The sequence below is a fragment of the Helianthus annuus genome, chromosome 15, assembly GCF_002127325.2.
Source record: "Helianthus annuus cultivar XRQ/B chromosome 15, HanXRQr2.0-SUNRISE, whole genome shotgun sequence".
NCBI lineage: Eukaryota > Viridiplantae > Streptophyta > Magnoliopsida > Asterales > Asteraceae > Helianthus > Helianthus annuus.
This window is the reverse complement of record NC_035447.2, coordinates 16,016,796-16,088,884: the sequence shown is the minus strand read 5'-3', so window position 1 is coordinate 16,088,884 and position 72,089 is coordinate 16,016,796. Positions and strand designations below refer to the sequence as shown.

At 38.1% G+C, this 72,089-nt stretch overlaps 5 protein-coding genes across 5 annotated transcripts in view; 4 read left to right on the top strand and 1 right to left on the bottom strand.

Moving 5' to 3' along the window:
* The first annotated feature begins 13,422 nt into the window (after positions 1–13,422).
* LOC110909495 (cysteine-rich receptor-like protein kinase 6) lies at positions 13,423–14,025 on the top strand. The gene is made up of 2 exons (XM_022154419.2): positions 13,423–13,567; positions 13,648–14,025. The coding sequence occupies exons 1-2, from the start codon at positions 13,424–13,426 to the stop codon at positions 14,002–14,004; spliced, it is 501 nt and encodes a 166-aa protein (XP_022010111.1). The 5' UTR covers position 13,423; the 3' UTR covers positions 14,005–14,025.
* Positions 14,026–26,182: 12,157 nt separating this feature from the next.
* On the top strand, positions 26,183–26,963 carry LOC110909496 (protein NDR1). The gene has a single exon (XM_022154420.2). The coding sequence runs from the start codon at positions 26,200–26,202 to the stop codon at positions 26,896–26,898; it is 699 nt and encodes a 232-aa protein (XP_022010112.1). The 5' UTR covers positions 26,183–26,199; the 3' UTR covers positions 26,899–26,963.
* A 1,473-nt stretch (positions 26,964–28,436) lies between these two features.
* Positions 28,437–35,780, top strand: LOC110911079. The gene is made up of 3 exons (XM_022155658.2): positions 28,437–28,600; positions 32,236–32,610; positions 35,420–35,780. Exons 1-3 carry the CDS (start codon positions 28,544–28,546, stop codon positions 35,711–35,713), a joined length of 726 nt encoding a protein of 241 aa, XP_022011350.1. The 5' UTR covers positions 28,437–28,543; the 3' UTR covers positions 35,714–35,780.
* A 508-nt stretch (positions 35,781–36,288) lies between these two features.
* LOC110911078 (cysteine-rich receptor-like protein kinase 10) lies at positions 36,289–39,764 on the bottom strand. The gene is made up of 7 exons (XM_022155657.2): positions 38,869–39,764; positions 38,494–38,685; positions 38,150–38,271; positions 37,853–38,063; positions 37,516–37,753; positions 37,218–37,368; positions 36,289–36,813 (listed from the first exon to the last, which is right to left on the bottom strand). The coding sequence occupies exons 1-7, from the start codon at positions 39,653–39,655 to the stop codon at positions 36,487–36,489; spliced, it is 2,028 nt and encodes a 675-aa protein (XP_022011349.1). The 5' UTR covers positions 39,656–39,764; the 3' UTR covers positions 36,289–36,486.
* Positions 39,765–64,459: 24,695 nt separating this feature from the next.
* The window catches only part of LOC110913461 (zinc finger MYM-type protein 1-like), a 10,950-nt gene continuing 3,320 nt past the window's right edge, over positions 64,460–72,089 (top strand). Inside the window, exons 1-4 of the mRNA XM_022158291.1 lie at positions 64,460–65,641; positions 65,723–66,820; positions 67,152–67,295; positions 67,353–67,667. Coding sequence (XP_022013983.1) covers positions 64,460–65,641; positions 65,723–66,820; positions 67,152–67,295; positions 67,353–67,667 — 2,739 coding nt within the window. The remainder of the gene's footprint in view (positions 65,642–65,722; positions 66,821–67,151; positions 67,296–67,352; positions 67,668–72,089) is intronic.

The following is a 72,089-nucleotide window of genomic DNA, read 5'->3' as shown; positions in this document are numbered from 1 at the left end:
CGCACTCTAGGTTAGATAAACAATTCTGTGACGATCCATACGAACAAGGGGACCTACACCGTAGAAGGGAAAATAAGTTAAAAGTATTTACCTGAGCAAGTATGTATCACAAACAGCGAGTGCAAGTAGCTTTTACCGGGCTCCTAATCTGGAAAGAAGGTTTTTAATAACCTATTAAATTCCTAACGGGTCTTAATTAAGCCTAAACTTAGACCGGTTAGTTTTTAAAGGAAGATACGGTTCAAAACGCACGATTAAATGAAGACCGGATTAGAATGTGTTTTAGACCCGACAAGTTTAAATACTTGTATAATATGGGTAAACTAAACACATTCTGGATTTTGAGACAAAAATGATAAGGTTTGACCCTTTTCGGTCAATTTGTGCAAACTAGTTACATAAACCGATCCGAACGCGAAAATACATAATGGGTAACCATAAGAGTCATATACAGGTTTCCTAAGTTAATATGCCTTAAATATGTTGTGATATCCATAGGATACCTTCCATTATGCCCAAAATGAATTTAAACTCAACTATGCCCCGTAGGGGCATTTTGGTCATTTTAAAGCTTATAAAAGAGATTAATTATAAATCTGAGATTCAGGTCTGATATATTCAGTAAAAATACACATTTTAATAGGTTATATCAGTAGGGTATTGCATATATGTGAAATTTATTATTTATAACCAAACTATGCACCAAAGGGGCATTTTGGTAATTTCACGTAAGCTTAAAAGGTCAAGTCTGGAAATCTGAGTTTAAAAATTTTGCTTACTGTTAAAGTATAAAGGTTTACTAAAAACATCAGTAGGTATTAAGTCTTATATGTTTAAAATAGTTTTAACTCATACTATGCGTTTAAAACGCGTAAAAATGCGGTTTTAAGTGATTTCCGGGTTTTATAAGAAAATCTGATATTTTATTATTCCAGTAAGCTTAAAATATTTTATTTATCATATAAAATCAGTAGCAAAAGGTTTGGTATCAAAATATTATGTAAAACTCATTTTATAGGCCAAAAGGGTTAAAGGGCAAAACCGACAATTACCGGATCAATGCTATAATCCTAAGTTATGCTCAGCCTAAAAATAAATAAAAATCTTAAAAAAACCCAAATTATTATATTACATCAGTGGGTAAAAAGTTAGGTATCAATAATTGGGTTTAGATAGGGTATATGCTAATTACATCGTTTAATTAATAAAAAGCTTTCTAATTACGCTATTGAGCATAACTCCTAATCTAGACCTCAAACTGATGTCAAATTTTTAGAGCAAGTTTATAAATCAGTAACCAAGATTTTGGTCCTCTCACATTTTCAAAAATCTCGTTTTAAGGTCAAAAGGGCATAATAGTCAACATTTAGGCATATAACGGAAACATGCATATGAATCGGATAACTAATGAACCAAGTTGTATAATCACAGAGGGTTATACTAACATGAAACCTGGTTCTAAAAGAGCTCTAAGGCATTTCTAAAATATGCTACATTGGGTCAGAACTGAAAGTCAAAGCTAAAGTCTAATTATGCGACTTTCGGTTCCGAACCGAGCCTAAACTGAAAATTGTCGGGTTGAACATGTTTAGACATGTTCTTACATTAATTACCAAGTTATATTAGTGATAAAACAGGTTGCATGGCTTCTACATTGTTAATTATGCATTTATTTGAAAATTAGCTTTCTGTTGACTTTTTAAGAACAAGTTTGACCCGACAATTGACCTAGTTAGAGTGGGAATCAGAGAGTGCCCTTTTAAGGGTTTATTACCCATATAATTACCAACTCATAGGTACTTTCAATTCGGGATTTGACTGGACAAATTGTGATTAATCATGAAGTCAAACCTTAATTACGACGGTTTGACTTTAGGCCATTAAACTAAGTAAAACTGAATTACGAGAAGTTAAGGACACTTACTGAAGTCCTATGCACGACTAATGGTCCTTAGGAAGTGGTCTTGAGCTCCAGGAATCTCCAGAAATGAAGTTATGAGAGTTTTCAAGTGGGTGCCCAAATGTTGCAACAAGGAATTTCTTATACAGGGATTTTAATTCATCAAGATTGTTGGTGCATGTTTGTGACAACAGCTTGGATTTGGTCTTTGGATATCTTGTAATTAGTTAAACGATAAACAGTTAGCGGGTTTAGCTTTGTAATAGTTAGTTGTTATGTTTGGGCTTACTAAACCCAAGGAATTGGGTGATGGGGGCGAATTGGGCCTGTCCAATTCGCAGCCCAGGAGTGTAAACCTAGCCCACTTGTAAACCTTGTGTTATATAAACAAGGTTATACATTAGGGTTAAGGTTAATCAGCCAAAAACAGAGTTTGAGTGACCTTGAAATTCGTGAGAGATAGCTTGGACGAATTTGGAGGGTTAGGGTTTAGATTGATTGTAATTCTTGTTTGATTGATAATCAATAGAAACCCGGGTTGAAAGTGATTTGCTGTTCTACATGTTTTCTGCTACAATCTGATCTAGAGGATTCCGCACTCTAGGTTAGATAGACGATTCTGTGACGATCCATAGACTCAAGGGGACGATTCTAACGGTATAATTTGGTAACCACTGTTTTCGGACAACTTTTGTACGGTTTTATCAGTACGGTTACGGTAAACTGTGTTTAAAGATGATTAAAGTGGACAATGTCGAGAAGTGGCCAAAGCTTACAAATGTTAACGAATATGCTGTCTGGAAAGAGGAGTTTGAATTGGTTGTGAAGAGCGAAGATACCAGAATGTGGTATTGTATTATAGATGGATACATGGCTCCTACACGTCGTGTTGAAGGAAGGACAAAAGTGATTTCTTATGACAAGATGGATGAATCTGAAAAACTGATGGTTGATGCTGAAAAGAAAGCTTTAGCAGTAATAAAGATGTCTCTGCCTGAGGGAATTAAACATACCATCAAGCACTATGGGACTTCTTATGATCTGTGGGAAGCTTTACGAAAACGATATCAGAATTCATCAAGACAGAGTGTAGGAGATCGTGCGTTAGATGAAGAAGCAGTTGCTGTAAAAGAAGAGAAGAAGAAAGCTCTTGAACAGAAGGTTGAGAAGAAGGCTGCAGAAGTTTCAAAGTGCATGAATGGTGTGAATGAACTTACAACAGAGGTGAAGGTAACACCAGAACCTGTAGGTCATACGTGTCATAATTGCACTGAACTACAGGGTGAAGTTGACAGACTATCGGAGCAAAACAACATTCTGTTAGCTGATTTGGAAAACCGAAAAGAGTTAAATGTTCTTTTGATTAAAAGAGAGTCAAACTGTTTAGAAAAACTCAAATCAAATGAACAGGAAATTAGCAGTTTAACAAGCAAAGTCAATGAACTGTTACAGGTCATTGATTTGGCTCGTGAAACTGTGAAAGAAAAGACTAACGAGCTTTCAGAAAAGTGCACAGAATTGGCTGATGCACAAGCCAAAATTGTAGAACTTCAGGGGAAGTTACATAATTTTGGAAATTCTTCGTTAGTCAGAACTCAAATTCAAAAAGGTTTAAAAAGAAGTAATGATAAAACAGGGGTGGGGTTTACTAAAGCTTCATCTTCTGACTACTCATTTTTACCAACTGAAGATGAGCTAACTGATTTTGTAACCACTGCACATGTAGTGGATCCGATAGTTGTGGACTTGCCAAGTAGTCCAGTTTCTTTGAAAGAATCTGTTGGGTCTAACAGTACACCTCATAAAGTGGATGAGGATACTGAAGACAAAAAGGCCAACACACTTAAAAAGGGATCAAACAAAAAGAAAAATTACAAGAAAAGATCCTGTTTTAAATGTCACAACAAAGGGCACGTGGCGAGTTGTTGTCCTTTAAAGAAAGGTAAGCAAAAAGTTGACGAAGTTATGGACGGGAACCAGGTTGGGTCAAGCAATAATGTGAAATCTGAATCTAGTTCAAAAACTTCCAATAAGAAGTTTTCGAAAAAGAGATCGTGCTTCAAATGTCACACCAAGGGACATGTAGCTAGCTGCTGTCCTAACAAAAAGAATGAAGCACAGGTGAGTGAGGAGAAAGGTTCAAATTCTCCAAAGAAATCTGCTCCCAAGCAACCACAGAATGTTGCTGTTGGTGTAGATAAGGCTGAAAAAGGAACTCCACAAGTTCCTCGTTTTCAAAGAAATCAACAAAGATTTCAGCCTAGATCTCCATCAAGCAGATATCAGAGACCTAGAAGCAATTCAACTAAAATGAACAAGTTTAATTCAAATAATTTCAGAGGTCAAAGTCAATATCAAAATCGATACCAGAATAATGGTGGTCGAAATTTTTATAACAATGGCTTTAGAAATTATAACAATAATGCTTCTTGGAATCAAAATCAAAATTTCCAAAGGTCAAATTGTCCAAATGTATATAGAAACCCTCAGGACCAAAGGCCTAGTGGAAATCAAAATAAAATTCCAACAGGTCTACGATCCAAGACTCCAGTTAGGAGTAATGGATATTGGATAGATGTTCCGGTGGTTGGTGAATTTGGACGACCCAAGACCTTTAAGGCTTGGGTCCCCCAATCTAACTAATCTCTAAGTTAGTGTGTGCAGGAGCTGCTAAGGAGGATTATCAACTTATGTTGATAGTGGCTGCTCTAGGCACATGGGGGGGGGGTGTGAGATTGGTGATATATTTTAAATGATTTAAATTGAAGTTCAAAGTGCTGAGTCGACACAGAAGATAACCTGGCAAATCTTTATACTAAAGCATTTGACAGGGCTCGCTTTGAACATTTAGTCGAACTCAACGGGATGAGGAATCCTGAATAACTGGTTTTTCATAAGAATTTTTTTTGTAAATAGTTTACTACTTTTTCTAAAAAAAAAAAAATCAAAAACACAAAAAAAAAAATTGAAAAATCAAAAACATAAAAAAAATTAATAGAAAATAAAAAATGAGATTTCATTGTGTGAAAAAGAAGAGATGATAGTACATCAGCAAGTTAGACTGTCACACTGAACTTGAAATTAAATTGCTTAAGTGTGATAGCAGCTTCATTATATAATGTACCAGTAGGCAAAAAGCATGAAATAATCAACTTACCAATGTGATATAAACTTAAATGAACTGAATATGAGTGGGGAACACATCAGTGGTGTATGGTTTAATGACCTTAATTCTTGCGTTGATAGATTGCCAAAATCTGAAGTTTTGGGTCTTTATACTGTTGTTTCAACTAGGGATATCTTGGCTGTCTGTCTGTTAGAACTAAAATTGTACATGACCCCAGGAAAGATAATCACTTGGAATTAGCTCATTTCTATTTGAATGTCTGTATATTTCCCGATACACACAATTTTGATCTGATTCTGAAATCTTCTCTGAAAAAGTCGTGTACCTCCTCTGCTGCATCCAGATATATGCTGACCTGGAGGTGCTAGGCAACGACAGCTTCTGCTGCATCCAGATACATGCTGACCTAGCTGTACGTTGTCGCACTATAGATCTAATACACCCGAAAGAGGCCCTCAAGTGCCCAAAAGAAACCCAAGAAACCTATATCAAACTGAGAAAATCTCATTTGATCTGTATATTATACCATCTCTACTAAAGATCTATTCTGTTCTCTTCTCAACCTATTCCCAGTTAAGATTTCAGAACTCTGGATTGGACTTGTGAAATATGTGGTAGGGAAGATACTTGCATGATAGAGTGTGTTGTTTATATTTCCAGGATTTGATTTATATTTATTTGGGTGTTCATGGTTACGAAATCAAAACATGATAAAACAGGTTAAATGCAGAACTAAACACAGACAGGATATCTTAATGTATGAATTCAGTATACTCACCTACTACGATGAATCTTTGTGCATACCTTGATTGTGGGGGTATATCCTGAAGTGGGACACGCTCGTATTTCAGAAAATAAAATTACCTTAACGTATCATATGGTAATGGTACTTGAAATGTTCATGCATTTTGTTTAAGTGGACAAACATACTGGTAATCGTCTTGAACTGCTTTTCACGAGAAAAATTAAATAAAGAATTATATGATTGTGTGAAACAGTTTGCTTGTGCTGATATGATCTTCTTACCAGTGATTCTCACAAAAATAGAGTGTTTATTGCTTTTGTTATTTACTTGCTTTCAGAAAATATAAAAATCCAAAAATAGTGTCATTTTCTGTTTAAAATTCTTAACGTACGGAAAACTGTTATTCTTGGAGGAATTGTTACTGATAGGGGGAGACGGTGTTAGAAAGTGAGTTCAAAATTTTTAAATCAGGCAGGTTCTTCTGTGTTGGACAAAAGTTTTGCGTGTTGGTGATGAAATTGAAAAAGCTTAATTTGTTATACAGTATAACTAATCTCTTGAAAAATACTAATTTATTTAACTTATGTTGAAAAATTCTTATGGTTTCTCGAGATGTTTGTTTTATAGTATACAGATTGAAGCCGTTTGTTGCTGAGAAGTTGCTGTGACGTGTGAAGATGAGAGTTTTGATTGGATGCATGGTAGAACCTCCTTTCTATATTGCAGACAAGATTGAAGAGTTTGAAGATTGCTGTGCAAATGCTGAACTGGAGTTTACTCAAACGCTAACGTGTTGAAGATTTGGTGATTGGATGCATCAGCTTAGGGGGAGTCTGTTGCTGACAGAAGCTGTTGAAGCTGAAGCTATCCAAAGACCAAAGACAGTGCAAGATTACTTGAAGATTGCAAGAAGACTGAAGACAAAGTTTTGACTCAAGACAAAGTTTTTATGAAGCTATTGTCAAGGGGGAGTTTGTTGGTGCATGTTTGTGACAACAGCTTGGATTTGGTCTTTGGATATCTTGTAATTAGTTAAACGATAAACAGTTAGCGGGTTTAGCTTTGTAATAGTTAGTTGTTATGTTTGGGCTTACTAAACCCAAGGAATTGGGTGATGGGGGCGAATTGGGCCTGTCCAATTCGCAGCCCAGGAGTGTAAACCTAGCCCACTTGTAAACCTTGTGTTATATAAACAAGGTTATACATTAGGGTTAAGGTTAATCAGCCAAAAACAGAGTTTGAGTGACCTTGAAATTCGTGAGAGATAGCTTGGACGAATTTGGAGGGTTAGGGTTTAGATTGATTGTAATTCTTGTTTGATTGATAATCAATAGAAACCCGGGTTGAAAGTGATTTGCTGTTCTACACGTTTTCTGCTACAATCTGATCTAGAGGATTCCGCACTCTAGGTTAGATAGACGATTCTGTGACGATCCATAGACTCAAGGGGACCTACAAAGATCATGACAAACAAGTCTATGCATGATCCCTGATCAATACAAGTGTCCCTATTGCATGTAATACCATTGGGGCAGCCCCTGGTATGTAAAACAAGGCATATAAGTCGGTTAACAGGCTGAACTGGCAGCTACCAAACTTTTTCTGTCGCTGGCAGTTTTGGGCGGCCCGCGTAAGACCCATACAAGGTCTACGCGGCCGGTATGGAGCCCTGGATCAGGTTAAACAAGTTTCAAGATTTGTATATTTAGTCCCTGGTCCTTTATATAGTGGTTTTAACTTTATTTCTTGCACTTTTAACCCTCCAAAATGATTTCTAAGGGCCCCAAGACATAACCAAACTTTGTTAAGTCCTTGGTTAGTTTTATGATCACCCGAAAAGCCTTAAATTTCAACGTTGACACTTTTAATCCCTTACATATGAATGTTAGCATAACTTTCTCATACGGAATCGAAACCTTGTGAAATTTTTATCACTTATTCTAGTGAGCATAATTAATCGTTACAAAGCTTCGGGTTTGCTAAAAGGTCACTCAGAGGTATAAATTAAACATGTTGACACATTTAACCCCTGCGGTTTGTAAACTCTCACTTTTTTTCACAAACGGCTTCATACGCTTCACAATTTATTCTTTTAAGGGTATAAACATCGTGTAGGATCGTTGAAAGGTATATTTATCTGATGTTGACATTTTTAATCCTTTTATTCACCTACTTTCTTTGTTTGTCAACTTTAGTCCCTCTAAAGTAATTCTTTACACGTTTAAAGCTCACGACACGTGTCGATATAATATTGGACATGAATTTACGAGGTGTTACATAAGGTGTCAGGCAACAATCACTGTGTTAACATAACATACAAGCATTCATCGAATAACACGTAGCATGCAATAATCGGTCAGCGTATAAATAGTGTTTGCGTAGTGTGTAGTTTGTGGTTTAGAATAAGTACATATGTAACACCCAAAAGTGCATAAAGCAAAAAGGGTTCGAGTATACTCACATCGATGATGGATTGAAGGGAGCGCTAGAGTGAGTTTTAGCCTGATCAGAACGATAGCATAAACGATAAGCGACGCGTAAAATAGTGCGAAATGTCAATGGATCGGACGGTAATCCGATTGGATGGCAATCCGATCGGGTGGCCGGTCGATCGGGTGACAATCCGTTCAGGTGGTCATCCGATCTGGTGACCATTCGATTGGATTGCTACCTCGTTTAGGAAGGATGTGTTTGTGTATGATGGTTTGTCTTTTGAAGTTTTCGTTGTAGTATTTTGAAAACAGATCGGGCGACGATCCGATTGGTAGTACACTTTAGTGAGAACAAGTTCATAGCCGTTTGTCACTCGATCGGATTGCAATCCAATCGGGTGGCAATCCGTTAGAACTAGTAGTGCATTGAACATGTTGAAAATTGTTTAAGTGTTGAAAATTGTTTAAGTGTTGAAATCCAAACATCACATGGTCGGGTGGTAATCTGATCGGATGGCAATCCGATCGGGTGGCAATCCGTTCGATGTTCAAATCTCAAGAGTTGAAAATAAAAGTTAAGCGTGGGACCAAGGTGCAAGCCGAACGGGTGGCTGTCCGATCGGGTGGCAATCCGATCGGACGGCAATCCGTCCCGGCGGCCTGATCGTCTTGATAGTTTTACGGCTTTCTCGAGACGATTTGATAACGTGCCAAACAACAGAAACCTCGTTAAGACTTAGTGACCCGATCGGACAAGAATCACCCTAGTCCGACCAGTTTAACTGTTCGAGACGGTGTTTCATGTTTATCCCGAAATCAGTAATCTCTTGGATAGAATCCAGATCCTGAACCAACACATCACTAAGAAGGAGTAGAAGATCAGAACAAGCTCCGATTCTATCGGTTTGAGTGCATTGAGTGTAAAAGAGTTGAAAGAAAGTTAGAAAACCATCTTTTAATCCTTTACACTTCGAATATGTTCAGATCTATGCAAGATCTATGTTTATTCATGTGGAAATCGTTCAGATCTAAGTTGTTCTTGGTGGATTGAAGCCAAAACATGAAGTTCATAAGAACTCCATGATGACATCATCCTAGAACACATCAAATCTGATGATTTCACGGTTAAAAGTTAAGATTCAAAAGATAGAAAGGTGAAGGAGTGTGTGTAGATCAAGAAAGTACAAGATTTAGGCTGAAAACTCACAAGAATCGCGAGAAATTGGAAGAAAATTGGGCTGGAGCGAGTTGAGTTGAGTGAGAGCTGTCACATCAAGTGATGTGACATATGAGGGTATTTATAGGGTTTCCTGAAAAGGAAAGTGGGGGAAGTGGCTAGTCGATCGGGTGGCAGCCCGATCGGGTGACAACTCGATCGGATGGCAACTCGATCGGGTGGCAAGTCGATCGGTTGGCCACTCGATTGGAGTGTTCGGCACGACGGGTTTTGCGGTTTCGATTCGCGTGTTGAGCGTTGTGATGCATTAGAGTCTCTCATTAAATTACTTTTAATCCCAACCACTATATCTAATATACAATCATCCTAATTACTTGCGTTTAGCGTTTACGATTCTATTGCGATAGCGTTGCGATTGCGTTTCGATTAATCACCACAACATAAACATAATAAACATGCACAAGTAGCACGCACACATAAAACAATATCCAAATTGTATAATTCGAGTTGCGAGTGCGATTGCGATAAGCGTTAAAGAGATAAAACATGCGGTAAATAGCGATTAATCCTCGATTATTAATAAGTACTCCACATAATACAACTAATGCGATAAAATAAATAGATTAACTACAAGTCAAAGAAGTCAGAACAGGAATTGAGCAAGGAGTGACAGATCTCAATTAGCAATATTTCCTTCCTTTGACTTCAATCTTGACTTTGACTTTGACTTTTGAAACACAAAGTGTTACATTTGTTGCTGCACCTCCTATTTGTCTCAAGTGAAGACATCTGAAGATCCGTCAATAATGTGAAGATCGAACCATAATGAGTAGCTATAAAAGGAACTTGAAGAACACTGTTTCAGTTAGAGAGCTTTGTGAGATTCTGTAAACACTGTGTGTATTTGTTTGTAATTGTTCTCTTCCACTTAATCAAGATGGTGAATCTTTGGTTACTTGTTTGTTTACATTTTGCTTTGGCTTGCATTGTTACAAGGATTCCGCACTCGTAAGTGTGTTAAATAAACAAGGAAGTAGGTTTCTTGATCTTCCAAGTGGACCTACAAATGGGTTTAGAAATCGTAACTTAGGGAGTGTTTGGCCTAGCTTTTATTTTTGGTTTATGCATATATTTTAAAGTAGCTTATAGCTTATTTCTTTTTAAGTGTTTGGATTAGTTTATAGCTTATTTTCTATCATTTGCACTTAAACAAATAAGCTTCTTCAAATAAGCTAAAAACCATCTTTAAATAAGTTTCTTCAAATTAGCTTATATAAGCTAATAAGTGTAAGATTAAAAAGCTAAACCAAACACAAGTTAAGCTTAATTTGTAAAAAAAAAAAAAAAAAAAAAAAAAAAAAAAAAAAAAAAAAAAACTAGGCCAAACACCCCCTAGTAGTATTTAATCTTATGTAAAATATATGAAAATTGACTTTTCACACTAGATTTAATTTAAATATGGCTTAGCTAGTAAATTCAATCTTATGGAAAATACATGTCCATGAAAATTGACTTTCAAACTCTACATCCCCATGCATTGTCTTGGATACAAAATTAATGTATGTTCCCATCATTTTTTAATTATATATATAGCCATAAATAAATCACTTGCTGAAGGGTAGATTATCAGAAAGAAAAAAAAAAAAAAAAGATATGTTGATTCTGTTTTTGTTTTTCCCAATCTTTAGCGGCGTCGTCACCGCCCAAAGTGAGTTTTTGTATGCGTGGTGCAGTACCTTCGGCAACTACTCAGGTGTTACCGACTCCTACAGAACAGAGCTTGGCGATATAATGTACCGATTAAAAGATACAAACAACGGGTTCGGGTATCACAAGTCAACTTATTTTAAGGGTGAGGTTGTCGCTCTATGCCGGGGAGACTTAGAGCCGGAACCCTGCAAGAGATGTGTAGACGACGCTACACGCCGTTTACTACAAGTTTGTCCCAGTCAGTTTGAGGCTGTGGGATGGTACGATACTTGTTTCTTATCCTACTCTGGTTTAACTACGGCGATAGATAGACAATTAGTATATAGATACGTTAGCTTCCGCTATTATGATAATGCAAGTAGCTATGACAAATGGAACAAAACGGTGTGGGATTTGCTCACTAAACTACAAGCAGAAACTGTGGGAGGAGGGCCGCTCCGGAAGTATGCTTCTGGCAACTCAACGGCATCTGGATTGACAATCTTTGGGATCATGCAGTGTCGTCCTGATTTGTCAGCTCAGCAATGCGGTGATTGCTTGGATGATTGCTTGCACAAAGTCAAGGAACTTTATAAACCGGCACCTATAAGGAGGCAAGTAAAAGTGTACACGACTAATTGTGTTATTAGGTACGAGAACTACCGGTTTTTCAATTCAACTTGGTTTCCAGCTAACACATCTTCAGGTGAGTTGTTTTTATTAAAATGTGTCCTCAAAGATTCATTATTTGTTTCTAGATTATTAACACTCCAGTGTTTGCAGGAAATTCGACTCCGAAATCTTCAGGTAAAATCCGTCTTCAAAGATTCATTGATTGTATTTGCTAGATTATTAAAGTGTACTCTAGTGTTTGCAGGAAGAAGTAGAACTATTCTAGTGGTAGTCATTGTTGGTGCAGTAGCGATTATTGCGGGGATCATCGCCTACTTTCTTTTTCGACGATATCAGAAACAGAAGAGAACTATAAGAGGTCACCTTTCCTTTTTGTCTCCAAATATGAAACGAATACGAAAATTAACATTTGTAAGATGAATTATAGGTCCCGAGCCTGAGCAAGCGGACGAAAGCATAGTTACACGGCCTGAGCCTGATCAAGCGGGGTGTAGTCATGACGCAAGAAGTAACCCCGAAATCATAATAGAAGACGACGGCACTGGAGAGGTTCATTCATTCAGTCTAAGTACCATACAGGTTGCTACCAACAATTTTTCTTTGGAGAATGTACTCGGAGAAGGTGGTTTCGGTTCTGTCTACAAGGTAACGTGCAGTTTTCATGATCCTTGAATGCTATATAGTTTTTACTTACTTGAGGTTTCAACAAGATTTACACTCCTTCTGCAGGGCGTGCTAGAAAATGGACAAGCAATAGCCGTGAAACGGCTATCTAGGAATTCCTCACAAGGTGTTGTGGAGTTCAAGACCGAAGTAAACTTGGTCGCCAAAGTACAACACAGGAATCTAGTTCGCCTTTTGGGTTATTGTGTACAAGAGCCCGAACGCCTGCTTGTCTACGAGTATATGGCTAACAACAGTCTAGACACCATCCTTTTTGGTCAGCATTTGCTCCCTCATCACAAAATGAATTTTTTTTTTTATTTTTACTTTCAGTGTTGTTATCTATACAATATTATATATTAGGGGTCTTCACAGTCTAGTTTTAAGGTCTAACCGTGAGCCAAACCGTTAGTTAGTAACGATTTTCTTTTATTGAAGACAAAACCAAACCGTCAAACTTTAAAACTGAACCAAACCGAACCGTGGAACTTTTAAACCGAATCGTTACTAACGGTTTGGTTCCGATTTGAATTAATGTTTGGGCCTTATTGGACCACCATATGAAATACATAAAATAAAACATAAAAAAAGCTTGTTAAACATATAGACTACACGGTGTTTGTGTTTCCCGCCGCCTCACACCGACACCTTTCTAGTGGGTGTGTATATAACAAATTAATGCAACAGATGATGAAAAGTGTAAGGAGCTGGACTGGGTTAAACGCGCAAAGATTATAAATGGAATCGCAAACGGACTTCGATACCTGCATGAGGAATCACGTGTCAAGATCATCCATAGAGATCTTAAAACAAGCAATATTCTGTTAGATGAGGATATGAACTCTCTAATATCCGACTTCGGCACTGCTAGAATTGTTGGACAGAAACAAAATTATGCTGTCACCCAACAAACCATTGGAACTTAGTAAGTTCACTTGTTAATTTTCCTATTTCTAAGATACCGTTGCGTTTATTTTTTGTCTTTTTTTTTTTTTAAAAAAAAAAAAAAAAAAAGTTGATGATGATGATGATGACTCTTTATTGCAACAGCGGATATATGGCACCCGAATATGCAATGCATGGACGATTCTCCACGAAATCAGATGTTTTTGGTTTTGGGATGGTGCTGCTAGAAATAGTTTGCGGACAAAAGAATAATCATTTCCGCTACAAGAATCAACCCGAAGAGTTCCTCTTAACGGTAAGTAAGATATTGATCTCTTAGGATGATAAACCTTAAGAGTTTATTAGCCTCTAATAATATATATTTACTTATTAAAGGCATCGCGTTTATGGAGAGCAAATAAAGGAGAGGAACTAATTGATGGTCGCCTAGCCCTAGATATTCCGATTGGCAAAGTTATTAGATGGATCCATATCGCCTTATTATGTGTCGAAGAAAGGCCTGGAAACCGCCCATCCATGTCCACAGTTGTTTCAATGCTTAGCGATCAAGGGTCCGGGAGTCTTCCCGAACCAATAAACCCACCAATGGTGCCCCGCAGAGATGAACGTCATACTGAACCAACTATGACAATGGATAACGTGGGTGAAGTATTTACCAGCCTGTATCAACCAAGATACACTCAAACTTGTGCAAAATTCAAGAAGAAGATTTATGAATGGAATAGTGAATAGTGTAAACGAACAAACTGATTATCCCTGGTTGTTATATTGAATTGATTTTGCATCATATATAATTGTGTTTATCATCTGTTATGGTTTATGGGTCATGTTCCACAAGATTTGCCCATTGGGTGCTAATACTAATGGACCACTAGATGCTACTATTGTCGTACTGGTTAGGTGCTACGGTTACTACAGCAACCATTTTCCAAATGGGTCAAGAAGTCTCGTCAAAATCATAAGGCCTAAGTGATTAAGTGTGATTTCCTATCCTGTGACCCAACAACCAACCTAATTTAGCTTACCCATTTTGCCACCTCTACTTATAATATTAAAAAAAGGGGTAGTTGCACGGTACCCCTGGCCGCGGAAGGGATCTCCCTTCACAGTTCACCACCCGACAAGGATCCCTGACGACAAATACCCATAGCCATCAAAGAGGGGTAAGAAACATGTTTTGAACCCAAGACCTCGAGTGTCCTCGGTCCGGCTTTAAAGCGGGTGTCGGTGGCCACCAAAATGGCACTAATGGGAATTGAACTTGGGTCTCCATTGGAGAACCCAAGTCACTCCACCACTAGGCCACTTGTGGTGGTTCTCTACTTATAATATTAAGTACCCTATATTTTTGATTTTCTCATTGGAAAAATAAAAAATAATATTTTTATTGATTATACTATCATAGTATCTAAGAAAAATGGGTTTAGCAATCGTAACCTATTAAAATTTAATGCTATGGAAAATCTATGATAATTGACTTTTCACACTGCATCTACATGCGTCGTATTCAATACAACTTAACATTGTTGACTTAATAAAGTCAAATTACTATTTTACCCTTTATTTATTCTGTTAATTGTTAGTTGGGTAGTGATGTGGGCCCAAGTGTGGAGGAACGGGCTATTTTGTACTTGGAGGCCCAAGACCGCGTAAGAAAAGGGCCTTCACTAAAATGGCCCTAACTTGGGCTACGGAGGTCCGTTTGGGGCGTGTGACCAGTCAAAACGAACGGGAGAACGAGCTCTATCTTGCTGCAAACGCCTACGGCGGTTTGGGTCATCTTCCGGGCCGAAAAAACGCTTATTTCTATTAGTTTTTTCCATTTTTATGTTTTTTCAAGTATTTTGGGCATTTTGTTTTTGGGCTTGTGTTTGGCCCGTTGTCTTTTTTAGGCCCGTTTCGAATTTCTGTCATTATTTATATGTCCCTTTAGTGAATGAAACAATCAGACTTGAATTTTGAGAAAAGTTATTTTTTCACTTCAAATTCCGTGGCCTTTGGGTTGCAATTTGGGGGTTGGGGAAGAGACACACGGGTATTCGTAGAATCAACGTGTTGATCTTCGTTTATCGTATCACACGCTGCATCAGTTGGTATCAGAGCCGAATTCCTGGCTCAAAATGCCTCCGAGGAGAAACAACAACAGGCCTCTCGATGAAGTGTATGAACGAGAGTTGGAGCAGCGCCTTATGGCGAGGATGGATGAACGGTTGGATCAAGTGGTCAATCAGTTGACTGCTCGGATGGCCGATTTGATCAATCGTAGGAGGCAGGGACCCAATGACGGGTATGGTTCTTATTTTAGTAACCCATTTGGTGACGGTTCGGCTTCCGAAGACGAACAAGAAGGGCGACCAAGGGTTGAACGTGGAGGGGGTAACAGGCGTTGGGATTCTGGGATTAGAGTTGATATTCCAGAATTTGATGGGTCTAGTTTGAATCCGGAGGGGTTCATCGATTGGTTGGCTACCGTAGAGGAGGTGTTCGAGTACAAGGAGGTGCCTGAAAACAAGCGGGTGGCCTTGATCGCTACCAGGTTACGTGGTAGGGCCTCTGCGTGGTGGCAACAATTGAAGTTAACACGAAACAGGCTCGGGAAGTCAAGGATCGTGACATGGACCAAGATGAAAAAGTGCTTGCGGTCCAATTTTTTGCCTCATAATTTTCAAAAGTTGCTGTACCAGCGTCTGCAGAATTTGAAACAGGGGGCTAAATCGGTTGATGATTATACCACTGAGTTTTACCAGTTGATTGCGAGGAATGATATTCAAGAACCGGAGGAGCAACTTGTTTCTCGGTATATTGGGGGTCTAAGGGTTCAAATCATGGAGGCCGTGAATCTTTTTGATCCGTTAACCATTCCTGAGGCACACCAACGGGCGTTGGCCTTTGAGAAGCAAAACCGTCGGGTGGGCGGTTCATTTACCCCTGCTGGGGGAAACGTTGGGTCTGGCAGTGGGGCGCCTCGTGGCGGGCCGAGTCAACAGAAGCCGGGGGGTGGCAATACCGGGCCTACTTCTAAGGGGGCTAGTAGTAGTGGTCCAAGATGTTTCAATTGTGGTGAGACGGGCCATCGTCAGGCGGAGTGCAAAAGGGCTGGCAAAAGGCACTTGTTTGCTGAGTCTGAGGACGAACAATATGAAGAGTATGAAAACAATCCAGTGTACGATGAAGAAACCGAGTACGAAGAAGAGGTTGTGACCGGTGATGTTGGGGTGAATTTGGTGGTTAGACGTTCTTGCTATACACCAAAGGCAGATGGGGATGACTGGCTGAAACATAACATCTTCCACTCAACATGTACTATTTTGGGAAAGGTTTGCACGTTCGTCATCGATTCCGGAAGTTGTGACAATCTGATTTCTGAAGAGGCAGTTCAAAAGTTGGCCTTGAAGACAGAGAGTCACCCGAAACCGTACAAGCTTCAATGGCTGAAAAAGGGAGGTGAAGTGACGGTATCTAAAAGGGCACTCGTTTCAATTTCCATTGGGTCCACGTACAAGGATGATGTCGTGTGTGATGTGGTCCCTATGGACGCGTGTCACTTATTGTTGGGCAGACCTTGGGAGTACGAGCGTAATATAGAGCATAACGGGCGGTCAAATACTTACAGTTTTCTGTTTGGTGGTGTGAAGATCACTCTTGTTCCTAGCAAGCCCAAGCAGTTAGCCGCAAAACAGTCGGGTACTTTGTTGACCATCAGTCAGTTTCAAGATGAGTTGGAGGATACGGACAGTGTTTTCGTTTTGATAGGGAAGGCAGTGCCCGAGGAAGTCGAAATTCCTGATGCTATGGTTCCTTTGCTTGAGGAATTTTCTGATGTTTTCCCTGTTGAGTTGCCTGATGGATTGCCACCTTTGCGTGACATCCAACATCATATTGATTTGGAGCCTGGGTCCCAGTTACCCAACAGACCACATTACAGGATGAGCCCTGCTGAGCATGAAGAGTTGCGAAGACAGGTGGAGGAGTTGATTTCTAAGGGTCACGTTCGTGAAAGTATGAGCCCTTGTGCTGTTCTGGCTTTATTGACTCCAAAAAAAGATGGCACTTGGCGTATGTGTGTTGATAGTCGAGCAATCAACAAGATTACTGTGAGGTACAGATTTCCTATTCCTCGACTTGATGATTTGCTTGATCAACTTAGTGGTGCTAGTATTTTTACGAAGTTAGATTTGAAGAGTGGTTATTACCAGATTCGTCTTAGACCGGGTGACGAGTGGAAGACTGCCTTCAAGACTCGTGAAGGATTGTATGAGTGGTTGGTGATGCCATTTGGTTTATCAAACGCACCTAGTACTTTTATGCGTGTGATGAATCAGTTGCTTAGGCCTTTTATTGGGAAGTTCGTGGTTGTGTATTTTGATGACATCCTAATCTATAGTGCTTCTTTCAGCGACCATGTCGTGCATGTGAGGCAGGTTTTGGCCTTACTTCGCAGGGACCGTTTTTATGCAGCCACCAAGAAGTGTGTGTTCATGACCCCTAAAGTGTTATTCTTGGGGTATGTTATTTCTGGTGATGGGATACAGGTTGATGAATCCAAAGTGGCGGCTGTTCAGAATTGGCCAACTCCTACAACCATTACTGAAGTTCGTAGTTTCCATGGGCTTGCTTCTTTTTACAGAAGGTTTATTCCACACTTCAGTTCTATTATGGCCCCAGTGACAGATTGTATGAAGGGGAAGACGTTTGTATGGACGGATGAGGCAGAGTTGGCTTTTCAAGTTGTGAAAGAGAAGCTCACTACAGCACCAATTCTGGTATTGCCTAATTTTTCTCAAGTTTTTGAACTTCATACTGATGCCTCAAAGGTTGGGATTGGTGGGGTTCTTAGTCAGGGTGGTCGACCTGTAGCTTATTTTAGTGAGAAGTTAACTGGGCCTAAGTTGAGGTACAGTACTTATGACCTGGAGTTTTATGTAGTGGTCCAAGCTGTAAAGCATTGGCGTCATTACTTATTTCAAAAGGAGTTTGTTTTATTCACTGATCATGATTCCCTAAGGCATATTCGTACTCAAGATAAGGTATCTCACAAGCATGGGCGATGGTTGGCCTTTCTTGAGAAGTTTACGTTTGTGGTCAAACACAAGACTGGTGTTTCAAATAGGGTTGCTGATGCCTTAAGCAGGAGGAGTAATCTGCTTGTATCTATGAGGGTTGATGTGCCGGGTTTGGAGGTCATTCGTGAGCAGTTAGCCATTGACCCTTATTTCTCAGTTATTTTGCAGGATGTGGAAACTGGGCAAAAGTCAGACTTTCTTTTGCATGATGGTTTTCTGTTCAAGGGGAATCAGCTATGTATTCCCGATTCTAGTCTTCGCTTAAAGATTATTAAGGAGTTACATGGTGAAGGGCATGTTGGTCGTGATCGTACTTTACAATTGGTTCAAGCTTCTTATTATTGGCCAACTATGAGAAGAGAGGTGGATCGTTATGTGAAGAGGTGCCGTGTTTGTCAGGTTTCCAAGGGCACGGCTACCAATGCGGGTCTCTATATGCCTTTGCCAATTCCTTCACAGCCATGGGTTGATATTAGTATGGATTTCGTGTTGGGGTTACCTCGTACTCAGAGAGGTAATGATTCCATATTTGTTGTGGTGGATCGGTTTTCTAAGATGGTACATTTTATTCCCTGCAAGAAGACGACTGATGCTGTCAATGTAGCCCAACTATTCTTTCGTGATGTGTACCGTTTGCATGGGTTACCTTCTTCTATCGTGTCTGATCGGGATACCCGATTTCTGAGTCATTTTTGGCGTAGCTTGTGGAAGATGGTGAATACTCAGCTTAACTACAGTAGTGCTTATCACCCACAAACTGATGGGCAAACTGAAGTTGTTAATCGGTCACTTGGGAATTTGTTGAGGTGTTTGGTTGGTGATCATGTGAAGGCATGGGATCAAAAGTTGTGCCAAGCTGAGTTTGCTCATAATCATGCTGTCAATCGTAGCACTGGATATAGCCCATTTCAGATAGTGTATTCATCTCAGCCTCGGGGACCACTTGATTTGATGTCCCTTCCTGTTTCTGGATCTGTTCCAAAGAAAGTTCAGGATTTTGTAGAGGGTCTACATGAAGTTCATAATGCTGTGTATGATCATTTGACCCGAGCTAATCTGAAGTATAAGCAAGCTGCTGATCAGAAGCGTAGGCATGTTGAGTTCGAGGAAGGTGACTTTGTTTGGGCTGTTTTGACTAAAGATCGTTTTACAGTTGGGGAATACAACAAGTTATCAGCGAAGAAGATTGGCCCAGTTGAAATCGTGGAGAAGATCAATCCAAATGCATATCGTCTAAAACTGCCTAGTCACATTCGTTGTGCTGATGTGTTTAACGTGAAGCATCTGTTGCCTTATTATGGAGAGTCTTCTGATGATGAAACTGTTGGTAATTCGAGGGCGAATTTTGTCTATCCAGGGGGGAATGATGTGGGCCCAAGTGTGGAGGAACGGGCTATTTTGTACTTGGAGGCCCAAGACCGCGTAAGAAAAGGGCCTTCACTAAAATGGCCCTAACTTGGGCTACGGAGGTCCGTTTGGGGCGTGTGACCAGTCAAAACGAACGGGAGAACGAGCTCTATCTTGCTGCAAACGCCTACGGCGGTTTGGGTCATCGTCCGGGCCGAAAAAACGCTTATTTCTATTAGTTTTTTCCATTTTTATGTTTTTTCAAGTATTTTGGGCATTTTGTTTTTGGGCTTGTGTTTGGCCCGTTGTCTTTTTTAGGCCCGTTTCGAATTTCTGTCATTATTTATATGTCCCTTTAGTGAATGAAACAATCAGACTTGAATTTTGAGAAAAGTTATTTTTTCACTTCAAATTCCGTGGCCTTTGGGTTGCAATTTGGGGGTTGGGGAAGAGACACACGGGTATTCGTAGAATCAACGTGTTGATCTTCGTTTATCGTATCACACGCTGCATCAGTTGGTATCAGAGCCGAATTCCTGGCTCAAAATGCCTCCGAGGAGAAACAACAACAGGCCTCTCGATGAAGTGTATGAACGAGAGTTGGAGCAGCGCCTTATGGCGAGGATGGATGAATGGTTGGATCAAGTGGTCAATCAGTTGACTGATCGGATGGCCGATTTGATCAATCGTAGGAGGCAGGGACCCAATGACGGGTATGGTTCTGATTTTAGTAACCCATTTGGTGACGGTTCGGCTTCCGAAGACGAACAGGAAGGGCGACCAAGGGTTGAACGTGGAGGGGGTAACAGGCGTTGGGATTCTGGGATTAGAGTTGATATTCCAGAATTTGATGGGTCTAGTTTGAATCCGGAGGGGTTCATCGATTGGTTGGCTACCGTAGAGGAGGTGTTCGAGTACAAGGAGGTGCCTGAAAACAAGCGGGTGGCCTTGATCGCTACCAGGTTACGTGGTAGGGCCTCTGCGTGGTGGCAACAATTGAAGTTAACACGAAACAGGCTCGGGAAGTCAAGGATCGTGACATGGACCAAGATGAAAAAGTGCTTGCGGTCCAATTTTTTGCCTCATAATTTTCAAAGGTTGATGTACCAGCGTCTGCAGAATTTGAAACAGGGGGCTAAATCGGTTGATGATTATACCACTGAGTTTTACCAGTTGATTGCGAGGAATGATATTCAAGAACCGGAGGAGCAACTTGTTTCTCGGTATATTGGGGGTCTAAGGGTTCAAATCATGGAGGCCGTGAATCTTTTTGATCCGTTAACCATTCCTGAGGCACACCAACGGGCGTTGGCCTTTGAGAAGCAAAACCGTCGGGTGGGCGGTTCATTTACCCCTGCTGGGGGAAACGTTGGGTCTGGCAGTGGGGCGCCTCGTGGCGGGCCGAGTCAACAGAAGCCGGGGGGTGGCAATACCGGGCCTACTTCTAAGGGGGCTAGTAGTAGTGGTCCAAGATGTTTCAATTGTGGTGAGACGGGCCATCGTCAGGCGGAGTGCAAAAGGGCTGGCAAAAGGCACTTGTTTGCTGAGTCTGAGGACGAACAATATGAAGAGTATGAAAACAATCCAGTGTACGATGAAGAAACCGAGTACGAAGAAGAGGTTGTGACCGGTGATGTTGGGGTGAATTTGGTGGTTAGACGTTCTTGCTATACACCAAAGGCAGATGGGGATGACTGGCTGAAACATAACATCTTCCACTCAACATGTACTATTTTGGGAAAGGTTTGCACGTTCGTCATCGATTCCGGAAGTTGTGACAATCTGATTTCTGAAGAGGCAGTTCAAAAGTTGGCCTTGAAGACAGAGAGTCACCCGAAACCGTACAAGCTTCAATGGCTGAAAAAGGGAGGTGAAGTGACGGTATCTAAAAGGGCACTCGTTTCAATTTCCATTGGGTCCACGTACAAGGATGATGTCGTGTGTGATGTGGTCCCTATGGACGCGTGTCACTTATTGTTGGGCAGACCTTGGGAGTACGAGCGTAATATAGAGCATAACGGGCGGTCAAATACTTACAGTTTTCTGTTTGGTGGTGTGAAGATCACTCTTGTTCCTAGCAAGCCCAAGCAGTTAGCCGCAAAACAGTCGGGTACTTTGTTGACCATCAGTCAGTTTCAAGATGAGTTGGAGGATACGGACAGTGTTTTCGTTTTGATAGGGAAGGCAGTGCCCGAGGAAGTCGAAATTCCTGATGCTATGGTTCCTTTGCTTGAGGAATTTTCTGATGTTTTCCCTGTTGAGTTGCCTGATGGATTGCCACCTTTGCGTGACATCCAACATCATATTGATTTGGAGCCTGGGTCCCAGTTACCCAACAGACCACATTACAGGATGAGCCCTGCTGAGCATGAAGAGTTGCGAAGACAGGTGGAGGAGTTGATTTCTAAGGGTCACGTTCGTGAAAGTATGAGCCCTTGTGCTGTTCCGGCTTTATTGACTCCAAAAAAAGATGGCACTTGGCGTATGTGTGTTGATAGTCGAGCAATCAACAAGATTACTGTGAGGTACAAATTTCCTATTCCTCGACTTGATGATTTGCTTGATCAACTTAGTGGTGCTAGTATTTTTACGAAGTTAGATTTGAAGAGTGGTTATTACCAGATTCGTCTTAGACCGGGTGACGAGTGGAAGACTGCCTTCAAGACTCGTGAAGGATTGTATGAGTGGTTGGTGATGCCATTTGGTTTATCAAACGCACCTAGTACTTTTATGCGTGTGATGAATCAGTTGCTTAGGCCTTTTATTGGGAAGTTCGTGGTTGTGTATTTTGATGACATCCTAATCTATAGTGCTTCTTTCAGCGACCATGTCGTGCATGTGAGGCAGGTTTTGGCCTTACTTCGCAGGGACCGTTTTTATGCAGCCACCAAGAAGTGTGTGTTCATGACCCCTAAAGTGTTATTCTTGGGGTATGTTATTTCTGGTGATGGGATACAGGTTGATGAATCCAAAGTGGCGGCTGTTCAGAATTGGCCAACTCCTACAACCATTACTGAAGTTCGTAGTTTCCATGGGCTTGCTTCTTTTTACAGAAGGTTTATTCCACACTTCAGTTCTATTATGGCCCCAGTGACAGATTGTATGAAGGGGAAGATGTTTGTATGGACGGATGAGGCAGAGTTGGCTTTTCAAGTTGTGAAAGAGAAGCTCACTACAACACCAATTCTGGTATTGCCTAATTTTTCTCAAGTTTTTGAACTTCATACTGATGCCTCAAAGGTTGGGATTGGTGGGGTTCTTAGTCAGGGTGGTCGACCTGTAGCTTATTTTAGTGAGAAGTTAACTGGGCCTAAGTTGAGGTACAGTACTTATGACCTCGAGTTTTATGCAGTGGTCCAAGCTGTAAAGCATTGGCGTCATTACTTATTTCAAAAGGAGTTTGTTTTATTCACTGATCATGATTCCCTAAGGCATATTCGTACTCAAGATAAGGTATCTCACAAGCATGGGCGATGGTTGGCCTTTCTTGAGAAGTTTACGTTTGTGGTCAAACACAAGACTGGTGTTTCAAATAGGGTTGCTGATGCCTTAAGCAGGAGGAGTAATCTGCTTGTATCTATGAGGGTTGATGTGCCGGGTTTGGAGGTCATTCGTGAGCAGTTAGCCATTGACCCTTATTTCTCAGTTATTTTGCAGGATGTGGAAACTGGGCAAAAGTCAGACTTTCTTTTGCATGATGGTTTTCTGTTCAAGGGGAATCAGCTATGTATTCCCGATTCTAGTCTTCGCTTAAAGATTATTAAGGAGTTACATGGTGAAGGGCATGTTGGTCGTGATCGTACTTTACAATTGGTTCAAGCTTCTTATTATTGGCCAACTATGAGAAGAGAGGTGGATCGTTATGTGAAGAGGTGCCGTGTTTGTCAGGTTTCCAAGGGCACGGCTACCAATGCGGGTCTCTATATGCCTTTGCCAATTCCTTCACAGCCATGGGTTGATATTAGTATGGATTTCGTGTTGGGGTTACCTCGTACTCAGAGAGGTAATGATTCCATATTTGTTGTGGTGGATCGGTTTTCTAAGATGGTACATTTTATTCCCTGCAAGAAGACGACTGATGCTGTCAATGTAGCCCAACTATTCTTTCGTGATGTGTACCGTTTGCATGGGTTACCTTCTTCTATCGTGTCTGATCGGGATACCCGATTTCTGAGTCATTTTTGGCGTAGCTTGTGGAAGATGGTGAATACTCAGCTTAACTACAGTAGTGCTTATCACCCACAAACTGATGGGCAAACTGAAGTTGTTAATCGGTCACTTGGGAATTTGTTGAGGTGTTTGGTTGGTGATCATGTGAAGGCATGGGATCAAAAGTTGTGCCAAGCTGAGTTTGCTCATAATCATGCTGTCAATCGTAGCACTGGATATAGCCCATTTCAGATAGTGTATTCATCTCAGCCTCGGGGACCACTTGATTTGATGTCCCTTCCTGTTTCTGGATCTGTTCCAAAGAAAGTTCAGGATTTTGTAGAGGGTCTACATGAAGTTCATAATGCTGTGTATGATCATTTGACCCGAGCTAATCTGAAGTATAAGCAAGCTGCTGATCAGAAGCGTAGGCATGTTGAGTTCGAGGAAGGTGACTTTGTTTGGGCTGTTTTGACTAAAGATCGTTTTACAGTTGGGGAATACAACAAGTTATCAGCGAAGAAGATTGGCCCAGTTGAAATCGTGGAGAAGATCAATCCAAATGCATATCGTCTAAAACTGCCTAGTCACATTCGTTGTGCTGATGTGTTTAACGTGAAGCATCTGTTGCCTTATTATGGAGAGTCTTCTGATGATGAAACTGTTGGTAATTCGAGGGCGAATTTTGTCTATCCAGGGGGGAATGATGTGGGCCCAAGTGTGGAGGAACGGGCTATTTTGTACTTGGAGGCCCAAGACCGCGTAAGAAAAGGGCCTTCACTAAAATGGCCCTAACTTGGGCTACGGAGGTCCGTTTGGGGCGTGTGACCAGTCAAAACGAACGGGAGAACGAGCTCTATCTTGCTGCAAACGCCTACGGCGGTTTGGGTCATCGTCCGGGCCGAAAAAACGCTTATTTCTATTAGTTTTTTCCATTTTTATGTTTTTTCAAGTATTTTGGGCATTTTGTTTTTGGGCTTGTGTTTGGCCCGTTGTCTTTTTTAGGCCCGTTTCGAATTTCTGTCATTATTTATATGTCCCTTTAGTGAATGAAACAATCAGACTTGAATTTTGAGAAAAGTTATTTTTTCACTTCAAATTCCGTGGCCTTTGGGTTGCAATTTGGGGGTTGGGGAAGAGACACACGGGTATTCGTAGAATCAACGTGTTGATCTTCGTTTATCGTATCACACGCTGCATCAGGTAGTTAGAAAACAGTTGGTTAGTTAGTTTTGTCTGTATATAATTAGGGCTTGTATCATTTGGGGATAATTCAATTCAAGAAATTCGTTCTCTCAACTTACAAACATAGCTAGTAAATTCAATCTTATGGAAAATACATATACGTTATAACTAACTTTCAACTCTGCAATGAAAACAAGCCATAAGATGTGAAAGCAAACGCGCGGAACTTACCCAAAACACAAAGGAGAGCCACCAACTCGCCATCACCCCGAATATGTATATAAAGATTTTTTTTTAAGATTTGTAATTTATTTTTTAAGTTTGGGAATTAAAATTATAATATAGCTTTTCTCACAAAAATACATAAAATTCAAGATTTTAGAGGACACGCATCTTATTTCTCAAAAAAAAATGTTGTATGCAATGTTGGTTCATATTGGTTTGAACCATATATACTAGGGATGAGCATGTTACTGGTACCGGTCCCGAAATTCGTCAAAATTGGGTACCGGTACGGTATCGGTATTTGAAGGTAAAATTCGGTATTTTACCGATACGGTACCGAAAAAATTCGGTACGGGACCGGTACAGTACCAGTACCCAGTACCAAATGCTCATCCCTAACATATAGAGCGGGTCGCCATTTGATGGGTGGGTTTGGTGTAAAATTATAACATCTGTGACTAGAATTTGGTTGCAAATACATCCAAATTCCAATGTCACGGATTATTCTTTTTTTAAAGGCACGGCAATTTCATTCAAAATAATGAAAAAACCATCCAACACTACAAGAAATGGGTGTCAATTGCTTATGACCGGATTGGATGTTATTATTGGGCCATATAGTGATTCTAAGCTTTTCAATATTCAGAATCTGAGACACGCAAATGACTAAAGATATTGTATATTACTATTAAAAAAATATATTATATTTGCAATGTTTGTCATGTATCACAAGAAATACCCATAGGTTCAATGAGCCAGTGTCATTACTTGTTTCACCAGCAACCTAAAAGATCACCTATGGTAAACCACCACCCTTAATATTCTTTTCTTTCTACCATCAAATCACCTCCACTAACCATCTCTTCCCACTTGGGCCATCTTACTTTTGTCACAAGATAAAAACCAATCTTAACCCACAATACCCACCCCACCCCCCCCTCCCCGGGCCGCAACCACGATGGCTACCCCACACCACCAAATTCACATCCAAACCACCCCAAATGACCACCTTAACCATGGCAGTCTCACTGACGGATCACGCCCACATCACAACACCAAATACAACGCGCACCATGTTCAAGATAGTCTAACCACTCGTGTCACAAAGCTAATATGCGCGGTTTTTCTTAGCATTTTGTTCACCGTTGGGCTAGTAACGTTCATTTTATGGCTCGGTTTACGCCCTCATCGTCCTAGATTCCATATACAACAGTTTTCCTTTCCTAGTTTGGCCGAACCAAACGGGTTTTCAACTGCCCAACTAACATTTAACGTGACTGCACGAAACCCAAATATTGAAATAGGGATCTACTACGACACAGTGAATTTAACCTTGTACTATCGGGATCAAGTTATTGCGCAAACGCCATTATTGTTTCCATTCTACCAATCACCTAAGAACACAGCAATCATCTATGGTACATTGTCCAGACCCCAACTGAAGATCGATAATGCCCGTTGGACGCAGTTTTTGGCTGCCCGAAAACAAGGGGCAGTGCCGTTTAGGCTTGACATGGCGTCGTCTATCCGGTTTAAGGTGTCCACGTGGGACAGCAGGCGCCACAAAATGCATGCCAATTGTGAAATTGGGGTTGGGCCAAATGGGATGTTACTAGCTAGTGATAAAGGAAAGAAATGTCCGGTTTATTTCACTTAATGAAGTTACCTTTCTTCTTTTCTGTATGTAATTAGCGCATGAATAATAAATAGTACCTTTATCAAGTTGATAAATTGATGGTGGAATTTTCTAACACGATACCAAAGTAGTTTTTTATTAAATACTAATTATTATTCTTTTAAAATAAACCCATTAATTCGTTTATATAATCATTTATATATTTTTTAGCTGAGTTATTACTTCAACATTAACATTTTATAATTAAATTATTATATTAAGGGATGAAACTTTAAACGAATTTAAGCAATGATACACATAGAAAACACAGAGTATAAGAAAAAAATCTTACGCCAGAGTTGAGATTAGAGACGGAAAACGCAGACTCTAATCTCACCTCTGGCGTAATGAATTCTCCGCACGACTGTTTGGTTTGTTACGATATCAGTTCGTAGTTCGTACGAAGACTCGGTAAAGATTACAAAAATAAAGTCATAATATGTATCAAAGAATTACAATACATGTTTAACGTCTCACTCGAAGACCATAAAAACGAATACCAATACTGATTGCGATAATAGAGTTAACGTGGTACCAGTACCAATGTTGGTATTGATTCGGTTCACCAATATCATATTTGGATTCGTTTTTTCTACATTCAAAATTTAATGGCAACGTGAATCATAATAAATATATATATATATATATATATATATATATATATATATTAATTTGAACATCATAAATATAAAGATTTTTTTATGTTTATTATCACACTCGGAATTTCAGATATATAATTGTTAGCATAATTTTTTTTTTAAATAAAAAAGCAATTTCATTCGAATCATCAGGGCAAATTACATAAGGATAGCAGGTAGACGAGCAACAAACTGCGCCGCCATCCCTTTTTGAATAGAAAACCCTAATCTACTAAAAACAAAGCCTCGCCCCTGAGGGGTCGAAAAGTTGCTATGGACCACACGCTGAACTCTAGACAAGAACCGAACTGCCTCCGGCGCCAAGGAGCCGAACTTGTCAAACGCCAGGGGGACAAAGGCATGTTGATTATCCTCACAAGCTTTCGCGTGCTTTTCCACCTTCTTTGACTCTGCTTTCAGTACCGCTTGCCCCGCCACAAATCCATTTTCCCGGAACCCGGCTAGTGGGGATACGCCTATGAGATCGACACAAGCATGTTTCCCGCCCTCCCAACCAAAAACTAGCACGTCAGCTGGGCGTAGGGTGGATCTCCCCTCCGACGGGTCTGTAAGAAAATTAACCGGTGCCTCTTTCTTCGCCGAGATCCCTGCTCGTCTGAGAATATCCATTAACGCGCTCTTTCTTCGCCGAGATCCCTGCTCGTCTGAGAATATCCATTAACGCGTCCCGCACAAAGTCATGGCGATACTTAAACCCCGGCAACTCTCTACAGTGTAACGCATGCTCCCCGTATTGTATTGAAATAAACTATATGTATTGAAGTGATGTGTTAAGAAAGAAGGTGAGCAAAGTGCAAATTTCCAAAACTATACCATAAAAATCTTCATGATAAGGTTCTTTTTGGAAGGCTAACAATAATAATCAAACCAAACACATCCACAACCACAAAAACCAAAAAAAAAAAAAAAAGAGTTCTCCATAACAATAACAATGCAAAACACTTAATCTTCCCTTCAAAATCTCCAAAATGGGTTGCCAAATTCACTCTTTACACCCTCAAATCCTGCTCAAAATCCCCATAAACAAAGGGCAGATCTGCATTTCATTTGGCGACAGTCGACGCACAAGGAAGGTCAGGGGGTCTAGCGTGTCTATGGAACCCATCAATGTTTGATTGTGATAATGTAATTAAGAACCGGTATTTTTTGGTAGTAGCAGGCCGATTGATTCATCAAAACTGTAGAATCAATTTGGTCAACGTCTACGCACCTAATGACGCTGTGTTGCGAAGAGAGCTTTGGTCCAATTTATTGCAGGTCAGGAATTCTCTTCAAGGAATTTGGGTTATGATGGGGGATTTCAATGAAGTAAGGGAACCAGCAGATCGTCAAAATTCTGAATTTGTGGCGTCGCAGGCTGATGCCTTTAATCAGTTTATACTGGCAGCTGCACTACATGAATACAACATGGGTGGAGGGCGATTCACTTACATTTCGGATAATGGTACAAAACTAAGCAAACTCGATCGGTTTTTGGTTTGCTTAGGTTTCTTAGAAAGATGGCCAAATGCCTCGGTCCTTGCCCTTAACAGGGACATCTCGGACCACAGGCCGATTATTCTAAATACCACGCCAGCAGATTTTGGGCACACGCCGTTCAGGTTTTATAATTCTTGGCTTGAAATAAATGGGTTCCAAGAGCACGTGACACAATTATGCTTAGCTTTCTCTTTTTCGGGTCCACCGGATCTGAGATTGGCGGTTAAGTTAAGATGGCTAAAGAACAAAATTAAGGATTGGCTGGCTCTGGAAAAACAGAGGACAGAGGGGGTTTATCTAGCAAAAAAGAAGCTTATCGGTGATCTAGAACACATCGCTGAATCAAGACCACTTCGGCAGGAAGAACTGGACACTCGAACTGAGTGCATTCAGTTCGTCTTAGAAATGGAAAGGCTTAAACAAATGGATGTTAGACAAAAATCGAGGTCGAGATGGGCACTAGAAGGTGACGAAAATTCCTCCTTTTTTCATAGCGTTGTTAATTCTAATTTGTCAAACAATAGAATTAATGGTATTTATGATAATGGGGGTTGGATTTCTAATCCGGGGGAGATAAAAGAAAATTTTTTTGATTTCTTCTCTAAACAATTCACTGAACCGTGGGAAGTGCGTCCACAACTTACATGTCCTAATTTGGTTAGTATTTCGGATGGCGAAGCGGAACATCTGATAGCTCCGTTCTCGCTAATCGAAATAAAGGATGCTGTTTGGGACTGCGACGGGGATAGGGCGCCCGGGCCGGATGGTTTCAATTTTAAGTTTATTAAAAGATTTTGGGAAGGGTTTCAAAATGATTTTATTGCTCTATTTAACAAGTTTTACGCAGATGGAACGTTAAATAGTTGTTGCACATCGTCGTTTTTAGCCTTGATTCCCAAGGTTAAGGATCCAGCTTCTCCTATGGATTTTCGCCCTATAAGCCTTATTGGCGTAATTAATAAGGTCATCTCGAAGGTTTTGGTGAACCGTCTTAAAGGTATTATGGGGAAAATAATCTCCGAGGAACAATCGGCTTTCTTGGCGGGACGAAATATTATGGATGGGCCTCTTATTCTCAATGAAATTGTCTCATGGTTGAAGGTTAAAAAAAAGGTTGGGATGATTTTTAAAGTTGATATCAATAAAGCGTATGACTCCTTGAGTTGGAAGTTCCTCGATTCAATAATGGAACAAATGAACTTTCCGGCCCGATGGAGGAAATGGATTTCAACAACTCTTAATACGGCTAGGGCCTCTGTTCTGGTGAATGGATCCCCGACAATGGAATTCGAATGCACACGGGGCCTTCGACAAGGTGATCCACTTTCGCCTTTCCTTTTCGTCATTGCTATGGAGGCCTTAACCGGGGTTATGAAACAAGCCACAATGGTCAATCTTTTTAAGGGTATCAAGTGTACTAACGACGGACCGGTGATCTCTCATTTTTTATATGCCGATGATGTAATCTTTCTTGGGGAATGGTCGACGGAAAATGCTAGCAACCTAAGGCGCATTCTTAGATGCTTCTACTTGGCATCGGGCTTGAAAGTGAATCTTGCCAAAAGTAGTGTTTACGGGGTGGGTATAAATCAACATGAGGTTCAAAGCATGGCAACGTTCCTTGGGTGCAAGTCTGGCAGTTTTCCGTTTAAGCATTTGGGTTTGGTGGTTGGTGCAAATATGAACTTAGTTAAAAATTGGAAGCCCATTATTGATTTATTCAAGAACAGGCTAGCTATTTGGAAAGCGAAACAACTCTCTTATGGAGGTAGGGTCACACTTCTAAAGTCGGTGTTGAATGCACTTCCAACATACTTCTTCTCCTTATATAAAGCCCCGAATCAAGTGATCGATGCTTTGGATAGATTGAGAAGAGTGTTTTTTTGGGGTGGATCTGAAGAGAAAGCGAAGATGAACTGGGTGGCCTGGGACAATGTTATTGCACCTATAGAATACGGTGGTTTGGGTTTTGGTTCGTTAAAGGATGCAAATCATGCTATGTTGGCAAAATGGTGGTGGCGTTTCAAGGTTGAAAACAAAGGACTTTGGAGGAGAGTGATTTGGGCCATACATCATAACTCTCGATCTTGGTCGGCTATCCCGGCGAAAATTTCTATGCCGGGTATATGGAAGCAAATAGTCAATATTCATCATTCGCTTCAGCAAAAGGGGATAGATCTCTTCAAAGCCATTAGAAATGTCGTGGGGAACGGGTCAAATACGTTATTTTGGTTGGACCTATGGATCGGGAACACTCCTTTTCACATCAGATTTCCAACTCTTTTCAGCTTAGAACGGCTGAAAATGTGTTATGTATCGGACCGTATCATCCGGGTCGGTGGGGGTCTGCACACTAGCTGGGACTGGACCAGACCCTTTGAGCAAGATCAAGAAATTGCTGAATTTTCGGAGTTGACGGACCTGCTGATTTCGGTCTCAATTTCGGAAAATCAGGATGTTCTCAGGTGGGGCTTAGATACATCGGCTGTATTCTCAGTTCGAAGTGTGAAATCAGTATTAAAAATTTGTAATAGGCTGCAGCCACATTACTCGTTTGTATGGAATAAGTGGGTGCCGAAAAAGGTGGGTTTTGTTGCTTGGCGAGCTGAAAAGGAGCGTCTTCCCACGAGGATGGCTTTGGCTCAAAGAAATATTCAAGTAAATTCGGATAGGTGCGCCATATGTGGAGACTATGCGGAGACGAGCGAGCATTTATTTGTATCATGTCACCTTGCACAAACGGTTTGGGCTCTTATTACACAATGGTGCAAAATACCCGTGTTTTTTGCCTTTGGCATAAAGGACATTCTAGATCTGCATTTATTCGTGAAAAGTTCTACAAAGAAAAAGAAGATTATCCAGGCCATTGTTCATGTCACATTTTGGAGTATTTGGGCTGCAAGAAACAAACTCATTTTTGATGGTTCCTATCCAGAGGTATCAAAGATTTTGGAGGAAGTGAAGGTTATGAGTTATCTATGGGTCAAAAATCGTTCAAAGGATGCTGCGATTACGTTGGAGAGCTGGAAAAGATTCGATGATTTCGGTTAAATTCGAGTAGGGTCCTGTATTGTTTTTTCTTGTTTTATGGTTGTTTGGTGTGCCGCTCTAGCCGGCTTGTATATTTTTGGTGTAGCTCCTTGCTAATTAATAAAACGTTTTTGTTGGCCGTTCAAAAAAAAAAAAAAAACCACAACTCCAAACAAGAACAATAACCTCATCTTCAACACCATCAATCTCAATTTCAACAGTAAGCCCAAAACCAGATGTATACAATGTTAAGTTCAAGACTTTAGGAGCATGCAAACTGGGTATATCAAGATATCCTGATTTTGAATATAATGCTCAAGGGGGAGAGGGTAGTGGGATAGGGAAAAAGATGGTGGGGGTTGACTTTAATGGTGAGACTTCGGTTGACTTTGATGTGACAACGCTTTACATTCCGCCGTTAACCACTGCAACAACTAAGTTTTTGGGGTTGCCATTGCCGCCGTTTTTGAAGATTGCGATTGTTCCGGAGATCTTTAGAGGGATCATTAATCTAGAATCTGGCAAGGTATGGTTGTTTAGATCAAAGTTGAATCATAGAAACGTTTACTGGTTCACTGATCGGACCGGTCTGGTTAGATATAAACTCAATGTTAAGTGGGCACTAATAGTAAATTTAACCGGTAAATATGTTTTTAAAAATAGAAGATTAAAAAGTTGAAACGGTAAATATATTATTTTAATAAATATAAAAATGTTGAAATCCAGCTTGATTCATGTCCTATAAACGACATGATTAAAAGGAAATTTGTCTTTTAGAAAATATATATGTCACGCGAGTTTTGAAAACATTGGTTAAAAAATAATATAGTGATTTTTAACTTTTTTTTATAAATACTTTGACCATTATTGGAATTACATCTAATATTAAGTATTAAATACACTATAAAGAAGCAAGTTATATGTGCATATATGTGTTGTAAGTTAGGCTTTGGGAGTTTTTCAAAAAAAATGAAAAATTTTCTTTTTAACCCTAAAGTTTTAATGTTTGACAATTTAAGTTTAAACTTCTAATTTTTGTTTTCTTTTAACCCTAAAATTTTAATCTTTGACAATTTACCCTAAAGTTTTAATATTTGACAATTTAAGTTTAAAATTTTTAATCTTTGTTTCCTGTTTAACACTAAAGTTTTAATCTTTGACAATTTAACTTTAAAGTTTCAATTTTTGGTAAGTTAACCCCTTTGATTAATTTGATTTTTTACTTCTAATTCAAAAGTTTTCATCTTTTGCGATTTAACCACTTTGATTTTTTTTACTTATGTGTTGTAATCTTGACTTTGGAGGTTTTTCAAAGAAAAAATGATTATACATATGGTTGTTTTAACCTTGGCTTTGTAGGTTTTTAAAAAAATTGTTTTTTTTACTTTTCACCCAAAAGTATTTCATAAATTACTTTTAACCCAAAACTATTTTTTTTTTTTTTTTACTTTTAACACAAAACTTTTTATCTTTTACAATCTATCCTCACAACTTTTTTTTACTTTCAACTTTGGTTCTTTATAGTTTTCATTTTCCGCAAATTTTTCGCTATATGCTTCGTTCTAAATTTTGTGACTTAACACATCGCAACGTGCGTCTTTGTTTTAGCGTTTTTACGTTTCGTTCTAAATTTTGCGAGTTAACAAGACGCAACGTGCGTGTGTGGGTGAACATTTTTACATCATCTACGTTTTTCCCGTTTGACGGATTCAACATAACGTGCTTATCCTAAATCGATTTAGTTATAATTAAAGAATCCCCGCCGCATTGCGGCGGGTCGTAATTCTAGTTTAATAAAATTAGATAAAAAGATGGTTGTGAGTCAAACTAACCATACTAAAGCATTTTCATTGCAATATACTTTCACTTTGCGATCAATATATATTTGTCCGTACTAAAACTAATTCATTTCGGCTCATTATCACCAACTAGTTACTTTATGGTCGCGCATTGCGGCGGGACCCAATGACTACAAAAGGCATGTCAGCAACGGCAAACAGATACCGAATATCAAATCATAAATAAAATGACGTGGTAAGGATAGTCACTCCGTCATAAAAAACGATTTTAAATAACCTAATATATAATAATAGGACCCACACGTCCTACACGTTGGAAATTCGGTTGTTTTCAGTTCAGTTATTACGGTGCTAACACGTTAAAATATGGATGAGCTCGGTACCGGTAACGGCAGCGAAAGTACCGATCAGGAAAATCATCGAAATTAGGTACCGACATCGAAAATGCTCGGTACAATATGGTATGGTATTTGAAGGTAAAAATCAATAAATACATGTATGGTGCTAGACCGGTGTCGAACCAAAAGTAACGATTCTGAAAACGCCAAAAGGTGGGTACCAAAGTGGTACCGAAAATGATTTGGTATAGTAAATTTGGTACCGGTACGATACCGGTTCGTTTACAGGATTTGATACGATTTGCTCATCAATATTCTAAATATCCAAGTTAATTTTACATGCTACAATTCATTCATTACAAAAAAGACAAAAAAAGAAAGCAAAATAAGTTGTTGTGTATATAAAACCTCATTCAAACGAAATACAGTTTACTTACTGTGTGTATGAAAAGTAATCTAAACGGTGCAATTACTTGCATTACTACGTTGCTACAGGATTTGATGAGCTCGGTACCAACCGGTACCGAAAATACCGTTACTGAAAATACCGTTACCGAAATCCCCAAAAGTGGGTACCGGTACCGAATATACCTAGCTGGTACGGTTCGGTACCGGTCGGTACTTGTATGGCACTAGTATTTGAGGGTAAAAACCGGTGAATACCTGTGTAGAACCGGTACCGAAAATACACCAGTTTGATAAATTTGAGACCGGTACCTATACCCGATACCATTTGATCATCTCTTAATGATGTTACTATTAATTCCATTCTAATTTTAATTTAAAAAATAAATAATGAATCACTGTTGTTCATTGAGTTTACTGTTCATTGAGTTTTTTTTTTATCATATATATATTTATTTGATTTGCATGTTTTACCACTAGAAGTTTTGTTTAGGCTGATCAAGGGTCAGTTTAGTTCAGTTATTGCTTTATGTCAAAGCAAGAACAAAAAAGAGTTAAATGTCACTTTTGTTAATGTGTTTTGCGTCATTTTGCCAGTTTAGTCCAAAGGTTTATTTTCTGTCTGGGGTCCAAAAAGGTTTCACCATTGCCATTTTAGTCCACTAGATAACTTCATCTATTTTTTCTGTTAACGAGAAGGGCAATTCGGTCATTTTATATGGCTGAATTGTCCTTTTACTTAACAGAATTAAATATACGGTCATTTGTTTACAATAACACGTTCTTAATGTAGGTGGATCTTAAATTCAAGGCGAAATTCTGGTTTTCAATGGGGAGTATCTACAAAGCTCCACCATTGTTGGTGGAAACATTATTAACATCAGAAGAATCGAAAGGAAGTCTAAGGAGTGGAAGTGGAAGGAGGCTTGATGAAGAAGGAAGGTGCAAGTTAGTTGGAGTCGCTACCGTCGAGCCTATTGATGATTTTTTTATGAATTCTTTTCTTGATCTTCCAACTGAATGTCTTGCAATTTTAAATGCTACGATTACATTCTCTAAGGATGAAGATTTTAAATTAAATTTGTGACCTCTTTGTAATTATTATCATAGAAAAGTAACTTAATATTACTCAACAAGATTCCTTTGTTTTCTTTAAGTTTATTTACTTTTTAGGATGTCATTTTTTCATTTAAATGCAAGCCTTTGTACGATCACCTGCTTAGGAGCAACTTGAACGAAAAATCAAGAGAGCGGACTCTCAAAATCTAATATTTTACACTATAACAAGAAATTCGAAAACTTTGGTAAAATTAACACTACGAAGCGAAAAATGGAGGTACCCCTTGACCCTAAAGAAAGCTTTGCCCTTGCTCAGGATACTGTTTTACATGGCACAACACCAGAATCGGGTTCACGTGTCAAGGATAGCACTGCGTATGTTCTTTGTTTTAATGAAAGAAGCAAGTAGTTGTATGGAACGAGTAGAGAGTTCTCTCTCTGAAAGCATACTAAGTTGCGAAAGTTCATTTTATGCAAATGAAAGAAGAAACCGACATGTACATTCATGTGGTCATTAACAAGATTAATTGCAATAATATGGATTCGGACAACCAAAACGCACATTTCAATTCATGAAACATGTAAATGATTGGCAATGCTCAGTGGCAGCAAAGTTACTGCAAACCTGTGTGGCTGCGTATAAGTTAACATTTAATTTTTGTTAATAGGAAATAATCGTAAAAGGATATCTGTACATTGATGAGATTCAGTGATTCAAAGTGGTCACACAACTATAAATAAACAATTAACACTATGTGCACGCACACTCCAAAAGATTATAAAAATTGGCCGTATTTACTGTTATCGAGCATGCATTTCAATGATCGATGATGATTCGTTGACAGAAGAACTAGCAGTCGGATTTGCCTTATCGACGTCACCTGAGCTATCTAACAAGAGCCCTTTTGAAAGAAAATATGGCGGTTTTTTCGGCTGGGGTAAAGTAATAGAGTTGTTATTAAGCATATTGAGAACACTAGCCATGGAAGGCCTTGCATCTGCATCTTCTTGCACACATAATAAACCGATGTTGATGCACCTAACGACATCGTTTTCCGAGTAAGAAGATTCAGCAAGTGATGGATCCAGTAGCTCCAACGCTCTTCCACCCGTCCATAGTTTCCAAGCCTGGGTTATTGTAGGATTGAAACGGGTCAGGGTTTGTTAAACAACAAGATGGTTGGGTAATGAGTCAAAACAGTTTTAAGATTAAAACACGGCTATTTCTAGTGCGAGCCATAAAGGACTTGTCATATTGGGTTGAGCTAAAACAATGCTTGTCCATTTTTATAAACAGTTAATGCTTTATTTTTGTTCAGAATAACAATCTAAATCTTTAAATGGAAATGATTTGAAGTTTGTGTGCCTTGACATTAAACGGGCGACTATAAAGTATAAAAGCTAGAGTTTGTCCCTTTTAGCTAAATTGATTTGACTTGAGCCATTTGACCCGTAACCCGTTTGAGCTTAAACACACACTCACACACACCTAAATTGGAGAATTTGTAATGAAAGCACACAAGGTTACTTACGAAGAGTAGGAGATCCTCAACATCATCTGGTTGATAAAAGCTAGAGTTTCTTCGCCCACTAACAATCTCGAGAACTATGACACCGAAACTAAACACGTCAGATTTCACTGAAAAATGTCCATGCATTGCGTACTCTGGCGACATATATCCACTGTAAGCAAGCAAGACATCAAATAAGCAGTTAATTAATATCCATAAATGATTCGGGTTAAAAATCAAACATTATTACACAAAATATAAAAACTCATGGATATAGCATAATGATATAAATCAATTCTAATAACGATAATAAACTTACAGGGTTCCAGCAACTTTCTTTGTGTTTCCTAGAGTTTGATCCCCCTCAAAAGTCCTAGCCAATCCAAAATCCGCGATTTTTGCATTCATGTCCTGATCTAGTAAAATATTACTAGCTTTGAGATCCCGATGGATGATTCGTAACCGTGAATCTTCATGTAGATAAAGCAATCCTCTAGTGATCCCTCCAATAATTTTCCATCGTGTTACCCAATCCAAATGCCCATGTTTAACAGGGTCTACATTCACCGGTCAAACACATGTTAGATGTGACAAATGGATACGATAAAGGGCGCCAAAATCTAACAAAAATCGTTAGTTTTGAATATGGGACTAACCGAACAAAAAGTAGTCTAGACTCTTGTTTGGGACGTATTCGTATATGAGTATCTTCTCTTTTGATTCATGGCAAAAACCTAGAAGTCTTACTAGATTTCGGTGTTGAAGCTTAGCCACTAAAACGGCCTCGTTTACGAATTCTTGTACACCTTGAGAAGATGTTTCTGATAATCTCTTCACTGCTACTTCTTGCCCATTTGTAAGCACACCCTGCATATATATAGAATATTGAATTAATATCACTTTCTTGTTCAAATCTAAAGGTACAACACTAAGAGTAATTAATTACTTTGTACCTTGTAGACAAGACCAAACCCGCCTCTCCCGATCTTGTTCTTTTGAGAAAAGTAGTTTGTTGCAACTTCAATCGTCTTAAAATCGTATTGCAAAGATTGCCTGCTAACAGTCTCCATTCCAACTAAACAATTACAATAAGATATCAAAAAGATAAGTTTCAGACTTAATTTAAAGATTCGTATCGAAGTCGCTTTTCAAATAGGCTATCACGGGAATGATCACATACTATACATACTATAATGTTTTTCTTATTGGTTTTGCAAGAATAACTATAATCAACAATATATAGCAAAAAGTAAATTGATTATCAGTTTAGTGTCATTTATAGATAAAAAAAATATACCAGTGTCATTAGCTGAACTTCGTATCCGTTTCGCAAGTAGAGTAGAGAAGCTGGCAGTTTCTTTCTTTGACACACCGTCCTTTCGCCGTATTTTTGTAAGAAAGAACCAGATGCCGATTCCAATCAACCCCACAGAGACACATACCACGGGAACGACCACGTAAATTATTCTTGCAGTGCTGTTCTTTTTGCCTGCCAGAGTGATCACAGGGTTTTAATTTTAAAAACTTGTAATGCTCAATTGAATTAAAATCAAACAACAAAATCATTAAAGCCAGTTACTGAGAAGCCCTATCACTCATTCACATATGAAATCAAATTCCAATGCTAGCATACACAACAGACAAATAGCATTGCAATAACTACAACCAGTACCTCGAGTCAACTTCGATGGGACCGAAATAAGCGGAGGATCATTATAAAAATGCTCATTCGAATACCTCACAAAGCAATTCGGATAAAACACCCTTGCCGCCACTCTACCACTACAACAACGACGTAGCTCCCTAACTGCACCATCCAAACACTCACTGCACTGCTCCTTAGACAAATCAGGCGTGCATTGCATAATCCCGTAGATCGTCACCGAATCCTGCCCAAACGTCACACTTCCAACCGCCAATTTCCTAAACGAATCTCCTCCGGCAGCTTCCGACTGTAACCTAACCGTCAAATTACTCAAAGCACTATCAAACTCACCGGAATCCGAAACCCTAGCCGTGTTAAACAACTCGCTGAACGTCCAGTTATCAACGATTCCGATTATTTTCCGATCTGAATACCGAATCATACAGTTCGAGTACCACGCCGCTGCCTCCGTCTGGTTCGGACAGTTCCGTTGAAGCGACGGAATCGAGTTTTTCACGCAGTTTTCGCAATCTTCCGGTCCGATATCGCCGCGGCAGAGTGCGACGGCGGTTATTGGTGTACCGGTGGTGTTTCCGGCGGTTGAGTGGTGGAAACCGCCGTTTTTTGCGACGTTTCCGGTGAGTGAAGTGAGTGCGGTTTCGGTGATTTGTTGATATGATGTGGTGGTGAAGTTGTGAGTGGTTCTGCACTTGTAGACGCCGAAATCGGTTGATTGAGCTGTGGTGAGATTATCGCCATTGTTGATTGCTTGAAGAAGAAGATACAGAGATATAAATATGAATTTCATCTTCATTTTGTTGTAATAAAATCGAATTGATCACTTTCCTTAGTTGAGATCTGGAAACTCACCGCTACGGTGTAGTGATAGATGCAACATAATCAATTTTTTTATATTTCTTTTTAACTCACACTTTAACATACTTTTTTAAATATACAAAGACTAGGTTAGAGCCCGCGTATACACGCGGTTTAACAAATAAAAGTACTTTAAATTTGTTTAGAGCCAATACAGATTTGTTTCGAATCATCATGTATGCCTAAACTTTATTACATATCCTTAAAAGTTTTTTTATGTTGAATAAATCCACAATGGAAAAGCAATCATTGGGGCCTCACGCTCATTGAAAGTGTCATGATTTGTTTGTAATCCACATTAGTGTAGGCACTACTTCAGAACCAAAATCATAATATCTCCGTTGTTTTGTTTATGCCAATCTGAAAAACAAATGTCAAAACTAAAAAGCTTTATAAAATTGGAATGAAATCATTAAAATTGGTATATGAGGGTCTCACACAGCAACTATAAAAGATAAAAGAGTAAATTCCTTTTTTGAGTCCCATCATCATAGTGCAATGGTCGATGACAACTTCATCATAATTTATCTCATGGTACTTCCTATAACTTTACGACAACATTACAGATGACAAAAAAAAAATTAGTATAGTGCATTAGTGCTACAGATGCTCTCTCCCTTTCATGGGTATTAGCATAATAAAAACGTATTCAGCCACCGTAAAACTTGCCTGAAGAATATTAATTTTAACACTTTTAACAACTCCTGTACCATCTAATGTTAAAAAATAAAAGACATTGACATTTAAATGTTAAAATAGGTTTTGGTTAAGACGGTCTTTTTTTATTACTGATCGAAGCAGATTAGGACATCATCATAGTGCAATGGTCGATGACAACTTCATCATAATTTATCTCATGGTACTTCCTATAACTTTACGACAACATTACAGATGACAAAAAAAAAATTAGTATAGTGCATTAGTGCTACAGATGCTCTCTCCCTTTCATGGGTATTAGCATAATAAAAACGTATTCAGCCACCGTAAAACTTGCCTGAAGAATATTAATTTTAACACTTTTAACAACTCCTGTACCATCTAATGTTAAAAAATAAAAGACATTGACATTTAAATGTTAAAATAGGTTTTGGTTAAGACGGTCTTTTTTTATTACTGATCGAAGCAGATTAGGACATCATCATAGTGCAATGGTCGATGACAACTTCATCATAATTTATCTCATGGTACTTCCTATAACTTTACGACAACATTACAGATGACAAAAAAAAATTAGTATAGTGCATTAGTGCTACAGATGCTCTCTCCCTTTCATGGGTATTAGCATAATAAAAACGTATTCAGCCACCGTAAAACTTGCCTGAAGAATATTAATTTTAACACTTTTAACAACTCCTGTACCATCTAATGTTAAAAAATAAAAGACATTGACATTTAAATGTTAAAATAGGTTTTGGTTAAGACGGTCTTTTTTTATTACTGATCGAAGCAGATTAGGACAAAAACTTGTTGCCCATTAATAATTATTTAGTGCCTTAGTTATGATTACGAAAAAAATCAATAATAAACTGAATCTTACATTAAAATGCGTTAAAGGTTGTACACATTAAAATTACAATTTTTGTCACTATCAAGTTTCAGCCCATTACCGTTTTTGCTAAACGTTTAACTTGACCTGTTTGAGAAAAAGCACAACCCAAATCGACCCAATAAGAAAATAACAGGTCACACTTACGTGACATCGTACTCTTCATCGGTGTTTCCTCGGATTATAACAAATTTGAAAACGTCATATTGGTGTAACCAGGCAAGCTTGGGTATATTGAAATCATCAGTTTTGATAACCATATGGACATGAATCATGAGAAAGACTAAGGTTGCTAAGCTATCAAGTTATTCAACACACAATCTTTATTAAAACAATGAAAAGTATGAATCAACATAACAAACTTACCATGAAGAGAATGAACAAAATTATTGCCGCATGATGTTGTTAGGGGTTTGAGGCTTGAGAGATGTATCCGGTGAGAAAGAAACAAATAGGATAGGTTATTGAATTAATAATAAGAATTTGTATTAGATTAGATTAAATATTATTGTTATTATTTGTATTAGATATACCATATAATATAATGATAACGATGATAAGAGTTGGATTTGATTTATTAGTTTAAAAAAATAACAATACCAAACAACATAAATATGGGAAATTTATCGAAACCAGTACCCCATTGACTTTATTTTAATTAAATTAATAACGATTTACGTAGATTTATTTGTTAACACAAATCATTGTTTATTTTTTCTAAATGAATTTAGTGAATTTCTACAAATTATTGAATATTATTATTATTTGTATTAGATTAAATTAAATATTATTATTAATAGTGTTATTAATAATTTTAATCAATTAAATGAGAAAATGACAAGTATCCCAAAACAGGTTTCTTTTATTATATAGTATAGATGTTATGGACGAAGGTAGTGGTTACCTATTTGAAATAGATAAACTATTGATTCATTTAATTAATCAGACAGGGTCACGTTAATTTACATATTTTGTTTACCTAATGCTTAAGAACATTTTTTTTTTTGAAAAGTGGATTTCATTAAACGAAACTGCCGACCAAACTGTGCCAACAAAACACACGAGACAAGAAACTTACATATTTATAAAGGAATACCACTCCCTCCAATTGACCCCTTTACTTTTAGATCTATTCGAATCTAGGAAAAATTACAAGTTTTGTCCTTTATCTTTATACCATTTTTCAGGCGGTGTCCTTTTTAACGAATGTTGACAGGCGGTGTCCTTTACTAGGTATTTTGTTGCAAGTTTAGTCCTTTACACCCAACCCAGTTAAAAAATCCTGTTAATTGTTGCCAGGCGGTGTCCTTTACTAGGTATTTTGTTGCAAGTTTAGTCCTTTACCTAGGTATTTTGTTGCAAGTTTAGTCCTTTACACCCAACAATTAACAGGGTTCTTTAACTGAGTTGGGTGTAAAGGACTAAACTTGCAACAAAATACCTAGTAAAGGACACCGTCTGTCAACATTCGTTAAAAAGGACACCGCCTGAAAAGTGGTATAAAGATAAAGGGCAAAACTTGTAATTTTTCCAAAAAAAAACCTAAGACCTTTACGTTTAAAAAAAAAACATAATAAATGACCCCTTCTCTCACAAACTTCCCTTCCCCTCATCGGTAAAGCTTCACCGATCAAACAACCTCATCGAACGGTGAACACCGTCGACAGTGGTGTTACCGATCGGTAAACCGCTTTACCGACGGGTTTACCGCACCACACCGTTCACCCTTAACTACGTTAGTATGACTCTGATGTGTGTAAAATGCAACATATAAAACACATCAATTAAGGCATAAAACTAACCCTTTTTAAGTACTAATGTTGGAAAAAGAGTGTTTTTGTCTTCCTTTTGTATTTTCAGGATGAAATGAGCTCAAAATCACAAAAGAAGCAAAAAGACCACTAATTCTACCATAAATACAAGAAAAGGAACAAAAGTGGACTGCCCGGACCCTCAACGGCACCTCCCAAAACAAAGAGAAGAAAACAGAGTCTGAACACGCCCCGTGTCCAGCGAACACGGGGGCGTGCCCAGGAAGCAGCAGAAAAGACAAACCAGTAGAAGCTTCCATTGCTCACCACGGGGCCGTGCCCAGCGGGAACGGGGGCGTGTTGAAAGTACAGCAGGCGCATTAATTGTAATTCGCAATTACAATTAATGAAGAGAGAGAGTGTCAGACGGGCACGGGGCCGTGTCCAGCGGACACGGGGCCGTGTCCAGCGTTCTGTCCAGCCTATAAATAGAGGAGCCTGGTTTCATTCTCCCTCATCCCTTGGCACACCACCTCTCTCACACCTCATCCACCACCCACCACCACCATATCACCATCATCCACCACCATCATCCATTGTCCATCGTAGAGTGTGTGAGTCGTCTCGGGATCCAAGATTGATCGTAAGAGTTCTTGACAATCAAGGCCATGTTTGCCTAAGTCTCTTACATCACTTGGTGAAGACAAGTGTTTAGTATAATACTTTTTATTTTTAATCTTTTGCACTTTTTACTTGGTTTTGTATTAATGACTTTAATAACTAGTTACTTATGTTGAAGGTGATCTTTCCTTATCGTTTGTCCGTGGTGTCTTGGCATTATTTTACTGTCTATATAAAATAAAAGATTTTCACCATTCATATCTCCACGGTCTATATGGAGGTATGTTGGCTACCTGGTCGGGGGTTAAGGGAACGGTTTGGTAAAGGTCTTGCCCTTGTTCAGCGTTTAGAGGTCCTGCTTGGGACCTGGGTCAAATTTAGTAGGATCTCCTTCAATGCCCATAGGTATTGGATGGCGGGGATCCAAACTCTTTGACCCCCTCATAAGTTAACTACTATTAATACTATAACCCGGCTATTTAGGACTGTATCCCTGCTGACTCAGACTACTTAGCCGAGGGTAACGTCACCGCCAAAAGCGGGGCCTACCACAATTTGCATTAATAACTTAATTCATTATCTTTCAATAATCCGACCCTTTAGGATTGTATCCTTGCTGACTCAAACTACTGGGTTGAGGGTAACGTCGCCTTCAAAAGAGGGGCCTACTACAATAACTAAGATAATCTCTTAAACAAGTGCAAAAGTGCGAAAATAATCAAAGGTTATACTAATACACGTGTCGGATCCAAGTGATTCATCTTGTCTATCTGTTTTTATTTTTATTTTATTTTCAGCATTTAGTTAGTTTTTATTTTTCTTAGTTTAAATCATTTTTCTAACCTTTTGATTTGATTAGACGTTGAGGATAAACCGGAATTAAAAGCTCTTGTGTCCTTGGACGACCTCGGTATCTTACCAACACTATACTACGTCCACGATGGGTGCACTTGCCCATATGTGTGTTTAGTGTTAGTAAATATCGTGTTTTATAAATTTAAAACTTGGCTAAAAGTGTAAAAAGGGCTTAAATATATATTCAAAAATATATACACACCGACACACATCAGACTCTCAGTCAATTGGGAAATCTTTATTACACCTTGATATTTTTAGACAATAAGCTTTTACGTTTTGGTATAAGACTATATTAATAGAAATAAGCTTATTTCTAACGTATGATCCATGGCCTAGACTCCTAGAGGAAAGAGAGATGCAAAAAGGTAAGACATCATTCTCAGGTTAGAGTTAACATTAGTCAAAATTTGCACCGACACTTTTTTTAGTATGTTCTGATAAATGAATAGTGTCTCGGGGGAAGAAACACAAAAAGAAGATGCTTCTGTTCAAAGTCGATTTTGAAAAAGCTTTTGATTCTCTAAGTTGAAACTTCCTCGATTCCGTTCTCTCGCAAATGGGCTTCCCCGCACTTTGGAGAAAATGGGTCATGGGTATTTTGTCGTCAACTAGAACCTCCATCCTAGTTAATGGATCGCCTACCTCGGAATTCAACGTTCAAAGGGGGGTCTGTCAAGGTGATCCGTTGTCTCCACTATTTTTCATCCTTGCCATGGAAGCTCTACATGTGGCTTAGGTTAGTGCCAATTCGCAAGGATTTTTCAACGGGATAAAAACGCCAAACAACGGCCCGACAATCTCAAATTTACTCTACGCGGATGATGTACTATTTGTTGGGGAGTGGTCTGTGTCAAACTGTAATAATCTCACAAGATTATTAAGGTGCCCCTTGTCACGGCCCCCGACCCGGTTTGACCCGTTTCAGGAGCCGCGGGACAGAAATTCCGTGGTATTTAATTTAGGCGACAACGGAAGTCTTTTGAAAACAGGATCTTTCAATATTTAAAACTGCCCGTTTATATAATCTAGGGATAAAACCCCGGTAATTCACAATAAGATGATTTCACTGGGAAATCTTTATTTTACAAAACATGTTTCTTTATTTATTTACATTGAGCCATTTTTCTAAGCTTGAAGTGCTTCACTGCACTTTTCTTGGATCACAACAGATCACCTGAAACATGTTTGAAAAAGGTTTTGTCAGCGGGAAATACTAAGTGAGTTCATTCAAGTTTTATAAAATGACCCTTAGTTATAAAATTACAGCATAAGAGCGATTACAATGGTTTATATCTTATATTTATCTGGCGCTCTGTCACAATGGTGACAAGTCACAATGGTGACGATGGTCATACCACTATTAGGTCAATGAACCCAATTAGTGATGATTATCCCTAGTAGGTCAATGAACCTAACTGCGAGAAAATTAGTATTGTGCACAATACCCCCACTAGCCAGTGATTCAAGATATCCACGACTTAGTCCCTGTAATTATAACTTTTGAAAATAATTTGGAGTATTGTAAAACAGTTGATAAAAAGAGAATGACTCACATTGCAGATTTAACGAGCAGAGTATAAGCCTACTGATTAGCCTTGATTAGCCTAATTTGAATAACAACGCACACACCAACGGGTTAGTAACTAATACAGCAGTTACGACAATTCACGAGATTAAACCCTCACAACGATTTATAAGTGCAATACTTAACAATTCAGCGGATTCACAACGAATGACAGAGTATAGTCCGAATTCGAACAGCACTCAAACATTCAAGTCAAAATCACGTTGAATAACAAAGTATAAACTCAATTTGAGCAGCACTTAAACAATCGTTGGATAGTTTCAATCGATCGGGCGTTGAATCGTAATAGCGATCGAGTTATTACCCTAATTGCGGCAGCACTTCGTGAATTGTGTGTGTTGTGAACGATTTTTATGATATCTCAGAGCATAATTTGAATTTGAACGTCGAACTAACACCGAAATTCAAGTGCCACTGCCCTCTATTTATATCTGAAAAATGTACTCCTTCGCGCCACGCGAAAGAGACATGTGTACCCGTCGCGTGGCGCGACGGGTCTACTTTCTAGCTTAGGTTGTTTCGTGTCCTAAATAGCCTAGATGAGTCATAGTTAAACGAAATTTAACTTCTACAGCAAGAATTGAAGATAATTATCAGCTAGGGTTTACCCCCCCCCCCCCCCCTGAGTTTTAGGGGCCCTGATCCTGATTCCGATTGTTATGAAAATTTTAGGGTTTATGCGGAATTACTTCGGTTTCTCAATTAGGGTTTCCTTAATAGATAATTAACACACTAAATATTAGTTTTAGTGAGAGTTGTTACATCCTCCCCACCTTAAGAAAAATCTCGTCCTCGAGATTTACTGGAATAGATGAGGATATTTTCGCTTCATTTCTGATTCCAGCTCCCAAGTGTATTCTGATCCTCTTTTTGAATTCCATTTGACTTTGACTAATACTAGTCGCTAGTGTTTGAGAAATTTGATCTTTCTATCTTCTATTTGTAGTGGTTTTTCTACAAATTTCAGCTTCTCATTTACCTCTATATCTTGAAGAGGTACTACCAGGGATTCGTTAGATAAACATTTCTTGAGATTGGATACATGAAACACATCATGTACTCCAGCTAATTCTTCTGGTAGTTGTAAACAATAAGCAACTGGTCCTATTTGTTGCATTACTGGAAATGGTTTTACGTACCTTGGACTTAGCTTTCCTTTCTTACTGAATCTAACAACTCCTTTCCAAGGAGATATTCTTGATAGCATTTTGTCTCTAACTTGAAACTCCAACGGCTTTTGTCTATTCTTCTGGCGATCTCTAGCTGTCTTCAGCCTTTTCTTCATGAGACTGAATATCGTAGTCATTTTTTTTATACCTCATGTTTAATTCTTTTTGCTCAAATATATCTTAAATTCTTATGACTCGTATAGACAGTAAACTTACTTCTAATGTCTCCAAATCTTAAGGGTAAAGTTATGGCTCCTAATTCTAAGTCATGAGTGGTATATCTTTCTTCGTGATTTTTCAATTGCCTTGATGCATACGCAATTACCTTTTTGCGTTGCATTAACACACATCCAAATCCTAGCTTTGAAGCATCACCAAATACTTTAAAATCTTCTGTTCCTTCTAGTAAGGCTAGGATTAGGGCATTTGTTACTTTACACTTTAAGATCCTAAAGGCTTCCTTTTTGTTTTAGGTTCTCATTTAAACTTAACTGTTTTACAGGTTAGTTTAGTTAAGGGTATAGCTATTTTGGAAAAATCCTTAATAAATCGTCTATAGTATTCGGTTAAACCTACAAAACTCCTAATTTCCATTGCGGATTACGGAATCTTCTATTTGATAATTGCTGCCATCTTATCAGGATCTATGTGAATACCTTCATGATTCACCATATGACCCAGAAATGGTACTTCTGGCAGCCAAAATTCACACTTCGAGAATTTAGTGAAAAGCTTCTCTTTTCTTAACAAAGTTAAGAGTACATGTAAGTGCTAACAATATTCTTCCTGACTTTTGGAATAAGTACGTATTTCGTCGAGGAAGACAATTACAATTTATCCAAATATAGTTTACAGATCCTATTCATTATGTCCATGAATGCTGCAAGTGCATTTGTTAATCCGAAGAGCATGACTGTAAACTTGTAATGACCATACCTAGTTCTGAGAGCAGTTTTAGGTATGTCTTCCATTTGCATTTTCAATTGATGATATCCGGAATGTAGGTATATCTTAGAAAAATATCTAGCTCCTTGAAGTTGATCGAAAAGATCATCAATCCTAGGTAATGGGTATCGATTCTTAATTGTAACCTTATTCCATTCTCTATAATTAATACACATTCTCATCGGACTATCCTTTTTCTTAATAAACAACACTGGTGCCTCCTCCCACGGGGATAACTAGGTTGTATGAAACCTTTAATTAATAATTCATCTAATTGATTTTTCAGTTTTAATATTTCTGTGAGTGCTATCTGATAAGGTGCCTTGGCTAATGGTATAGTTTCCGGAATTAGATGAATCCTAAATTCTACTTTACTATCTGGTGGTAATCTCGGTAATTCTTCTGGGAATACATCTAGATATTTTGAAACTACAGAAATTTCCTTAAGTTCTTTACTCTTAGTAATAATGATTACTGAAATTATATATACTATTCCTTGCTTTTGTTCATAACTAGCAACTTTCATTACTGATATGAACTTCGTGACCTTACGTGGTTTATTTCCTGTAATCACAATTACTTCTCCGGCGGGTGCATGAATTTCTATAAAGTTCTTATCACAGAAACTTCGAGCATGGTTGGCTACTAACCAATCCATTCCTAACACAACATCAAATTCAGCTAATTTCATAGGTAATAGGTTTGCAAAGAATTTATGACCTGAGAGTTCTATATTTTCCTTTTGCAAAACTTTATCTATGCTAACAGATTTTCCGTTTGCTGTTTCGACTGTAAAGATTTGCCTAATGCTGGTTAAAGGTAAGTTAAGAGTTTGGCAAAATGAAATATTTATAAAACTTTGGTTTGCACCAGAGTCAACTAATACTTGTGTGTAAACGTTAAGAACGTACCGGCTATCACATCTGGAATGAGCTCTGCTTCCTGAGCAGTCAGTTGGAAGGCTCTTACATTCCTTTTTGCTTCTTCTGCAGGTTTAGCTTTATTGTTAGATAGTTTGTTTAGTTTTGGAAAATCTGGCCTAAGATGTCCAGTTTCTCCACAGTTGTAGCAGACTGAAAATCTCTTCCTCCTGCAGTCTTCTTCTTGATGCCCTGGAATTTTGCAAAAATTGCAATATCCTTTGCATCTTCCAAAATGCTTTCTTTTGCAAGAATTGCAAAATGGGCTAATGGAAGATTGTCCATTCCCTCCGTTCTTGTAATTGTTAGGACGGAATCCTTGGGTAATCTTTTGGGCTACTTCCTTCCTTCTATTTTCTTCTCTTGTCCGTACTAGTTCGTCAGTTAGAGTATTGGCTAAATCCACCGCATCATCAATCGTGCGAGGTTTTGCAGCCTTGACGATATTACGGATTTCAGCAATCAATCCCCAAATATAACGAGAAATAAGTATCGGTTCTGGCGAAGCCAGGGTTGGTACTACTCGAGCATACTCGAAGAATGTTGAAGTATACTTTCGACAATCTACATCCACCATCCGGTGGGTTAAAAACTTATTTGTCATTTGTTCTTTTTCATATTCGGGACAAAATTTTCTTTCTACAAAGCTCTTAAATTCTTCCCAGTTCATAGCATACGCCATCATTCTTCCTTTTGCTTGTAACACCGTATTCCACCATTCTAGCGCCCCTTCTTTGAAAAGGTTTGACGCGTACATGACCTGATCATCCTGAGCACATTTACTTATGGCAATTACTGCCTCAGTTTTCTCTAACCAACGCAGTGCCGCGGTCGCTCCTTCATTGCCTGCAAACTCAGTGGGTTTACAAGCAAGAAATTCTTTGTAAGTGCAACCAGGCGTTGCAGCTTTCATTTTCTTAGGGAATGGAGCCTGTCGTGGTTCATTATCAGGATTTACATGATTATTGCCTCCGTTTACGCTATTACTGAAGTTATCTTCAGAAAGACGTTTGCTAGGAACGATTTGTTGTGGTTCTATTGGATTTTTAACAGCAGCAATGATTACTGGAATAGCGTTGGCTATCCCTTGAGCAATTATTGCTGGAATAGTGTTGGCTATCCCTTGAGCAACGATATTTTCTATATCCTGTCTAGTCATATATTGATCCCCTGATTGTTGCTCAGATTGATTAACCTCGTTAACTGGTTCATTATTAGCGTTTTCCATCTGATAACTAATTTATAGATAAATAATTAGTATACAAGAAACATTCCAATGTCACACTTAATTGCACATAATTACGTAAACAAACAAAATTTGTAAATTTTCTAAAATTTCATTTGTTTTATTGATTATATCATGCTTCTATATACAACCGTTTTATTATTTATTTTACACATACTAATTTTACTATTACTATTACACAACCACAGTTTCATAAATCCCCTATCCTTTTGTCAAATGATATTCTAGTAATGGCGTTCCCTCTCCTCGTATTTCCAGGAGATCTGTCCCCCAATCTCTTGGATCCTATTCCCAGTATCCATTAGTTCTTCACCAAAACGAAGTTCAGCTGTATTCTCGTTACTTATTGGTAAAGGTTCTGAATTGAACTGAGGAAAAAGCTTATAGGGATGGTTTTGTAACTATATTTCACTAGTCAACCATTCGCCTATTTGTGAGTGGATTGAAGGGTTTGGAATAGCTGGTTCTAAGTTCATTGGTAGTTGTGTTTCAAAAGAGTGAATAAAAACATTTTCATTATCAGGCTTAATAGTATTATGGCTTGCCATTATAAAATCTAACTTTTCTTGAGATGGTAACCCCTCAATTTGCCTAAAGCTTTCCCCAATTTCCATTTTCTTAGGCTTGGGTTTTTCGAGAGGTAAAGTGTTGAATTCTATAGGTTCTTCTATGTCTGGTATATACCTATTAAAATCTCTGGAAACCTCTATTCTTACTGGATAGAGATTTAAATTCTGAAGGGCGTCAGACAAGTTACTCATGCTGTTTAGCAAAATACACACAATTACTAAGTTAAAATTTATAACAAAATTTTGCAGAAAAACTTTTAAACATTATTTTATATTGGGTAACTACCAAAACAACTGAAATTTAAAATACACTAGGTTTTATTTGTAAATTTATTTATTTACTGAATAAGGCTTCTAGACTGTAGATAATAAAGGTACTAAAACTTGGGTCAAATTATTTAAGGATTTGCATTAATTGCTATATTTACTAGTATATAACGATCTGCCCTATACTGTATACAATTAGTCAGATAATAAAACACATAATCACAGAATAGCAATTTAGAAATTCCTAAATATTTCTCAATTACTTTAATAGGCTAAAATCAATAGTAAGCTTAAATCAGTGGCTCTGATACCACCTTTTTCTGTCACGGCCCCCGACCCGGTTTGACCCGTTTCAGGAGCCGCGGGACAGAAATTCCGTGGTATTTAATTTAGGCGACAGCGGAAGTCTTTTGAAAACAGGATCTTTCAATATTTAAAACTGCCCGTTTATATAATCTAGGGATAAAACCCCGGTAATTCACAATAAGATGATTTCACTGGGAAATCTTTATTTTACAAAACATGTTTCTTTATTTATTTACATTGAGCCACTTTTCTAAGCTTGAAGTGCTTCACTGCACTTTTCTTGGATCACAACAGATCACCTGAAACATGTTTGAAAAAGGTTTTGTCAGCGGGAAATACTAAGTGAGTTCATTCAAGTTTTATAAAATGACCCTTAGTTATAAAATTACAGCATAAGAGCGATTACAATGGTTTATATCTTATATTTATCTGGCGCTCTGTCACAATGGTGACAAGTCACAATGGTGACGATGGTCATACCACTATTAGGTCAATGAACCCAATTAGTGATGATTATCCCTAGTAGGTCAATGAACCTAACTGGGAGAAAATTAGTAATGTGCACAATACCCCACTAGCCAGTGATTCAAGATATCTACGACTTAGTCCCTGTAATTATAACTTTTGAAAATAATTTGGAGTATTGTAAAACAGTTGATAAAAAGAGAATGACTCACATTGCAGATTTAACGAGCAGAGTATAAGCCTACTGATTAGCCTTGATTAGCCTAATTTGAATAACAACGCACACACCAACGGGTTAGTAACTAATACAGCAGTTACGACAATTCATGAGATTAAACCCTCACAACGATTTATAAGTGCAATACTTAACAATTCAGCGGATTCACAACGAATGACAGAGTATAGTCCGAATTCGAACAGCACTCAAACATTCAAGTCGAAATCACGTTGAATAACAAAGTATAAACTCAATTTGAGCAACACTTAAACAATCATTGGATAGTTTCAATCGATCGGACGTTGAATCGTAATAGCGATCGAGTTATTACCCTGATTGCGGCAGCACTTCGTGAATTGTGTGTGTTGTGAACGATTTTTATGATATCTCAGAGCATAATTTGAATTTGAACATCGAACTAACACCGAAATTCAAGTGCCACTGCCCTCTATTTATATCTGAAAAATGTACTCCTTCACGCCACGCGAAAGAGACATGTGTACCCGTCGCGTGGCGCGACGGGTCTACTTTCTAGCCTAGGTTGTTTCGTGTCCTAAATAGCCTAGATGAGTCACAGTTAAAAGAAATTTAACTTCTACAGCAAGAATTGAAGATAATTATCAGCTAGGGTTTACCCCCCCTGAGTTTTAGGGGCCCTGATCCTGATTCCGATTGTTATGGAAATTTTAGGGTTTATGCGGAGTTACTTGGGTTTCTCAATTAGGGTTTCCTTAATAGATAATTAACACACTAAATATTAGTTTTAGTAAGAGTTGTTACACCCCCATCTATCTTCTGGTCTTAAAATCAACTTCAATAAAACTCGACTGTTTGGGGTAGGGGCGTCAAATGTCGAAATCACTAGTATGGCAGCAATCCTACATTGTACGGCGGGGTCTCTTCCATTTAATTATCTGGGCCTACCGGTAGGGGCAAACATGGGATTGGTTAGAAATTGGAAACCCGTTGTAGAAAGATTTGAAAGCAAACTTACAATATGGAAGGCACGAACGCTATCTTTCGGTGGAAGGGCGACTCTCATCGAAGCAGTTCTAGGTAACCTCCCATCCTATTACTCCTCACTCTTCAGTGCACCGGTACACGTAATCAAACAACTAGAACGTATACGACGAAAATTCTTATGGGGGGTTGCTTGGAAAAAAACAAAATTCGTTGGGTTCCATGGTTCAAGGTGGTTGCTCCCAAGGAGGAGGGGGTTTATGCATTGGCAGTCTCGCCTCCGCAAATAAAGCATTGATGGTTAAATGGGGTATTAGATACAAGAACGAATACTCGGCGCTCTGGGTGAAATTAATAACGGCATTGCACTGCGGGACAAGATGTCATTCCCATATTCCTTTAAAAAGCTCAATGGGTGGGGTATGGAAATCCATTGTCAATATTGGTAGGGCCACTCACAACCCCGTCGTAAACATCAAAGATAGGTTGATACCGAAGGTGGGAGTGGGTGACAAAACTTTATTCTGGCTGGATAGTTGGATAGGCAATAGACCTCTACGTGACATTTTTCCCAGCTTATACGCGCTAGAGACAGATAAAAGATGTAAAGTACAGCTGCGTTATAGTTCAATTCATGGTACAATAGAATGGTTTTGGGGCAGTTCGACTGCTTTGAGTCGATCTGATCACCTTACGGACTGGGCTGCTTGCACCAGCCTACTCCATACTGTCGCGCTTGGGCTGGGCACCGATCTATGGCTATGAAACTCTGGTTCAGTTTGTGAAGAATTCACCATCAGTAATTTAAGGGCCGAACTAGACCATATTGTAACACCCTGTGTTTTCGAATGTTAAAGTCAAAGTCAAAGTCCAAGTCAACTTTGACTTTCTTTGACTGTAGATAGTCTAATTTATGTTTTAGTTGTATTATGTGGAGTAAGTGTTGTAATCAGCAAGAATCGAAGTAATCGAATGTGTTAACGCGAACCGATCTACGACTGTGAATAGTAGGAAGTAACAATGCGATAAAGTTAACTAATCAGCAATCAAACCGATCTAACAATCATCAAACTCGAGACTCGAATTATGCGAATTGTGGTATTGCTATACGTGTGTGTGTGCCTTATGTGTTACTTGTGCGTGTTTACTTATATGTTTGGTGTGGTATTCAAGTAAATCAATCGAAAATCGAATCGAAACTCGAAAGGCAATCGAACTCAATCGAAACCGACATCGAAACATGACTTGTAGAAGATTGTATGTTAGATATAATGGTTGGGATTAAAAGTAATTTGACTAGGAACTCTATCGTATTCGTATCATCGTCCATCAAAATCGAAACGTCGAAAATCGTCGCAAAATACTCAAAGTGTGTCGCGGCTCGAACAGGAAGCATCCTGATCGAACAGGCCAGCCGATCGGCTAGCATCTTGCCAGCCGATCGAGCAGCCCACTCGATCGGAGCTCCTGGCCAATCGGCTGCCACTTTCCCTTTTTGGAAGCCTATAAATAGGGTTGTCCTTGTCTTCATTTCCACTTTTGGAAAGTTCTGACCGGCCAGCTCCTATTCTTCACCTTTTCTCAGATTTCTCTCAACTCCGGTAAGTTTTCACTCTAATTCTTGTACGTTTTTTATCATTACTTGATTCTACACCTTTCTATCTTTCAAAACTTGGATTCTAACCATGAAATCACCAAGATCTAAGTGTTCTTGGGTGATGTCATCATGGTGTTCTTGAAGAACATCATGTTTTGGCCTCATTCAACTATGATTAGCTTAGATCTAACCGATTTCTACATAAACAAGTTAAGATCTACCAAGGATCTAAACATCCACAAGTTGTGAAGGATTGAAAGAAGGAATCCCAACTTTCTTTCAACTCTTTTACACTCAATGCCTTCAAACCGGCTAACTAATCATTCTAACAAGTTAAAAGGTTCAAGATTCGGATTCTATATACTAGGTTCATCGATTTCGGGTTAAAGTCTAAACCGACATTCTGAACCGTTCACCGGCCGGACTTGGGTGATTCCTGTCCGAGCCGGAGAGACGGGTAAGAACGAAGGCATCATAGTTCAACTCGTTATCAAACTACCTCGATACATTGACAAGTAACCAGACGACCAAGTGTTAGACGAAAGGCCGACCAGGTCAGACTTGCTGGCCGAACGGCTAGGCTGATCGAACAGCCCAGCCGATCGGACACACCAGCCGATCGACCGGGCCAGCCGATCGGCTAGCACATGGCGTCTCACTTTTCCAAACTTTTGAGGTATAGTATTGACGAAGTAGTGTTCGATCGAATATGGCACTCGATTGGTGAGCATTACTGTTCGGATCATGAGATACTATGCTTCAACACTTAATCGTTTTCACAACTCGTTCGTAGTAGGAGATGCCAGCCAATCGAACAGACTGTTTGATCGAGTGACATTCAGTTGAGGACTAATTCTAAAGTTCCTAGCCGATCGAGTGAGCTAGCAGATCAAGCGAACCGCTCGATCGATCGACTTGAAAGGTAGGAACACTTCAGTGTTCTCAAATGCTGCAACGAAAACTTCAAAAGTTCAAATCCTCAAACACAAACACACCAGAGGAAGAAACAATCCACTCGAATGGCCCAGCCGATCGAGCCTACCGGCCGATCGAACAGGACTGTCCAACCGGACCTACCAGCCGACCGAACAGCCCGTTCGATCGAACCTGCCATTCGATCGACCAACCCATTCGATCCATCCACACTTGTTTCATTTTCCACGTTACTCATTGTTGTGCTATCGAACTATTCAGGCTAACCCTACTCTCAGCGCTCCCTTCAATCCACAATCAATCACTGTGAGTATACTCGATCCCTTTTTGCTTTTAGCACTTTTGGGTGTTACATACGTTACCTATCAAATCACAATCAAACACAAATATTTGAACGCTAACCATTTGCATGTGCTACTTGACTAAATGAATGCTGTTTATTATGTTTACACGTGGAGTGCTATCTACCTGCCTTAGCAACGTAGTACTATAGTTTGGACTCAGCACCCGTTCACACGGGGGTTGTTAAGGACAATTACATGCATGGATTACGGTGGTAATCATGTATTGCGAACCGTCTCAGATGGTCAACCCGCAGTCGTTGGTATCGATAGTCCCATGTCGATAATTAACATGCATCGTTTTCCTCTGTGTACGTGCCTGGTTATGCGTAAACTATTCGAACTCTATATGCTATTATCAAACTTGTGTGCTCACCTTTACATTTTATGTATTGACTTTATTTTAACGTATGTGACAGGTGCTTAAGTTGCTAGGATGCTTAGGCGCATGGTGATGAAATCGAGGCTAGGGAGTCTAGAAATAATAAACAATTGTCTGTAATAATAATTAAATCTGAGTTGTCGGAACGGAATTATTTGCCTAGTTACTTTCTATGATAACTTGTTATTTATTTGGGATACGGTATGGGACGTGTCATTTAAACTGAATTTATATAATAGTTGTTGTGGAAACTTCTGGACAATCTGTTTCGCTTAGTGCCGCGCCCCGATGATTCCGCCATCGGTTGGGGTGTGACACATATAAATGTCATACCTGAAGCAAAGTTACTCACCTGGTCAAACTGGTTTCCAAAAAAAGTTAATTGTTTTTTATGGCATGTCGTACAAGATCGAATCCCGTCCAGAGAAGCACTGCAAACTAGAGGTTTATCACTCCCTTCTTTTGACTGCGTCTTGTGTCACAATACTTTGGAAACGACTAATCACCTCCTTGTGACATGCGACTTTGCTCAACGTGTATGGCTTCTTATTTTCCAGTGGCTAAAATTACCCGAGCCCCGGTTCGTTTTAAGTGTTGTGCAATTGCTCGAACATATCTCTTCACACAAGTCTCACAAGGAAATGAAAAAGGGTGTTTGGAATAGTTCTGGCTGCAACATGCTGGAACTTATGGCGAACACGAAACGACGTCATTTTCAAGCACAAAACTCCCCAGTTGACGAAAATAATTGGCGACATCAAGGTGGACTCGTTCTCTTGAGTGAAAGAAAGGGTTGGATACACACATATTAGCTGGGAAAAATGGAGGGGTTTCAAGTTCTTAGACTTTCCCCTCTAGCAAGTGTTAGTTGCTGCCTTTTGCATTTTGTTTTTGTAATTGTTCTCTTTTTCTTTTCTGTATTGTTCTGTACTCTTGAGCATCTTGCTCATTCTTTTATGAAATTTTTCGCCTTTCATAAAAAAAATATATAATTTTCAATCAATGATTTAAATTTTATATTTAAATTTTGGATGATTTAAATTTTCGATTTGTTGAATAAATGATTTAAATTTTTTATTACAACTTAAGTCTACATAAAAGTTCCATTATATATATATATATATATATATATTACATATATTGTTAACGAAGGGCAATAAATAGTAATTTTATTTTTATAATAATATATAGTCTTTTATTATTGTTATTTTTAATATTATAATAGTTTATTAAAATTGCGCTAAAATAAGAACCACCTCGAGTTGTAAGAACCGCGAGAACTTTTTGATCCGGGGCGAGGTTGATCAAACTTTTTTTTTCATAAACGTAGATGCGTGTATTATAAACACATTTGTAAAAAAAATTCAAAAAAGGAAAATTTACGGTACCCGTAAACACAAACTTGTGGTGCTCAAAACTACACACACGACATTTTTTTTTGAATTTTTTTTACAAATGTGTTTATAATACACGCATCTACGTTTATGAAAAAAAAATTTGGTCCACCTCGCCCCGTACGGTGTAGTTCTCACGGTTCTTACAACTCGAGGTGGTTCTCATTTTAGCGGTCCCCTATTTTATTATATATATATATATATATATATATATATATATATATATATATATAGGGTCAGGATTTAGAGAAAACGGTAGAAAGTGTGAGAAGGGCGAGAACGCTTATGGGTCGTCCGATCAAAACAATCTATAGACTAGATTGGTGCGGTGGCGTTTTCGTAAATAACATCAATTTTATTACATGGACGCGCTTCATTAAGGGTAAAAAACGGAAAACATAATTTTTCACATAAAACGCCGCCGTTGAAATATAAAACGCCAAATAAATACAAAATGCCAATTTTATCACTGCATACTTTTTTCTGTGTTTTTATTTAAGCTCTCAGTCTACAAAAACGCCACAAAATGTGAAACGCCATAATATATAACGCCAAACCTTACATCCGGATAAATGTTAATTACATTTTTTGTTATAAAAATAATATCCCGCCTAAACTACGCACCAAAAAAATCCTATAAATAGAAACGTCTCCCCACCTTCCGTTTATCATACCAAAAAAACACACAAAAAACATAGTGGTTCATAAAAAAATACAACTCAATGTAAAATGCCAAAAAATACAACGATGGCAAACATATTTTCTTTGATAAAAGGGATTGATGACACCCATATGTCATTCTGTCATCTTTGTTCTTGAAGAAGGTTTGGATGATTAGAAGAGGTCTATCCCAGTGTAAATGCTACTTTGGCCTCAATGATTATAATGAAAACGACGAGCAGATAGCATCCACCCACACAGTGTCGATCTATGTCTCCAACATCCACAAAGACACTTCAACACATGAACAAAGAAAATAAACCACGCCAAACCCAAAACGCCATTTATTTGTGACAGTTCTTGTAGTTTTAAAAGAAAAAATAGACTGATAACACTGAAGATTTAGATCGTAAATTGCTTCTATTTGTTTTTTTTTTAATTTTCTTTATCTGTTGTTTGTTTTGTAATTTTAGCTAATAAACAAACAAAAGTACATTAATAGTATAATAAAAAATATAATAAAACGCCAAAACCAGCAAACGCTTGTAAAACGCCATCATGCCATAAAAACGCCCCCCAAAAAACTACCAAACTATAATAAAATTACTTTGAACAAGTACTATTATAAAAAAAAACGCTTAAAACAATGTGCAAAGAAAAATAAAACAAAAAAGTCCCATCGTTATCTAAACGCCATTGGAAAACAAAACGCCATAATTATAGCCGTCAAGATTAGACGTGTTACACCATAAAAACAGTTGAGTCTAAAAACAAAACACGGTAACTGCAAAAACAGTAAAATGAAACGACGCCAAACATAATTACTAACATTTATTATATTGAAAGCCAAATACTTGGGGAATTGAATTTACTTATCTTTTTCAAAACGCTATAATTACTTGTCATGCGCGGGGAAAAAAGTCAATATAAAAGAATACCATGAGAACACAAGCTCAAACACGCCAAAAACATTGACTAAAAACGTCACATATTGTCCAAAACACCAAAAACTTTAAAAATGGCTAAGGTTATTGCATGGAGTGTTGAAAGGAAAGAGAAACGATTCATCATAAAGTTCTTTAATAGGAGAAGGATGAAGGTAAGGACAATCAAAGCCATGCTTAGTATGAATGAAGGGGTTCAGAGGGATATCCTGTCCCTTGGGGTTCCAATGGCCAACGATTGTGAAAGAACCCGAACTGTAATAAAAAGACTGAAGAGAAAATTCCCGGCAGATGATGATGATGAAAATGATGATGATATTGACGATACTCCTCTACCAACACTTAGCAGTTGGGTGATGCATGAGGAAGAAGGAACGCTTGAAGTGACTTATAAAAACGGGGTGCAATATTCATTACCAATGGAGGAAATATTGAAGACAGGTTTGCTATCTATCATTGAACAACTCTGTGATTTAACACTTGCGAACGATCCAAAATCCAAGGATGCAGTGATATTTAAGAATAAGCTGTAGCAAAGAAGAGACGAGCTAATGGCGTTATACGCCAATATAAAATTTGATGATGATGAATCTCAAGAAAGTGATGAACAAAGCGATGGGTACATCTCTGATGTAATCCCATCCATGGAAGACTATTAGTTTATTTTGATTTCGTATTATTGTAATTTTATAAAATATTAATCTATGGTAATCAAATATTAATAAAAAAGACCCAGAACGCCAAAAAAAATGACATGGAAAAAGCCATAACGCCAAAAAAATTTAACTATGTGACATAAAAAGAATTAATTCAACGAGAAGAAATCTAAGAAAAACAGTAAAACACAAAGTAATTAATGATTCTAGATAACGTCAAAATTATCTTGCACGCCAAAAATGAAGCAGCCTGTCAAACGCGAAAAGCGGGAAAGGAGAAGAATACTAAAAAGACAAAAAAAAAAACCCCTCGGAACCTGATCATGTCCTGCGCCACATGTTGGGCCAGGATGTGTTCTCACCGTTCTCACACTTTTGGTCGTTTTCTCATGATCTTGTTTCTATATATATATATATATATATATATATATATTGTTAACGAGTGGTCATGAATAGTAACTTTATATTATTATATTTACTTTTAATAACATATTTTTATTTTTATTTTTTTAAACCATATATTTCCTTTACCATTTTTTAATAATTCTTTTTTTCTTTTTTTTAGAACATATATTAATTTATCAATTAATTTAATACTTATTTAATAAATTATTTTTATAACTTTTTTCTAAAAACTTAAGTACGTAATTGTGTTTGATTTTTTCCCTCGACATTCCTTTATAAGTTTTGGAGTAAACTTCCGTTTTGCTCCCTGTGGTTTAGTCAGTTTAATGCTTCTGCTCCAAACCTTTAAAAATAACCATTTTCCTTCTTGATGTTTCAAGTTTTTCGCCAGTTTGCTCCCCGTCTCTAACTCCATCCAAATTGTTTTTTTAACTAAAAGGGCATTTCAGTAATTTTGTAAATGTAAGTACTAATTTATTGTTAATATCTTGAATATACATCTCTGTCTTTTTATTTACACACACTCCCTCTTTCTATCACCTCTCCCTCTCTCTGCCTTCTCTCTACCATCCACCACCCACCACCACTAGCACCACCAACCGCCACTGCAGCCACCACCACCACCACCACCACACCACCCCATCCCTTCCAAATGATCAGAACAACCATATTTTGCACAACAGCTAAATAACAAGTAGTGCATATGTATTTATTTATCAATTGAAGTTATCACTTTTTAGATTCATTTGGCAGGTCAATGTAACCCCAAGGAGTTCTCCTTTTCGCCACCAGTAGCCTCAGATATAATCTCCGCTAAAATACGCGATTAGAAACCCTAGCTGCATTAGGTGTCGTCGGATCAGAATTGGTTTCCAGTTCAGGGCGACTATGGTTTAGGTTTGTACGATTTGCAGGTTTTTTGTCGAGTGGCCTGGTTTTTTTCCGACGTGTTCACTAGAGGTGGCTGGTAAGAGAGTGGTGAAATATTTGGGGTTTTAAGATATAGGGTTGCAGATCTAGAATTTGGGTGTGGCGGCGGATGTTATGTGATGGGGGTTCTAGGGTTACAAGCGGCAACAGGGGGAAGTAGTGGTTGTGACGGCGGTGGATGTTAGGCGAGGCGGAGGGTTCCGATCAAGGGTAGTGTTTGACATGTGGTGGTTGGTGATGATGGTTAAAGGTGGCGGGTTGCAGAGGGTGGTCGCTGCGGTGGTGGATGGGTTGAAGGGGGTGGTCACTGCGGTGGTGGATGGTTGCGGAGGTGGATAAGTTGCAAGGAGATGTTAGTTGCGGTGACTGATGGTGGTGATGTCAGGTGGTGGTGAGGCAGTGGTTGATGTTAGTGATATCAAGGGGATGGGAAGTGGTGAAATCGGGTGGTGATGAGGTGGTGAGTGGTGGGTGGTGGAGGTTGGTGGCGGCAGCCGGTGTTGGTCGTGAGAGAGAAGATAACCCAATCTGAAGCATCTCTCTCTGTATATGTATATTGTATGACATAATACATAATACTTAAACATTTATTTTTTAATATTAAAATAAATACTTAAATGCTTAAGTATAAAATTATTAAAATACCCTTCTAATTACAAGTAAAATTACTCAAATGTCCCTACTTCTAACTGATCATTTTAACTTTGTTAGAGCCGGGGAGCAAACTGGCGAAAAATTTGAAACATCAAGGAGGAAAATGTCTATTTTTAAAGGTTTGGAGCAAAACCATTAAAGTGACCAAATCACAGGGAGCAAAACGGAAGTTTACTCTAAGTTTTGTTAAAAACAAAGTTGTACTCAAATAAAGTATTTATTTTGTATCATATAGAACGATACGATAATAAACTAAATTGTTCTAATAGTTTGCCTTTCTAAACAACATGTTTTATATTCACATCACGTACGTTTTACATTATCATTTATTCGGTTTCGCTGCAACGCGCGACGTAAAAAAAACTAGTTTCTATTAGGCTACAGGGTGTGGCTTAGCGCCACCCCGCCACGTAAGGAATTTTAGCGCCCCCAGGCGCCATCAACCATCCCACCGTAGTTAAACATGGGGCGCTATCACATATTCACTAGCACGGTAACGGACGAAAAATGGCAAATTCGAGGAGAACAGTCAACATGACCATTGGCAACGGTCACTTCTTTAATAAAAAAGATTAATCTAATATATATACACACTAATCACAAGCTTAAAACCACACCAATCACAAACTAAAACACACAACAATGGCAAAATTCTCTCCAATCATATTTAAGAATGTTATCCAATTCGTCGAGCTCTTCATCTGACGGTGTTCTCGACGATATGCTTATCGTAGTGACGCAGGAGACGATTAATTATTTGCGAGAAAAAGCTCAATCGTCTGCATCGCGTACCAGACAACCACCTCTTGAACGAGATCGGTTAGGTGCTCATGAACTTTAATGCACGATTATTTTTGTGAAAATCCGTTGTACGATGATGAACAGTTTTGGCGTAGGTTTCGTATGAGCAGTCGTCTTTTCCTAAGAATTTCTAATGATCTTGCGGCCGAATTACCTTTTTTCACACAAAGAGAAAGTGCTACTCGCAAAATTGGTTTCTCTAGAATACAAAAGTGTACTGCCGCAATTACGCAACTAGTGTACGGCACAACGAGTGATGCGTGGGATGAATATTTAAGGATGTCGGCCAGAAGTTGTCGTGATTGTCTTGAAAATTTTTGTGAAGGTATTGTTGTTATTATTGTTATTGTTATTATCATTATTATTTTTATTATTATTATTATTATTATTGTGATTATTTACAGTTTATTATTATTATTGTTATTACTATTATTTTTATTATTTACAGTTTAATATCATTATTGTTATTATTATTTTTTCATTAACACTATTATATTAGGTGTTATCTTTCTTTATGGGAGGCGATATTTGAGGATGCCAACCGCTGCTAACGTTCCACTTTTATACTAGGCCCATCAACGGATACATGGGTTTCCTAGGATCTTGGGTAGTCTTGATTGTACGCACTGGGAGTGGGCGACATGTCCAACCGCTTGGAAAGGGCAACACCATCGTGGTGACCACGATGGTCCTACCCTAATATTACAAGCGGTCGCGTCTCCAGGGGCGGACTTGAAGTTATAAGGGTCGGAGCCCGGGCTACGGCTCAACTTTTTACTAGTAGTGTAAAAAAAATTTTTTTTTTTCGTTTTTTATATATAGGACACCCCTGAACAAGTACGAGGACACCCCTCAAAAAATTTTTTACAAAATAATAAGCCTACTATTCTGCTAATTCAATTTTTATTAAGCCCAAGTGCTAATAGCCTGGCCCAAATCCCATTTAACTAATTCAATTTGCAGATTTGTTATTTAATTGTTATAAAATAATAAGCCTGGCCCAAATCCCATTTAACTAATAGCCCAACAAAATAATAAGGCGAGGCGGCAGAATGATATTATTATTGGCAATTTGCCTTTGGCATATCAAAAGTCACATACGAAAGAAATTACGAAATACGAATAGTCGGAATCGGAAACTCGGAACCGAACAGCGGATTGCGGAACAGACAAGCAGATCATCGAGAGGCAGCAGACGTGGAACAGGGAGGCGACTTGCAGCAGGTTTGTTGCAGGCTTGCAGCAGATCATCGAGAATTCGAGACTGCCAATCTGCCATCGACGACACTATTCGACTTGCGGACTTAGCGACTTGCAGCAGGTTTGTTGAATTCTTTCGATTTCGATAATTGTTACTTGTTTAGTTTGATGAATGATGATTGATAAATAATGTTTCGAATTTTCGATAATCGACAGTTCGACACTTTGGCAGTTTGGCAGCCCAATCATTCGCAGTTTCGCACAGCAGCGAATCGAAATCGTTTGAACAACAGCGACAGAAACAATTATTTGATTGATAATTCAGGTTTGTTTGATTGTTAGTCAGTTATTTGATTGAATATTGATAATTGTTTGAACTTTGAAAGTTATTTGATTTATAATTGTTTGAACTTTGAAGTGATGACGAAACCAAAATCCAAAAAACAAGCTTTAATTGGGAACTTTTTCAAAAGAAAATTCGAAGAAATTAATGATAATGAGTCAAGTCCGAATGTTGGTAATGATATCCAAGCAAATGATGACGTTGATGCAAGTCCGAATGTTGATAATGAGAATATCCAAGCAAATGACGACGTTGATGCAAGTCCGAATGTTGATAATGATAATCCTACAACTTCAATTCCAACAACACGAGGTATTATTGATTTGAATGATCTTCCTTCGGATCCACATGATAGGCCACCTATTACTAGTTATCACCCAAATCAAATAGATGACATAAGAAGGTCATATCTTGTTAAAGGGGCTTTTCAACCTCGTAGTCATAAGTTTCCCGTTAAAGACTGTTATGGAAAAAAAAGACGTTTTGTTGTTAGTTGGTTTAATGATTGTAGTTGGTTAGAGTATAGTATCAAAGCAGACAAAGTATATTGTTTATATTGTTACTTGTTTAAAGAAGATATTGGTAATCAAGGCGGAAGAGATACATGGTCTTCTAGTTCTAAAGGGTTTTGTGATTGGAGTAAAAAGGGGTCATTAAAGGAACATGTCGGGAATGTTGATAGTCATCATTTAAAGGCGGCACAAAAATGTCATAATCTCATGAATCAAAAGAAACATATGGATGAGAATATGAAGAAGTTGACTAAAGAAGAAATGATTGCAAACTATTATCGATTACTTGGTTCCGTTATGAGTGCTAGATTTTGTTTAGAAAACTCTTTACCCTTTCGTGGCCATGATGAGTCGGAAGAATCTAATTCTCAAGGTATGTTTCTTTCGGTGTTAAACTTGATTAGTACTAACCACCCGAAAATTGGAAAGTACACATTAGGGAACGCAAAAAAGAACAATAAACTGACATCGCCAAAGATTCAAAAGGAGATTATTGAATGCTTTTCAAAGGAAGTAACAAAAAGCATTTGTGCAGAAATTAAAGATGATGTGTTTGGATTGTTGGTAGATGAATCTAGTGATGTTTCTTTAAAGGAGCAAATGGCTGTAGTTGTTAGATTTGTTGATAAACTTGGGGCTGTTAGAGAGAGTTTAATCGGAATTGTGCATGTGAAAGACACGACTTCTATAACTCTTAAAGAAGCCATTGATGATTTATTAGCAAGCAACCAGTTAAGCGTAAAGCAAGTAAGTAATAAGATTCATAGATTCTTTACATTATTTATTGTAATAATCATTTTTTTATGTTATAATTCTTTTTTGTTTTAGGTGAGAGGGCAAGGTTATGATGGTGCAAGCAACATGCGGGGAGAATTTAATGGATTAAAAGCGTTGATTTTGAAAGATAACCCGTCAGCACATTACATCCACTGTTTTGCTCATCAACTTCAGTTGGTTATTGTGGCTGTTGCAAAAAAACATAGCGGTGTCAAAACTTTCTATGAGTTCCTTTCCATGGTCGTCACTACGGTTTCAGCTTCTTGCAAACGAAAAGATATGTTAAGGGAGGAAAAAAAGGCTAGAGTGGAAAAAGAATTACTTGAAGGTGAAATTAAAACGGGTAAAGGATTAAACCAAGAGGTTTCCCTAGCACGACCCGGTGATACGCGATGGGGTTCACATCATAGAACCATAATCAGTTTGCTTAGATTGTTTCCGGAAGTTGTGACCGTACTCCAATATGTTAAAGAAGATGGAGATTGCAGTCAACAACGAACAAATGCAAAAGGTATTCTATCGTATTTTAAAAAACTCGAGTTTGTTTTTTATATGCATTTGATGGGAGATATATTAAGTTACACAAATGCTCTTTCAAAACACCTTCAACAAAAAGGTAAAGATTTATTAGAAGCGGCCAACTTGATAAATGGTACAAAACGAGCATTAAATGCTTTAAGACAAAATGGGTTTGAGCCGATGTTGGAAAAAGTGACTTCCTTTTGTAAAAAATATAACATTACAATGTTGGACATGTCGGAAAGTTATGGTAACCCAAGAAACCGAAAAAATGTCATTACAAATCGACATCATTTTGAGGTTGACATTTTTAATGAGGTTTTAGACATGCAAATTCAAGAATTAGGAAGTCGATTTAGTGAGGTAACAACTACTTTGATAAAAAATATGTCGGGTTTAAATCCTTCTAACGGTTTTTCTAAGTTTGATCCATCGAAGATATTGGCGTTTGCTAAGATGTACCCGGATGATTTTACTACACAAGAAATAGGGACTCTTTTGGGTGATATTGAGTCATTTCGTCACACAATAAGCGATGATGATAACTTTGACAACTTGAATGGAATAAGTGATCTTGCGCGTCTTATGGTTGAAACGGGAACGCATATTTCTTGTCCTATAGTTTATCGGGTAGTTAAGTTAGCTTTGCTTGTACCGGTTGCAACCGCAACCGTTGAAAGATGTTTTTCGAAATTGAAGCTTGTCAAGACGGATTTACGCAATCGAATGGGCCAAGAATATTTGAACAATGCTATGGTTTGTGCGGTCGAAAAGGATTTTCTTCGTGAAGTAAAAGACGAAGATGTGATGGAACGATTTCAAGCTATGAAAAAAAGAAGAGGACAAATCTATTAGGTAATTCTTTTACTTTATTTTATGTATTGTTGTTTTTTTTTTAATATTGTAGGATTGCACGGTAAAAAAAATTTTTTTTTGGGATACCCCTGAATTTATGTTCTAGTTCCGCCACTGCGCGTCTCAAGATTTATGGATGTGGCATGCGTACTTTGGCATGGCCGGTGCGAACAATTACATCGCAGTTTTACAATCTTCGAATCTTTTAAACGATGTCATAGATGGTGTTGCACCAGATACTTCATTGTATGTAAACGACGTGGAGTATAAGTATGAGTACTATCTCACATACGTTATTTATCCATAGTGGGCGACGTTTATGAAAACTCTTTCATGTCCAGATGACGAGAAAAGAATGTATTACAAGAAGAAACAAGAGTCAACAAGAAAAGATATCGAGCGGACTTTCGGTGTGTTAAAAAAGAGATGGTCTATCATTGCCCAGCCGTCAAGCATACTTGAAAAAAGTAAAATGAGAAACGTTATGTATACGTGCGTCATCTTGCATAACATGATATTGGAGTACTCGGGCAGAGCGTTTTGTGGAGAAAGTTATGATGAAAATAACCAACCGACGAACCCACTATTCACATACTCTGAAAAAGAAGTTATCCGAGAGAGGGTACGTGACAGGGACACACACTATAACCTTTGAGCTGATCTGACAGAGCACCTATGGTTTTATCGTGAACGAGGAGACGACGAAGACGACGAGTGATTTTTTTAGTGACATTGTATTTTTTGTATTTAAATTATGACATTGTATTTTTTTTAAGTTATGGCATTTTATTTTTTATTTAAATTATCAGTTCTAAATTAATATATCAAAATTAAATAATGTTTAAATTTAACTAAAAATAATAATTAGGTAATGATGATGGAGACTTTAAACCATTGCATGCAAGTTAAAGAAAAAGGTTTTAAAGCCGTATGATGTGACGATGAGTTGACGCTAAAGTGACGTGATAAAGCCCCTAGGACTTTATACCACACCCTGTCCTTAGACTCTTTATAGTCATGTAACCATGTAGGGGTACCAACCACTACTAAGGCTAGCAAATGGAGGGCGCCAAAGATGCCTAGCACCACCAGAATAATGGGCATGAAGGTAATTGGTATAGTGCTTGATATATTTGTGACCAATGATAATTCAATCCACTTTTTATGACAAAAATATAATTATAAATAATTATGTTTTAGTTAAACCAATACATCCTTGTGACTGTGTTGTTTAGTTAAATGTGGTCTCGCAATAGATTTCGAAATAGTTTAGTTAAATGTGTAGAAAATTGTGACAACCCGCAACTTCAGGTTACTACTTTAACCTAACCACAGTTAATTTAATCATACATTCATAGCACTACATTTAACTAGGGTTAGTTAAATAAGTCTATGTTGGTAATTCAGGGAATTACTGGAACACATACATGATAACTCACGAACATTGGCAACTGACGCGAATAATAATTATAAACGGATGGTTTATACGAAACTTATGTGCTACATGACAAATACGTGAACTATATGATTTAGTTGTAAATTATATGGTATTATGTGGTTCTTGTGTAAAAGTTATATTATTAGGGGGTGTTTAGAGTAATTGTGAAACTCTAATAAACTACTCAAAACACTAGAATTTCCCTTAACTTCTCTGTACGACATTTCTATTACCCTCTAACCATCTCTAATCCTTCTTCAATCAGTCTAGGCTATACAAGTTCACACATCGATCGTTGGTCTTTCCAATCCTCCTAGAATCATCTCTATATCCATCTAAGGTATGTGTTTGTGTTATACTGATAAATTGTTCTTTTGATTCATACAAACCCTAGATGATTCAAACAATTGATTGTGTGTGATTGACTATGCCAATGAATACATAATTGCTTAGACAAATGATTGTGTAATAATTGTTTGATGTGTATAGTAGGATAACACTGTTAGATTGATTTGTTGATTTTTGTGCATTTGGGTGTTTTTGTTCTGTCAGTAGAAACCTTGAAGAATCAAATTCAAATTACAAATTACAAAGTCAGCAAAAGTAAGATCTTCAGACAAGTAATTTAAATTTAAATTTCACTAAAATAACATTCAATTCAATTAATCTTTTACATTCAAACATGCGCACACGTATAACTAATTTGTTCTTCTCTAAATCAAAATTTTAATCCATCATAAAATTAAAATCTAAATAAATGATTGAAAATCATATGTAATTATAATCAAAATTTGATCATTTATGATGACTTACGAGTGACGTCCAGTTAATTTGTAATCAATAATCATGCTCAACATAATCTTTGACCGCTATAAATCTAAAGTAAAATAGACATTTTAAAAATTTTATCTCCCATGCCATGCTTTTTTAGGTATTATCCAATACCCCAAGTATATATATCCTTTATATTAAAAACTAATAAGTCATCTGGTTGTCTGAAAAAAAAATAGTTTCAGCAATTTTTAAAATCTGTTTCGACACAATAACATTGCGATTTTCAAAGTCGTAAACTTTGTACTCTATGGTTCACATTGGGTTATATTTTCAAAGTCGTAAACATGGCCTATTCAACAAAATTCAATATGCAAAAAAAACAGTGGCTTATTCTCAATTGGTTTCAAAATATAGGATAAATTACACTTTTCATCCTTTATGTTTTTATTGAATTGCAATGAATATCATTTAATTTTAATAATTACAGTCACAATCCTTTATTTGGAAAACTCATTACATATTTCGTCCTTTACTACTAACTAGGTTAATTTTTTTGTTAAATCTATTCACTAAAGGGTAATTTTGTAATTTTACCTATTTATTTAATTTAACATCCTTTTAAATCTTACCTAAAAACATATTGACCTATCTCATCTCATCTGCTCCTCCACCTACAACACACTCTCTTTGTAACTCAACACTGCAACTCAACAATGGCAATCTACTACCACCACCACCCGACATTCCCCACCCACCCCCACCCCCACCTCCGTCAAATCCTTCGTCCCAACCACTGTCGCCAACCTTGGTCCCGGCTTCGACTTCTTAGGCTGCGCCATTGACGGAATCGGAGACTTCGCCACCCTCAAAGTCGACCCACAAACCCCACCCGGCGAAATCTCAATCTCCGACATAACCGGAATAGGTAACTCCGCTAACAACTCGATTCAGTTTGGGTGTGACATCATCTGCCAAATCGATTAACAACTCGATTAAAAATTCGATTAACAATCATGTGACAATTTTGCAGCTTCTGTTGTTACGTGATGAGGAATCATCTGAACTGTTAGCTAGGGTTTCGCCTCCAAATCGGACCTAGAATAGGTACGATCTTGCTCAGATCTAAAAAGGGGTAAGGGGCAAAGGTTACGGCTGTGGTAATAGTTTAGATTTTGATGGTTATGGTGGTGAACTGGTGGTTGGGGTTTAAGTTTCAAGGTTATGGTGGTGGTTGGGTTCTAGTGGTGCAAATGCTTTCTGGTTTTAATTATAAATGACGTTAAAGGATTTTTTTTATACCTATCCATCAATTAGCCCTTTAAATGCAATTTCTTGAAAGATCTGACATTTAATATTTTGGTCTTTGCAGGGGTATTGATCTCATATTGAGATTCGACAGGTGAAACTTGAAAGTATAATGCTTGAAGACATGAGAAGCTCATCCATTGGCAGAACAAAGTTTTTAAATGTTATATTTGCTTTTAGTTACTTTTTCATACTATAAGTAATTAAGTAAAAAGACTAAGTTGCCCTTATATGAATAAACTTAACTTAAAATTTTAACATAGTTAGTGCTAAAGGACCTAAAGTGTAATGAGTTTTACAAATAAAGGATTGCGACTGTAATTATTAAAGTTAAAGGCTATCCATTGCAATTCAATACAAACATAAAGGACGAAAAGTGTAATTTAACCCAAAATATATTCATCTTGTAAAGCACTTGAATGTATTTTAAAGAAGTTGCATCTCATGTTCACTGCTTTTTCATTACGTAGCAGTTACACTTCCTATTCCTGGCCATGCTGCATGCATATATAAAAAAAAGAAAAAAAATAAAAATGGAGGAAAAAATTATATATAACAAGGAATCAAATAGATCAACTGGCGAATATTATACAAATTATATTCAATCCCTTTTCAAGAGATGCAGTTTCAGTTCAAAACCGAGTTGGATCTAATCCACCTTGGGTTAAAAACTGCACAAGTTTTGACTTTTTGAAAAACAACTGTCTTAGACACCTCTAATATAACATGTATAGTTCAATTAACATGTCTTTGCATTTTCAATAAAAGTTGCCTTTGTAGTTTCAATCTGTTTAAACATACGCACTTTTGATACAATCCTGTAACACCCCGTGTTTCAAAAGTCAAATTCGAAGTCAAAGGAAGAAAAGATTGCTAATTGCGATCTGTCACTCCTTGCTCTAATCCTGTTTTGACTTCTTTGACTCGTAGTTAGTCTAGCTTATGCTTAACGTTAGTTGTATTATGTGGAGTATCTATTAATAATCGAGGTTTATTCGATAATTATCGCATATTTGATCGCTTATCGCTTATCGCAATCGTGCTCGCAATACGAATTACGCATTTTGGTTACTATTATACGTGTATGTGTGCCTTATGTATTACCTGTGCATGTTTATTTATGTTATGTGTGGTAATCAATCGAAACGCAATCGAAACTCAATCGCAATCGAACCGCAAACGCTAAACGAATACGAAATAAGGAGGCTTGTATGTTGATATAGTAGTTGGGATTAAAAGTAATTTGACTAGGAAATTCCATCACATCGAAACGCTCGCAATCGCAATCGAAACAACAAAACTCGTCGCGTCAAACACTCGAACCAAGCGACTGATCGATCAGGAGGCCAGCCAATCGACCAGCCATTCGATCGACCAACCGCTCGATCAGGCAGCTGTTCGACCGGGATGCCACCCGATCGACCAGCTCCATTTCCTCTTTGGGTAACCCTATAAATACCCCTTGTCACCATATCTTGTACTTCCTTAATCTACACGCACTCCTACACCTTTCTATCTTCCAAATCT

Coding starts and splice junctions, on each gene's coding strand:
- LOC110909495 (XM_022154419.2), top strand. CDS start 13,424: ATGGCACCCGAATATGCAATGCATGGACGATTCTCCACGAAATCAGAT. Junction 13,568..13,647: donor CCGAAGAGTTCCTCTTAACG/GTAAGTAAGATA, acceptor TACTTATTAAAG/GCATCGCGTTTATGGAGAGC.
- LOC110909496 (XM_022154420.2), top strand. CDS start 26,200: ATGGCTACCCCACACCACCAAATTCACATCCAAACCACCCCAAATGAC.
- LOC110911079 (XM_022155658.2), top strand. CDS start 28,544: ATGGGTTGCCAAATTCACTCTTTACACCCTCAAATCCTGCTCAAAATC. Junction 28,601..32,235: donor TGCTCAAAATCCCCATAAAC/AAAGGGCAGATC, acceptor CGTTCAAAAAAA/AAAAAAAAACCACAACTCCA. Junction 32,611..35,419: donor TTAATCTAGAATCTGGCAAG/GTATGGTTGTTT, acceptor TTCTTAATGTAG/GTGGATCTTAAATTCAAGGC.
- LOC110911078 (XM_022155657.2), bottom strand. CDS start 39,655: ATGAAGATGAAATTCATATTTATATCTCTGTATCTTCTTCTTCAAGCA. Junction 37,754..37,852: donor TCTAGACTACTTTTTGTTCG/GTTAGTCCCATA, acceptor CGGTGAATGTAG/ACCCTGTTAAACATGGGCAT. Junction 37,369..37,515: donor AAGAAAGTTGCTGGAACCCT/GTAAGTTTATTA, acceptor GCTTGCTTACAG/TGGATATATGTCGCCAGAGT.